This window comes from Lampetra fluviatilis, chromosome 26, assembly GCF_964198595.1.
Source record: "Lampetra fluviatilis chromosome 26, kcLamFluv1.1, whole genome shotgun sequence".
In the NCBI taxonomy this organism is placed as follows: domain Eukaryota; kingdom Metazoa; phylum Chordata; class Hyperoartia; order Petromyzontiformes; family Petromyzontidae; genus Lampetra; species Lampetra fluviatilis.
Window position 1 is genome coordinate 752,017 of NC_136300.1, and position 72,089 is coordinate 824,105.

The 72,089-nt window shown below is 44.9% G+C and overlaps 1 protein-coding gene across 3 annotated transcripts; it reads right to left on the reverse strand.

Annotated features, from left to right (window-relative positions):
• Positions 1-20,123: 20,123 nt before the first annotated feature.
• Positions 20,124-51,611, reverse strand: TAT (tyrosine aminotransferase). 3 transcript variants are annotated; one of them, XR_013639299.1, is made up of 13 exons: positions 51,448-51,611; positions 46,270-46,480; positions 44,804-44,908; positions 42,676-42,743; positions 38,236-38,394; positions 34,164-34,302; positions 32,867-32,919; positions 30,725-30,877; positions 29,074-29,202; positions 27,651-27,734; positions 26,811-26,909; positions 21,410-25,189; positions 20,124-21,274 (listed from the first exon to the last, which is right to left on the reverse strand). XR_013639299.1 is itself a non-coding variant. In XM_078868466.1 (12 exons), exons 2-12 carry the CDS (start codon positions 46,478-46,480, stop codon positions 25,070-25,072), a joined length of 1,320 nt encoding a protein of 439 aa, XP_078724592.1. In that variant the 5' UTR covers positions 51,448-51,611; the 3' UTR covers positions 20,124-25,069. The 3 variants fall into 3 exon arrangements, 1 of the variants encoding a protein (XP_078724592.1); XR_013639298.1 differs by having other exon boundaries at positions 20,124-21,190; positions 21,254-25,189; XM_078868466.1 differs by having other exon boundaries at positions 20,124-25,189.
• Between the last annotated feature and the right edge of the window lie 20,478 nt (positions 51,612-72,089).

The following is a 72,089-nucleotide window of genomic DNA, read 5'->3' on the forward strand; positions in this document are numbered from 1 at the left end:
CCACTTCTCGACGAGGGCCACTACACCCCGTGTGGCTTGCGGGGATATTTTACATTCCCCGTGCTGGTCGGGGCGGTTTGGGGAAGGCGGAGAACAAAGCCGTTGGATGTCAGTGACAGTCGATTAATTAGTTCTCAGCATTGAAATCTACCAAATGAAGTGAAAGAAAATCAATGTTTAACATTCAGGTGTTTTGTTATTGTGATGTGTGCAGTCATTGGTGACCAGCCGGTAGAGACTTTCAATTAGTTTCACTTGAGAGATCAGTTTAATCCCCGTCGTTTGGCCAGATTTCAAACACAGGATCGCTTGCGACACTGACTCAGCACTCTGAGGCCAGAGCCACCTGGCCACCGATGGTATGCCGTGAGCATCAATAATCTTCCGGTAATGTTCACGGTGATTGATGACGGCACAACGAATACAATAAACACACAGCTGCACCAAATGAAATACACACAAATGCCAACTCCCAGCAGTTCAATAAAATACACACAATAAAAATATCACAAAATGCAAGCATGAACAGCACTCAAGCCATGGAGTTATGCCAATGTCTACGCGCAAACAAAGACAAAGATCCCCACACCGCATTTCATAAACTCTGAGCGGACACCCATGGAGCGCGTCACGGCATACGAGGGGGTGAGTGGCTGGCATCACGTTTGGTCACCTTTGTCTCCCCCAGTAGCATTTTTTACACATTCCACCAGGTGCCCATTTGAGGCTCAGTTGATCTAGGGGAAGCCCATGACTCGTTCAAATAATCAAGACTAATGTTCGCCATGGCCCAGAATCGAACTCAATGTGCTTACCACTATCTCACCGCTCCACACACACACACGAATAAAAAGACAAACATCTTAAACGGTCTGTTGGGGTAAATGCTGTTAGCGAACACTCTATGAAGGCCGGCAGGGTGCACGAGGGGGTGGGTACCCAGCACCACGCCCGACTACCTTTGTCTTCCCAGTGGCGATGTCTACACACTACACCAGGCACTCATTTGAGGCTGATTCGACCTAGGGGAGGCCCAAAACCGGTTCAGAGAATCGTCACCGGTGTTGGAGGCCGTGAGGAGGAATTTAACTCGTGTCGCCGGTTTCGTAGCGCAGCGCCGTAACCGCTGCACCACCACTCCCTACAACCCGAACACAAAGACAAAGATCCCCCGTATAGCCTTAACATACTCTTGGGGCAAGTGCTAGATACTCACCCCTTCGTGTGCCGTGTCGACCTTCATAGGTGCTCGCAAACACGGACAAAGACACACTCGCACACCAAGAGCTTGCAAATACAAGTGACGCACTCAATTTAATTGAGTGAGTCACTCGACCTGGGCTGTAGTTTTTACTCTCCCTTTGTTGGAAGACATAACTCATTGCTGGGGTGACAACTTCAGTCAACACGCCCTCTGCAACCACTTCCTGCCACTTAAGTTTCTCAGAGGACTCTCGTCCTGTTTGAATTGTCCTTCGCAAAACGATGTTTGGGTCCCTGTTCCATTTCGCTTCCCGAATGTCAATCAAGAGAGGAACTGGGCTGAGCGAGCGTTGGGCGCTGTCGTGACCACACCGGCCTCGTGGCGGCCAAGCCCAGTGGCCCGTTCGCTGTTGTGCTCTACTCGTACGACAGCCACGTGATAGTGCTCACGAGCTGTTATTGTCAAACGCGGTATGAGCACTGCTGTCCCATGTGTCCATGGGTCATCCCGCGTATTGTTCGGCACGATGTCCGCGTTTCCCCCTATCTGTTGAATGTTCCATGAGAAGTTTCCACACACACACATCAGGAAACTATACAGCACGATTGCAAAAAAAAGCTATGCAATAGTTGACGTGTGCGTCTCTACGCGAAGAACGCGATCCTCCGTCTAGCCCACACAGGTGGTTGGAGCTGATGCTGCGAGTTAGCACCCACCCACTCGGGCCGGCTGGGCGCACGCGTGGGTGGTGTGGCCTGCACCACCCCCTAGTGTCTCTCCCCCCCCCCCCCCCCCCCGTGTTGTTATGTTTACATACCCAGTGTTCATTTAAGGCTTAGCTGAGCTCGGGGGAGGCCCAGGACCGGTTCAGATATCACTCACCACTGACGCTAGCCAAGACCGGGACTCGATGGTGAGTCGTTGGGTTTGTAACCACCGCACGGCACACACCACACCAACACACCAACGCAGTTTTTGTATTAAAAATAAATATAGTAAACAATAGACAGCTCTGTCAATCTGCTGCTGGATGAAGGGCCCCGTTCGCACCATGTCGGCCATGGGAGTTATTTGACCATACTTCACCAAGCTGGCCAATGCGTGCTGGTCAAGGGAGGGGGGGGGGGCAAGCCCAAAGATCGTGTTCATACTTCACTCGCCACAGATTGTAGCCAGAGGCGGGGATCGAACTCGGCTCGCCGGTTCCGCAGCGCAGTGCGCCAATCACCCCGCCCCTGATCCCATCGCAGCTAAAAACGCGTGTGTGATGGTACATGTGTTGTGTGTGTGTGATGGTACACGTGTTGTGTGTGTGATGGTACACGTGTTGTGTGTGTGATGGTACACGTGTTGTGTGTGTGTGATGGTACACGTGTTGTGTGTGTGATGGTATAAGTGTTGTGTGTGTGATGTTACACGTGTTGTGTGTGTGATGGTACACGTGTTGTGTGTGTGATGGTACACGTGTTGTGTGTGTGTGATGGTACACGTGTTGTGTGTGTGATGGTATAAGTGTTGTGTGTGTGATGTTACACGTGTTGTGTGTGTGATGGTACACGTGTTGTGTGTGTGATGGTACACGTGTTGTGTGTGTGATGGTACACGTGTTGTGTGTATGTTGGAGCGCAGTTCGTCTTGTGACGTAGAGTCTAGCCTCTAAAGTTGTAATGGATCTGGAACCCATGGGCAAATGTGTTCCTGTCCTTACTCCGGGGGCCCGCATGAATACGCCACTTGTAGGGCATAGCATTGAACATTAAGCAGCGCGTACAAGTGTGGGATGATGAAAATGAAATAGCTGCCTGGCGTCCCGACAAAGCAACACTCGACGCGGGAGCGGACTCACGACGGATGACAATCGGCGGGACTTCGCCGATCGCTTCTGTTTGTCTTTGCAACAGTTCCTTTCCTTGTTCCCTCTCTTGCTCTTGCTAATTAAAGAAAACGCGACTTACACAGGGGTTTGTATTTTCACACGTGGCCTAGCTTCGGGTTTCTGCAGATGGTCACGTTTGGCCAGAAAACAATTGCTGGCACAATTTAGCAAAATTGCCATTAATTGGGAACAGCTACGGTACCAATGGCGCGGTGCGGGGGGTGGGGGAACAATTGGGTTGGTGGACGGCTGAGGTGAGAGGGGAATGGGGTGGGTGGGTGGGGGGCATGAGGTGCAGAGGAGAGGTGGGGGCCAGGCAGGGTAGGAAAATTCGTGTTTGTCACAAGTTAAGTGTGGTGACACTTTTCGGAAAAGCCACCTGCCAGTGTTGTGTGTGCGAACGTGGGGACATGAATGGGGGCTTTGTGTGGCTGTATCGCAGGTGTAACCACAAGCTTGGACGAGGCAGAATTGCTTGAGGTTATACGCAACAGTCAATGAGTACTGTATAGGATGGATATTTCTTTCACCGCACATTTAAAGTGTTAGCCAGTGGTGGTATTTTTTTCTCCCACGTCCTTTCGGATTTGCCTAAATTATATTCAGTCCACGTGGCACGGAGTCCAGGTGCGTGATAATTAGTTTGGGTGAATCGACATTGAAGGCGATGATCTGACCGAGGAACACACAACCACCTCCACGAGTGCAGGTCGCCAGGACAGGCAGCGCCGTTTTAACCCGGTCACAGCCCAATGAGACAAGCGCGTCTCACGGGAGGGTGATTTATTATCAGCGGACTATGCAAGAATAACTCTTGTGGAAGACACTTTCAATGCAACATATTTTAAATGTGCGAATGAATATACCACTACGTTTGGAGTCACTGCAACTTTTAATGTCCTCGGTTTGTCATGCTGGGCGTTTAGAGGTATGAAATAAGCTTTTAATAATAGCGACTTGATTAATTCCACCAGCATTGGTATGCATGCACTGCCTTCCTTTGTGCCTGCCTTTCAGAATTCTTTGAATGTTAAAAGGTAAAATAACTAATTTTAACATGTACTTAAAGGACCCGTGCTGGCTATTTTAAATATACCCATAGTTTTTTTTTTAAATGCAATACTATGATTATATAGGCATTTCTTTCTTTCATCCCACTCGTAATAAATATTTAAAAAAATATTGAAGATTGACATCGCACTTCTCCGCGTATGTTTCGCAATTGACAAATAATGGGCCGGGCTTGTCATCTTGGCCACGTGTAAGCCTTTCTTACGGATGCTTTGCTAATTTTCTGTCTGCCAAGCCGGGTTCATTTTCTCCCCACGTGGATTGGCACACCTTCGAGTTATTCCACTGGTTTAATCTCCGATGTGCAACTCGCTAATGTGCATCATCTGTGAACGCTTACGAAAGGGGTGCTGCAAAGCCTAATGACAACAAATGGTCAGCAAATCAAGCTTATTTCCCCGTCTCCCCCGCCTTCGACGAAACGCTCGTAACTCTGTACAACTCTGCCGCACCAGATTCCCTGTCAGGTAGCTGCACAATCGGCACAATTTTCCCGCAGCTGTTAGACATCAAAGGCAAAATCCGCCGCGTCCCTTGAATCCGAGCGCACAATGCAGCGCCCTCGATTCGTCTTGACGCGCGCTTGAGAGGCCAATCCTCAGCTGGTTGGCGCGCGGCGCGCGGTGTTTCCAGAGAACATTGAAATCGTTTTACTCCGCCACAAGCTGCCCAGTGCCAATGCTGCACCAAGAGGGGGTTTCACGAGTCGCAATTTATCAGCGTTGCGATCTCTGAGCTTGGCGCAGGATTAGCAGTTGCAGCATTTTCCCTTCGTTATAGGATCGCTTTCAATCGGCGTCTCGTGTCTGTTGTACGCGAGCTGATTAACATGCGCGTCTCTTTTGTTCGTGCCACATATGTTGTTTCTCTTTTCAGTGCATCGTGCGCTGCGTGACAATTGTCACTTTACTGGTCACGTGGGGAAACCGTAACGCCGAAGGTGTCAACTTGGCCGTGTCTTACGGTCATGAAATAAATCATGGATACATTAGTAGTAGTAGTAGTAGGTTTTTATCCTTTAAACTGGTACAAAACAGCGCACTACTACTATATTTTGCCACTGGTAAAGGAGGTCTCATAGTGTACATCGATACATTGTTGTCTGCGTTCACCAACGCCTTTCTGTAACAACCTTAGGATGCTGGATGAAGGCCATCCCCAGCCACTGACATATTTAATGGGCGAACAATGCAACAATCCATGTAAGCATCTGCATGCCCCTTTGCCGTTAATTTCCTGCACTGCCACTCTGTCATTAGCCTGGACCACCGACCATCCACGGATCACAACGATGGATGATAATTAATCATCTTCAACTGCGAGGAATTTCCGAAGAAGGAAGAGCCACCTTCACTATACTGGCTATTCGAGTGTAGCGAGTTCATCTCTGAGCCCAATCAGCAATGACTGCACTTTTTTTCAACAACATAAAGTAAATTAAAATAACTGCCAAAATTTCTGCTCTCAAATTTTAATACTGTATCACTTCGATTGCCACGCGACCTCCACATTTCTCTGTAGCAGGACGTGTGGATACCAGGTCACTTGAAAGGATCCCCTCTGTAACATCTCCTTCGGCAGTCCCTTTCCTCGTACTGGGTGATGCGGTTCATGCCTTCAGAGTTCCGCGTAGACATTTGGCCTCATGACGTCACGCCGATAGCAAGAATCGGAATCAGTTTGTAAAAATAGATCTCGACAAGGTTCTGATGATGGGCCACGATGCAGCACACCGTGTGCAGATTCCTGCTGGTGTAGCAGCACCCCGTCCTGGACGGCTGGCTCACACACACACACAGGGCAGTACAAATTAGAGGGTTTCTCTTTCAAATGTGCCAGTCATATAATATTTAAATCATATGGTTGGAATGTAATGCGCATATGAAACGGCAAGGTTAAATGCCGCACGTTTAGTAATTATTACCTTGTCATTATTGGATTATTGGGGTTCGAACATGTGGTGACAGGCTCAAAGTGGCATCGCTCCCATGGTCACAACACAGACTTGGCAGGCAGTACGGTATTCTCCCGATTAAAGGATGCACTCCCCCCCGCAATCATCCCCCCCCCGTATTTGCAAGCTTGGGTGTGTTGGTATGTCACCAGACGTTATTCATTCATTGACACCAGGCACTTAGTTTCGGGTGCTTTTGACTTTCCGGAGTGGAGTACAATGCGGAGGATACGTCAAGCGTTGAGTTTGAAAGCACTGCTGATTGGTGGCACACTCGCCAAGCCTACATATTTAAGAACTCTGCACTGATTTTTCGAAGCTAATGAAAACGCATTGCACATTTTTTTTGGTGTACTATAGATTTTTGACTGTGTATGTTTTGCGGTTGTGCTGTAAAACTCTCTCTCTCTCTCGTGTGTTTCCTGGGTTGTACCGCGTGGTTTTCAGAGTTATGTCCAACCAGCGGCAGCCAGCAACTTCATATCGAGAGGTTAGCTGCTTCATTCAGGTTCTGAAAAAGCTCCCAGGCACATGGAGTGAAACGTCAGACACGACGCCAAACAACACGTGGCATAACCCCAATATACATCACGACGCCAAACAACACGTGGCATAACCCCAATATACATCGGGGAACTCATCGGTTTTTGACACAAATGATAATTTGAAATTCGGTGTGCAGTAACAGGGGTTTATTAATTAATTAAATACGTAAAGCAGCATCCTACCACGAATACGACTCGAACTTTATTGCAGATAGTAAAGTCTGTGGCGTTAAGCAGCTATCTTCCAAGAACGACCACAGCCCATAACCGTTGGAAGTAAACGAAGACTAAAGATTGTTTTATTTACCAGGTAAGGCAGCACAACACTCGAAACGCGTGTTTATAAATGCGGGGGAAAAAACTGGAGGACCCGGAGAAAAATCCACGCAACTACGGGGAGAGAGACATGCAAACTCCAAATATACAGGCGTCAGGGTCGGGATCGAACCCACGAGCCCACGAGCTAGGCGAGGTAGTTAACATCTTGCTAGCATGGGGCCAGTTACAGGACATTTTAGGTTGGAGGGGGTGTGCAATTGAAACCTCCAACAAAAGTTACTGCAAACAGGATAAAGAATAATTCGTGATTCAATACAAATCAACAAGTCAATTAATCGTGTCACAGACGTTCATGTGAATTAACCGTATATACAGCCTCAGGCATGACAGAGCTTAGTTATTGCATCCATAGCAATGTTGGCAAGCATGGCCTTAAAACATCCTCAAGAAGGTATATTTGGAATATGAAGATGATTTATGAAGACGAGAAGAATCTGTTGGGGTTGACGAGTTTGCTGTTGGTGGTGGTGGGAGTCTCAGCATGGGGGAGGAGGGGGAGTAGAAGTTGGGTAGGAAACCAGGCACGAGTCCCCACTTCCAGGCCGGATGACAGAGCTGTGTTAATGAGAGGGCGTTCCCAATTTGGGCCGTCCTAAATATCCTGTCCCAGGCCAAAAAAACAAGTCTCGATTTAAAAAGGAAAAAGTACGAAAAAATAAGACCTAGCAAGCGCAACCGGGGGAACAAACCGCCCCCCCACTTCAGCCGACACATCTGTTGGCACGAAGTGCTCATGGCTGCCGCTGTTGGGCGGTGGTGGTGGTGGTGCCACGGGATTGAGACCTGGCTTGAGGGACCTCGGCCAAGTTTTGTCGAAAGGAAGTTTAGACTTTCTACAGTGCAATTGTTTTATTTTTAAAGAATGAATGTTTTTATTATTTGCTTTAGCACCATTTGTATTGACACTGTGGAGTTTTTTAAGCAAAAAAAATAGTTGCAAAAGATATCCGTTTTATACTCCGAAGTACCGTTAAGTGCTGGATTTAGAAGATGCACTTTCCTTCGCGTATTTTAAAGCAAGTTGGAGGTGCGTCTTATAATCCGGTGAGCTTGTGTGTGTGTGTGGGAGACGAGGTTTGGATAACTTAATTGACACCGGGCACAAGTTTGTGTGAGGCGGGGGTGCATCATACTGTCCGGAGCGTCTTATAAGCCGGCGAACGCGGAGACTAATATTTCTCTCTGTCGCACGACCAAATTTGGGATGCTCATTTTTCAGTGCAGCACTAATTTTAGTTTTACCTTCCTGTAAAAATTTCACCATCATAAGAAGAACGAAAACCAAACTCTTTTACACGCATCTTCTTATTTGGCATCTGGCTATTGACTCTACAACCATCTGGGAAAAACAAACAACAATAATAAAACAAACAACAACAATAATAATAAAGCAAGTATTTATTGGGGGGAGGGTGGGGGTAAAACGTCACCGCGTGTTGACCGCCACACGTGAGAAGACGACGACGACGACGCGAGCACTTCCTGCACCAAGCGAGAGCCTCGAAACTCTTCGGAGGCCGAAACGTGAGAACCCAACGTGACGACGCTCGCAAGGCTCGCTGGCGCGCGCCTCCAGCTGCGCTGTCAGCTCAAATCAGAATGGACAGGGCCTGCTCCCTCTGGTGGCTGCTCACGAGTGGGTGGTGGGGGGGGCGCGATGGGGGCCCTAACCACCACCACCACCACCGCCGCCGCCGCCGCTGTGGACCTCCAACACCGCTGGCAGTGTTTCCTGCCGGGGTCAGTGCAGACAACGGCACAATGGCCTCATTAACAAATGGGGTGGGGGGGGGCGTTTAAGAGTAACCAGAGAAATTGCCAGGATGTTTGAGTTTAAGCTGAATTCGGCTTGCCGGAAATTTACGTGCTTTCTAGGGCTCACCACCTCAGACTTAATTTGCGCTGGCTACTAACTTGCCTCTTTAGATTTATCGTGGTTTGCGGAATAAAACGCCTAAAGCAGCACACATAACGTGGCCAGTGTGCAATAAATAAATTAAGAGCCGTGAATTTGAACGTATCAGTTTGCGTCGAATGAGGATGCATACACAGTATTTCCACAGTACCCGACTGTGCATCTAAATTATGTGTGTGTGAGATAAATGCATACACATTTTTAATCATGAATGATCGGTTTATGTTTTGAAGCGTTTGAAGTGCTAATGTCTTTCCTGAATACTGTGCGAGTTGGTTGTCTCCATCTTCATCGTATTGGCTGTACAGTATAACAAATTGAAATGTGGAAAAACAATGTAAAGTTGGCACGGATGTTTCTCATCTTAGGGCCAGACACATTCTTGTGGGCGCTCAGACAGAAGAAAAGGCCAGCAGGTCAGGCAAATGCTTCCAAAAGCGCTGTTCTCCAATCAAAGCCCTGGCAGCCCATCCCTGCGCACACCTTGGCCAGATAAAAAGTCACGTCGTGAGCCGCTGACAGCTGAAGAACGACTTGTGTGTGCCTATCCTGACCAGCTGCTGCGCTTGCTGCAGATTTTTTTTCGTGGTTTCTGCAACTCAGCGACTCAGCGCCGATGGTTCTCACACCAGCCCAGCGGGTTTTTGTTGCTAAATGTTTTTGCCAAAGATTTTTCTTCTGGCAAGTAATTGCTTAAAGGACCTTTTTTTTACAAGACCTTTTTGTTGTTGCTCTGTTGTGTGCGTGTTTAGTTATTGTCTTTTTAATGTCATCTTACGAATAATTTGTGAGATCTCATGTGAGAGGCGCTGTGTTGGTGATATAAAAAAAAAAACCTATCCGTGTGTCACACCTGCGATCTCAGTATGTACGTGTTCTCTGAACGCTGCAGGCTCTCGCGCTAAAAAAAACGCTTTGAAGGTAATGGCGAAGGTCGCAGCTCGGCGAGGAGGCTTTCATCCAGCAGTGGATTGATCAAGGCTAATGATGATGATAATGGTGGTGACAAATGGTGGAGGCATCTGCCACCTATCTCGCTCACACTGGCCTCTTTTTAGAGCTGCTTTTAGTGTTTAGTTTGTTGTCCTTCCCCCGCACATCCAATTAGCACGGTTGGCTACGTACGGTGCGAAAGAAGTTCAACATACACTTGGACGGTACGTAGTTCGATGTTCCTGGGTTATTTGTGAATCTTGCATCGAGGCTAAGAGCGGTGTGCCTGGGAGTGTCTCAACTCACGTGATACTATGTGGGGTGATGCAAGGCTTGGCTCTGCAGCAGAGACAATACGTTGTGAGTCACTGTCCTACCAACAGTGACACATTACCAAACCCTGGATATTAATACTAAACTAATTTAGCTCACTTCATATACTATTCACGCGGACTCGGGCCAATCTCTCAGCGAGTTTTGGCTGGCCAACGAACAAAGACGGTCATTGTATCGCGCTTTCAGACGCGCTTCTGCGGCCGTCTGGAACGATCTTCCGTCAGACATGAGGAAGCCACTGGAGATATGCACCTTTAAACCGAGGTGAAAAACTAATTTCTTTACAACTGCTTGTTGTGTTAAGTTTGTCCTCCTCCCACACCTCCGATTAGCACGTTTGGCGACATATGGTGCGAAAGAAGTTCATACATCAGCTCGGTCAGTCTGCTGCTGGACAAAGGACTCTCAAAATTGCCACCATCCCTCACGACGCTGCGATGTAATAATCCACCCGCACCCCGACACAACAGCTGATTTCATGTGAAGAAGAGACGGAGTGATTAATTGTTTTGCTGAGGGCGATGTTTTTCTGTGTTATGTAAGTTTAACGTTGCGATTCCCAGCAGCGTGATTACCAAATAGGGAATTTTGAACGTTTTTAGCCACGAGAAGCGTGGGCCTGTGTGGAACGACTGTGTGGTAACTGGGGACCGCATACCGAACGTAAGCCTGTGAAAGGGGCATGGAGGTCTGCTTCAGGAGCTGGGGGGGAGGGGGGTGGGGGGGGTTGTGGTGGGGGCTACAGCCAAATGCTTGTGTTTGGCCATTTCGGTGATTTTTCCCAGTAATGGTACTGACATATCACTTGCGATCTTAATGGCCTGCAAGGAAAAAGCTGTCCGATAAAAGACTGACGGAGGGTGCTAAGTGGGGTTTCTTGCATCTTGTCTGGGTGGAAAAATGCCTAAAACTCAAATTTCACAAGAGCACGAACTGCTAGAGACTGTGCTGACCTGCACTTATTAACCAAATTCTATCCGTCAGACTTTAAAATGCTCAGCAGTGTGGAGGTGCTAACCCAAGAAGTTCTGAAGGCTTATGAACAAAAAATGACCTCTACTTTTTTCTTGACATAAATTGCGAATGTAGCTTCTACTTTTTTTTTTACAACATTAGTATCTAGCGGTGGCGGATGGTTTCTACGGGTGCTTGATGAGCCCAACCTGAGTTCCATTCTCAGCCACGTCTAAGATCAGTGGCGGGGTGATAACTGAGCCAGTCCACGACCACCTTCATGGTGTCTCCTGTGGGGGAAGTATGGTCCAACAGCCTCCATGTCCGAGACGGCGTGGTGGAGAGGCCTTCTTCCAGCAGCGGGCCGACAAAGGGAGGTATTCATTATGATTACATTATTCTGTACTTAAAAAGATGGGGGCGTCAGGATAACCACAACAGTCTGTAATTGTAGCAGTCCCATCAATATCTCGTCTCAGAATGTTCCCCCCCCCCCACCACAACTGCAGTTAGTGACGCAACAGTGTTTGCCGCACGATGCACAAAAAACGCGCTTAAAAATGCGGCTGCAGGTGAAAACCCTTAATCCGATTGGCAATGCATCACTCCCTGCCTGATAGGGGTGGAGAGGGAGTCAAGGGGGTTAAATATGAGTCAAAGGTTAAACGGGGGAAAACAGCCACTAATTTCAGAGACCCATTTGGGTCAGGGTCAGGCTCTGGGGTCAGCTGTTAGTTTGCAATTAACTCCTGTATTGGCCACAGAATTAAGATGCCTGCACAACCCATATAACATTCTATCCATAGGAATTTTCAACAAACCCATCCGAGTCAAAGTAATGCAAAAACATGTATACGTTCTTTTGGCATCAGTATTAGCATTATCAGCAAAGCTTAATCCACTGCTAGATGAAGGCCTCTTAAATTAGTTGCCACATATGCTGTAATGTGCACGATAATAATAATGTTCAGTAATTCTTACATTCACTGCAACAGCAAGGCCTCCCCCACACAGTGTCATCATGGAAGTTGTTTGACGATACTTCACCACACTGGTCAATGCGGGTTGATGAAGGGTTGGTCCCTAAGACCGGTTAAGATGTCACTCTCCACTGATACAAATCACGGCTGGGAATTCAACTCAGGCCACCCAGGTTCATATTAAAGTGTCGCTAACAGCTCAACGGGATACTGCTGAACGTGCTCAACAATTCTCAGCCACACAAATTCAGGGTGGCAGCATTAAGAATTGAGAGCTTTTCCTTCACGGAATGTATTTCTTCTTTCAACAATAGTATTTGTTTTTGTGGGCGTGTAAGGCAATGCAGAATTGCGGTAAGTTTCCAGGGTCAGACTTTTTAGATGCAGTAAAAAAAAACCCACACTGTACGTGGAACCCAAAGACAAATGGGTCTTGACGTGTAGATATTTAGATATGGGTTGCAAATCCATCAAGGTACATTCCAGCTTGGTTTTCCTTAACATTGCAAATGTTGTGACCCTGTGGCTAATGGAGCGAGAGAACGTTAGGATGGGCTCTCTTCGCAGCCCAGCTGTTTTGGTAACCGCAAGTATCTTGCCAGGTCTCATTATGCCCAGGTAGGCTCGTTTTCAACATTTTATTTTTCGTAAATACTCTTCTAATGTTCCAACTGATTTAGCCGTTACCAATAGTTATAATGTAGTAAAATAAAATAAAAAGTCCAGTCAGGTGAGGACACATTGTTGACTCGTTTTTTTGTAGACATCGTTTAAAAAGAAATGTAATTAATGTGAACATTTTTTTGGCACGGTAAGTCTGAATTTAAATGAGCGGTGAATTAATTGTTGAACTTTTATGACCTGGCAAATGACAGACACCCTGCAATTACCGTGGTTTTATATATATTCTTTATCGCTTTATCTCCCGTTACAACCCCCCCCCCCCCAGATGCCAGGTCTGCAGGCACTTGTGAGATGTTATCTATTGATCTGAAGCAAAGTTGCCATTCTCATGAAGAGGAATCCTTTTTAAGATACTCGATCTGCCCCGTGGAAGTGTGAAACACTAAAGCGAGGAGAACAGGTCAGACTGGGTTGTGCTTAAATATGAAAGAGTACAAGACAGTTTCGATTGTACAAAAAACGAAGCCACGGTAAATAGAAGTTACCCTATTTGTGTCTGAACAGGAATTTGGCCACCTCTGGTCTCTAACCCTATGTGGCAAGAAATGTGAGAGCCGTTTTTTAATCTTCCCAGAGCAGTGTTTTGCCAGTTGTGGATAACAAGAGGAGGTATTGTTCTTACTTTAGACATCAAAATATGCAACTGCCACTCATCTTGCAAGCGCGTGATGGGAAGGTGCATGAGCTAAACATTGGATTTCAACACTTTGACTTGTAATGGCTTGTTATCATTTTGTCGGAGTGTCACTGTATGTTTTCTTGTGCTGATGTACATTTTTACTAATATGTTGCTGGAGTTTTTGATACATATATTTCCATGGTTACCTTTTGTTTTTTACAAAATGATTCGGAGAAAAAACAAATTGTGTGTTCGTACATACTTACCGAAAAACCCGCTGTCAATCCACAGGCGGACAAAGACCTCCCCCACACTTTGTCGGTCGTGGGGTTTGTTTGACCATACTTCACCACGCTGGTCACTGCGAATGCATGGGGACTAAAATTCCAATGTATAATGAGAATACACGAGTAGACTGCATCTGCTGAAGCTCTTAATAATAGACCGCACTTGTGCATTTGTCTCTGAAAGGCGTTCTGCTCAAATAGTTTGAAGATCACGTGTCTCAAAGGACACACCAGCACAGGTGACTCAGTTACACATCACCACACTGTCCGCAGGCTTTTAAGGGAAGAGTGTGACCCAGGTACAATTAAATTGGGCACCGCGAATATGAATTCCGTGATCTTTATCTTCGTTGAAGCGTGTGCGTGTAACCGCATGTGCAGGGGGTAGAAGAGCAGCGTTGCGTGCACGCTGTGCTCTGAACACGGCGACCCGAGTTCGACCCCCGGCCACGGCTCGCGTCTGTGGTGAGTGGCACCTGAGTTGGTCCTGGCTCCTGCTCCATCAACCCACACGGACTTGCGTGGGCAAGTGTGGCCAGACTGAGACAGTGTGGAGAGGCCATCATCCGGCGGGTCAGCAAGTTGTCGCTGAGTAACAATTTAAACACGGAACAAAAATGTGAGGATGAAAAAGCCATTCTTTGACCTTGAAGCAAAATATGTGCTTTAATCTCCCATTGTTTGAGATTGTCAATGCCTACGTACCTTTCTGCGGAACAAACGACCGGCGTCAATAACACAACCAAAAGAGCAAAGTGAACGGCGTATTACGCCATTATCCGGTGACCCTTTGGCCTTCTCAACTGAAGTAAAACGACCTGAAAATCGTGTACAGTACACATGACGCATATGGTGCGTGCATGCATATAAGGTCCGTGCATGATGTTTTGCCACCTCAATGAAAGGAAGTCTTTAAGCCACAGGAAGGAGTCGGACTGTAGCTCGCAGGTCACGTTGATGAAAGACATTCACAGAGGGAAAGGAAAGAAAAAACCCCGTGTGCGCAAAATACGAACACGCTTGATGCCAGCAACGCGCTCGCTCGCGAGAGAGAGAGACTGGGCCGAAATTCTCGACTTGAAACCGGGAGTGGATCAATATTGACTGTAAAAAAAGGTCAGTCGTGGTATCTTTATTTAAAGGGTTAAACTGACCTACTTATGAATTCGAAATATAATCACGGTTCTGCCGATGAGACCCTGCAATGTCGAAACCGGTCCAGAGCTTTGCTCGTCATGAAACAAGACTGCTGAAATTGACACACTCCCAGAAAGCCATGCAGCTGATGGGTTGTGTAAGAATGATATATTTTATTTTAATCCTACGTGACTTTACCGAAAGAACCAAAGAGTAAGAATTAAACATTTATATATTTGCGCGGCAAGACGGAAATGTGAAGGGGACATATTCTCTGCTTATTTGTTTTCTTCTTAACTCGTTGATTGTTCATCGGCTCGTGCAGGATATTCCACTCTTCAACAAAACCGAAACGAAAATTACGAAAAAATGTTGTTAACGGTGGATGGCAGCGCTGATGGCTGCCTCTCTCGGTTCGGTGAGAGTATATGGAGCCGATCCTTCCTCACTTCGTCGCTGTTTGTGCTCCGCAGGAAACTCATTTGCGTGAAATGAAGTCGGTCGAGTTAATGACACCGACAAACAGAGCGATGTGAACGTGTTTGTCGCGTCGAAACGCAACGGCGACTCAGGGCGCTTTACAGAACTAAAGGATTTTCTCCCGTTCTCTCTTCCCCCTAGGTATTGAGAACATTGCGCAATTCACGAAGCATGAACCCTTATCGCTCATCCATCGCAACGTGAGTGCTGCTTGTTGCTGGATACCTGGCAATTTGTGCCTTGAGGCTTGTGCTCAGCAACTGTGATATATATGGTGAAACGAATTCTTATATTGAAATCCACATTTGAACCAAAAACAATAACATCTATAACAGTAAATTGCATTGTAATTATCTAACAATAACAAAAAACATGCAGTATAAATAAAAGTAACAAAACATAATAATACACAATGAAATAAGAATCTTCGTGTAAAAATCCAATGTTAAAAAAACGAGTCAAGATTCGTAGAGAAGACATCAACACTCGCGAGATTATTGCTTTGCTCAGGCGCAGAGTTCCAAAGTTTCGGTGCAACGTAGGGAAGCGCCCGGCCACCCGCCTGTGAGACTGTCCTTGGAGCCACCAACATGAGGGATTGCTCGAGCGAAGAGCTGTTGCCGGCACGTGTGACTCGAACAGGTCACAGGCGTGTCGAGGGGCTCACCCGTCCGGTGCTGTGGATGTCACCATGATGTGGTTTGTCACATCCACTGCCAAACATGAAGGCATTTCGCTCTCCGATGTGTTTTTGCGTTGTACCGCGTGTTGTTTCTGCATGATGCCCGACGTTTCGCTGCACGGGCTGGCGATTCAGATCCCGAAGAAGATCTCGCGCCACAGGGAGCGAAGCCGAGAGCCGAACACCGAGTGGCAGGAGCCGCAAGCGCGTCTGAGAGGCACACAGCAGCGAAATCGCGGCGTGCTCGCGTCCAGAAATGTGGCTCCTACAATCTGCGAAGCATCTCGCGTGAAGCATGTTCGATCAAGATGGTTGTGACGATTCCGAGGCGAGTGGCAGCTGTTGTTTAATATCGTGTGCTTCATATACTATCTGTACCGGCCTGCTTTTATTAATAATTGAATGTTGGAACTTTAAAAGGTACGCGTACACATGTCTAAAGTATATGGGAGTTATCTTAAGTTTCCCTTAAAAAAAAAACCCTCGACGTTCTGACGCAAGCATCAGTGACTGGGGACGAGCCAAAGCGTTCAACTCGTACTGTGTAACTATTATTAGTTTTATCAAACATTCAATATTATACTTACAAAACAGTTACGTATTATTAAATTGTTCTTTGGTAGATTGAAACACATGCAAAAACAAATTCTAAACCAAGTACTGATACAGGGTGGCCCAAACGTTAGTTTAACGAGATATAAAGTACAATCTGAAAACGTAACTTTGGCCTGCAGTTCATCCCTTTCAAAAAAATGTGGCTTGACATTTAGACATCGATGTTCATACATTGTGACGTGAATATGTAATGGTGACATTGTTTTGTAAATAAAAACGTAAATGTGTCTAATTCAGAAACCTAACTTTTATTGGTCACTGTGTATTGTAATTAAAATGTTGTTGCGAATGTTTATTTAACGTTTGTTTGTAAGAAGACAACATTTTTTGGAGTTGACATTGCTAAGGATATTTTCTACGCGCCAGACTATGCTGGCTATGAAAGTTTTAAATATTTTTTTAAAAGCCTGTTGCCCTCGCACAACTGTACGAGTAATTTCAAAAGACAAAGAAATTACGCAGAGATGGAAATGAGAGAAGACGCTGAGGAAGGAAGGTGAGAGAATTAAATCAGTGAGAAATTGGAAGGAAATACAGAGCATAAAAATAAAAACGAAGCAATAAAAGACTCCATAGAAGTTGCGCTGTGTAGCTCGAGTAATTTGACTGCTGGAAAGGAAAAGTGCCCGCTTTAACTTGACAAATGCCTGGAATTAGACGCAATTAGGGGCTGATTTCATCTCACTCAACTCCAAGCCTCCCCAACCAACCCTCCAGCACAGCCAGACTTGTGGGTGAAAAAAACCCACTGAGACTTAACAGGTTTCCTTTGAAATTACACCTTTCCGGCAAGCAGACTAATGGGTGGGTTTGCCTTGCCTGCTGATAGCCACAGTGGCATGTGTTTCCACGAGGGCTCTTGCACGCGATTTAGATTACCCCTTAGTGCACAGTATGCCAAGGATGCTGCTGTGGTGGTGTTGTTGTTAATGGTTAGCACACTGGACTTGGCAATTCCAGAGGTCGCGCCGGTTTTAGTCGTTTTTTTAATCTCCCGGCACGGCACGTGAAAACAATGGAGTGACATTTTCTTCTTCTTCTTGTGCCTGCGTGACGGTGGGAATTTTTGGCAGATTGGAAAAAGTAGTCGCAAATCACTTATCCGGGTAAAATCACTTGCGGCGTAACATCTCCCCCCAACCTCCTTACTGGAAGACTCTGCTCGTCAGTGACACACAATACCTTTGTGCTAACCTTGCGAATACCAAATATACTGCATTAGTAGTACTGTACACGCATTACTATTTCCATTGTGTACTGCTGAACCCACTTGACTTGCAATTCAGAGGTCGCTGGTTCGGTTTGATTTCCTGGCGCGGCAGTTAAAGTCATGGGCAAGCTTTTGTTCTCACTCCCCCATCTCAGCAGTATGTGTACACCAGTCAAATCAGTGGTTCGGAAAGTCGCATCGTGTGGTGGGGTAAAGCGTGGGTTACTCGCACCCCCTCCAAGACGTCTGGCAAGCGGGGGAAGAGTAGGCCAAATACCCTTCTCAAGGAGCTTTCCAGCGCTCCATCTAGTGGCTTGCAGCGGCGTGAGCAGGCCATGGATTGCAGGGCTGTCTCCGCTCGCCACTCACTTGTTCCCAGTGTGTTGTGAACCCTTTTTGTCACCACGAATCTCACGATGACGTCGCCCTGGAGTGTTTGTTCATGCCCAGATAATGAACGGCGGGGCCGTAATTTGTGCGTCTTTTTGGCCATTGTAAAAAGGAGGCACGACTGCTCCTCCGTTGCATTCAATGCCTTTCTAAATCCTCTTTCGCCATCTAGCGCCGGGTGCCGGGATGTTTTCTGCGACTTTTTGATTAAAAAAAACCGGCCGAGCGTGTCGACACTTGATCCGAGACGTCAACCTTGCAACCTCCTGGCTTTGACATGCCTCCTCGTAGACACCGGTCGTGTGACCGTCAAACGCACCACAACATCAACATGCCGATGCGCACGTCTCCTTCGCAAGCTAGACTCTAAAGACAAGCCACAGCCGCGTGGTTGTGGCCATGACACCCTATGGGCCATACAGGTACCCACTGTCGCCTGCGCTCCGGTGCTATTCTCATAGGATCAGCAGGAATAGCAAGGGAATGGCAACCGTGCACGAACTCTCTCCTGAAGCCATCTCGTCGTGGCTAGCAGATTCTTATTTATATAGTACCGTAGATGGATTATCGTATAATTTATTCATTTCAATGCATTTATGTATTATTTTACTATACTTGATTTTTTTACGCTATAAATCGTTATATTAAAACTTCTGAACAGCCCTTTGTAAGTCCATTGCTGAATTCACCCCCACCACCTCACCCCCGTGCGTTTCGACAAAGCGGAGTTGTTTGACCATACTTCACCGCGCTGGCCAACGTGGGTTGGTGAAGCGAAATGCCAGGGACTGTTTCAAACATCACTTGCCACATTGATGTTTGCCTTGACAGTGGTGAACAGGCACAAATAAAGACACATCTCAAACACGCCCAGCCGTTAATGCCTGGCCTAACTTCAGGGAAAAAAAAATCTACATAATATTGTGAAAATGTTACTCGCATTTCAACATCCCAACGGTTTACAGGGTAAAATGTGGCACATTTGCCCACGTGACAAGTTGATTTTATTAACTGTTTTCGGTGGTAGAGGGGAGAGTTGAAAATTGACATCATACCTACACGATTTAATCAAAAAGTAAATGAATCAAATCTTATTCTATTGAAATGAGAATTGAACCCTGTAATGCATCACTAAGTAGATTATGTAAATCAGTTAGGGAACATTTGTCTAGCATAATTCTTATCAGGGCCCGTTATATAAGCGCTGTCTCCAACTCATATCCACTCCAACAAATAATTCGGTGACTGCGTTGGCAGTGGTACACAAACACATCCCAAAAACACTCAACACACTCGTCAATAAACACTGCCCTAAAAGGAAAAAAAAACTGATCCAAGGCGATGTCTGGCCATTGTCTGACACGTCACATTATATATCTATTTATGTAGCCACTCTGGCCTCACTATATGCTGTGAAGAGGGCAATTGCCCAAAATGTCACCCGTTAAATTCAGGCTGGTATAGATCTCATGTGACCCCCACAAAATTGACCCATCCTCGAAGCACTCTCGAGGTTCAATCCCGCTGCAGCCTTGCGGTGTCCGATGGGCACGGCCTCATTCCGGGTGCGTTGAGTCATCGGCTTATACTGTACCCGTAAAGTCCAATTAGTCTGTTGGCAAATGTGGAAATAGAAAAGACGTGTGATGGTGTCTCTATTAGCGACGGTGGTGTGGCAGATTGCCAAGGTGGTGTATTCTTGGCCGTGTTTATCGAGACATGAATCCATATATCTTAGAGTTGAACACAAACCCATATGTTAGGCAGTGATGTATTTATATACGGAATATATTCCGTGTACAATACCAGAATGTGTGCGTGTAAAACTAATCAACTTACAACATTTCTGCAATATACACCTTTATAATCGATAACAATAGTTAAGTTCATTAAAAACAAACATACAAGATCACTGATTTTAAGACATGTTTAATTTGTGTTTATGCAAGTCAGCAACGTTTCACTTCAGCTGTATAACGCGTGTGAGGTTGTAAATGAGGTATATCATTGTAGCCCTGGCTAATTTGATAAACATTCCAAAACTATTTCATGAATCTCAAAAAAACCACAGGTGTAATTAATGAGTACATATCAACACATATTAACACACCAAAATCACAAAATATGGTAAATTCCCAGATATTTTCCCTGATATGCGCAGCTATACCACAATGTACTTATAACCGTGTCATTAATATGCCGTCTGGTCAAAATACATTGTGAGACGATCTCTATGTACTATAAAGCAATGCTATCGACAAATGGCAACAGATTTATAGCAGCCCATTGCTGGAGACACATTGGCACCTGAAAGCGTTGTGGAGACTCAACATCGTTGTCACGCATACAAATGTACACAGTGAGTCTTATGAAGACCCCATTGCGTTGACATGAGATTGATGGTAATAACCGTCTGATTTAAAATGGATCACTTGTAGGGGAATGAAAGTTACACTTTTAATCAAAATAAGCACGACCATTATTTGGCTTGGTCAGGACTGAGGTATAGGCAGATACGTGATAAGGTCGGATATGTTGGACATGGATAGAAGAAGACTGTTGCACCATTCACCTTGGTGTGGGCAGCCAGTTGTGCAGCGCGATTGCACACGTGTTCACTGTTGACACGCACGTTGAAAATGTTCACTTACATTTGGACAAAACAGTACATTGATAACATCACGGTGATATCATCTTCGGTAATAGCTCAATGTTGTTTCCCGCTGGTCATATACATGTACGTGTATTACATTGTATAGTTAAGCATTGCTACAGACGAGATGTGAGCACGTGACCTAAGGCGGTGGGGGGTGGTGGCGCAGTGGTTAGCGCACTTTGCTATTAACACGAGCCGACCTGAGTTCGATTCCTGGCCACGGCGGCGAATGATATCCGACGCGGTCTTGGCCCCCAACTCCCTAACTTATTCATCACAAGACCTCACTGCCCATCGCGGTGAAAGTATTGGCGTCACACAACCTCCAATTGGCGTCACACAACCTCCAATTGGCGTCACACAACCTCCAATTGGCGTCACACAACCTCCAATTGGCGTCACACAACCTCCAATTGAATTTCGATTTAAAGCTTTCGTGACTGCAGGGATTCATCTTCTTGGTTCTTTCGGTAAAGTCACGTAGAAGGGAAGTAATAAAATAATAAAAATAAAACATAATAAAATGAAATAATTCACACAACCCCCATTGAGTGAGACGGGGCGTCACACAACCTCCAATTGAATTTCGATTTAAAGCTTTCGTGACTGCAGGGATTCATCTTCTTGGTTCTTTCGGTAAAGTCACGTAGAAGGGAAGTAATAAAATAATAAAAATAAAACATAATAAAATGAAATAATTCACACAACCCCCATTGAGAGAGACGGGGCCTTCTACGTGACTTTACCGAAAGAACAAAGAAGAAGAGAAAAACCTCCAATTGGCGTCACACAACCTCCAATTGGCGTCACACAACCTCCAATTGGCGTCACACAACCCCCATTGAGTGAGACGGGGCCAGGGAACCCGTCGTCCAGCAAGGAGATTGACTCGCTGCTGTAAAACGAGGCACAGGGCAGCCAACGCTGAACGACGACTTTAAATGTTCGTGTAACGGCTGTCATTCTTCGAGAAGTATTGGCTAATCGGCCTGCTTCACGCTCAGTGCTCTCACACCGCGGCGTTTATTTATTTCTTACCAATCATTAGGCGTGTGTAATGTGCAGTGACCCGATTTGCATTTGAATGGAGAGAAGGAAAATGCAATACGTGGACGGCGGTGATGGGAGTGAGTGTGAAGCCTGCTTTGGAATTTGTGAAGTTCTGCTTTGAAGGATACAGAACACAAAACAATCATTCGCGTCCTTGTGGACAACTCTTAATGAACAAACGAGTGCGCGTCTCTTCGCACGAGAACACAGCAGTCACCCACACGCCTTCTGGGAGGGCGTCATTTCAGCAGCATTCATTCAGCACATGCAAAGTCTGGATCGGTTTCGGCACACAGTCTCTCATCAGCAGATACTGAAATACTCCCAAAAGGCCGTGGGAGGGGGGGGGGTTCGATAGGTTTGCACACAAAAAAAAGTTTACAAAAATCCGAATAGGAAGTAGATTACTCATTAAGCGATGCAGCTCTTTTTTAAGTCAAGTGTGTGTGGAGAGACACACGCAGTGAATGACAGAGACATATCGTCTGTTTATCTAGCAGTTCTAAAGATGGTTACTGGGTTTCGATTTAACTTTTTATTTGAATGTGCCATTTAATTTGATTAAAAGTTGTTTGAAAGTCAGTAGCAGGATGGAGTATAAACACATCTATTTGTGAAGAGGATAAAACATGCATATGCCCTTTATATTTTGTCAAATAAATCCATTTGGGATACAGTGAATACGTATTAACTTAAAATAAGACATATGATGAATTGTATACAATCAAAGCTATAATAAGCAATGCATAAATCACGGTACACGAGGCCAGTGTCGGCCGTTAAAGTGAAACAATTAACATTTTGGAAAATTAGTCAACTTACATGATTAAGTTTGATTTGAATAAGCCGAGTTCCCTCTCTAACTTCGTAATGACACTCAGTGAACAGCATGCATACTCCGGCCGGCTTGTTGTTACTGCGGTTGCATTAGCCGTACACATTAGCGCTGTCTGCTGCACAGTGGAAGTTAAAGATTTCGTGTGTCGACTCCATGGGCCAAGTTTGCCAAATTTGAAATATTACTCGATTGGGATTATACGTAAAACTTAAACTAAATTACTTTATTTTCCAGGTAAAGCCCACTGAGCTGTTTGCTCGTTTTCATCGGCGACCTTGCCACACGTACTAGCTCGTTTCGTCACACGTGGGAATTATAGTCGTCAAATAAAGTTGGGGGCAAAACTAGAGGACCTGGAGAAAAATCCACGCGGCCACGCGGAGAGAGAGAGAGACCACGCCAACTCCAAATATACAGCAGCAGGCATCGTACGGGACCGAGATGAAACCCACGATCCTCTCAATGCGGCCCCTCCTACACATAGCAATCATCTCCCGCTACTGCGCAAACTTGGCAGGACCCTCCTGGATATGAGTCGTAAGACTTGGCGAAGCTTTTTGTGCATAATATTTGGCACGTTTTGTAAACAGTAAAGATACAAAAGGGGTGATCTGGATAAACGTGAATCAATGAAACCAGTGTGTAATATTGACATTGTATATGATTTTCAGAGTGGGAAGGGAAATAATGACGTATTCAGTGGTGTGATGGCCTTGCACTTGTCAAAATTTTCTTCACAAAAGAAGATACATTTTTATTAGATTGGCTTGGAATTTAATTTGGCGAAATGTAAGCTCTGAGAAATAAGTGTAAAAGTTTGACTTGCATGTGAAAGAAATATCTTAGTAGAGTGTGCATACTCGACTGTTTAAAAGACAATGCATCTGCTTAAATACATATTTGAGAAAGGCCCTGGGAAGTGATTTTTCCGCAGACTGTTATCAGACAGACTGATGCACCGCGGTGAGATTTCTAATTAGATGTCTGAATAGTCAGAAAGATCACAGAGCACTACATTAGTGAGATTTTTGAATAATCTATTTAGGAGCATTCAGAAATCTCACAGTCTGATCAGACATCTGAATATTCAGAAATCTCAGAGCAGTCCACGAGCAAGATTTGTGAATAGATAATTCGTCTCATCACATGTCTGCGATAGCACAGATGTCAAACATTGCGGGAAATAGCTTTGTATTTTCAAATGTGATACCTCAATGATTTAAGTGTAACACGTTATTGCAAATGTGTTCCTCTTGGGGGCAGTGCAGCCTTCATGTCTGTCACGAGTCTGGAAAGCAATCGACTGTATATGGTTTTAAAGGAATATTAAATATTAACTGGTGCCACTTTCATGCACATTTCAGCAAAGTAATTTTTTTCTCACACGGTTTCGATTGAGCACGTGACCGCAAATAAACGTGTCACAATTGCAAAGGAGACTCATGCTGACATCTTTGAGTTCTCACGTGGTTCAACAAAATCAACTTGAACTTGGGAGCAACTGCCGTGGACAGCGCTGTAAGTGCATGGTGCGTGGAGTATTGTCGGATGCTTCTAATAACGTAGGCATAAAATGTTAAAATCCCGTGCGGTAAAACGTGTTAAAAATGTTAATGGTTTAGAAAAAGAACCCTGCATAAATAATGATACCAACCATAGCAATAAAAAAAATCACAATCTGACAAAGAATGGAAAATAAATTGCTTGCAATTTTTCCACAAACACACAATAGAAAGGTTAGTTGAACACACAATAGAAAGGTTAATTGAACATAAGAGAGAGCTCTTGGCTGTGTTTTCTGGTTGTTGTGCGTATTGTTCGGCACGAAGTCCGAAGTTTGCATTCGTAATCGCGCCAAAGCAACACGCAGTGCAACCCTTAAAATCCATCGCAAAGCTATAGAACACAACCACGAAAACACTGTGCAGTGGTGTTACCAAGAGCTTCATTCTAGACTCTATATGTTCTGGAAAGCTGCTAGTCCTATTAGGAGGTAGACCTTATTGAAATAAAGGTTCACCACTAGTGTGCAAGGTACGCCTATCCATAATCATGTACCTCTATTGTACCATACATAATCCAATGAAAATGTTTAAAACGAAAAATAATAGCCCAAAAATAATCATTCCAAACTAATTCCTGGGACAGGCTCCAGGCAGTTTTTGGCTGAAATTGAACACTGCGTGTCAGTGCGAGTGACTCGAGTGATGCTATCACGTCACGTGGCTTCAAAGTGGACCTGCCCTGGTTCAGGTGCATCACAGCCACTCAGTGGTGAATGGCGGGTGACGTTGTTGTTGCTATCACCAGGGCGCTATGGCTGCGTGCCGATGTAGTTCTTCGCGCAGAAATCTTGGATGCGCATGCACGCCTCCTCCAGCATCTCGCGGGGCACGGTCAGCACCACGCGGAAATAGTTGGGGTACTCGAAGCACTGAAACGTCAAACATTGGCGAAGAAGAAAAATCACTTTAAACGGTGCTCCTTCACCAGCGCCGTAGCAACGGCAGGGCGGGTGGAGCGGCCACCCCTGCTGCCCATCCCGAGGGAAGCTGCTGCCTGCATTTGGAGCCGAATTGTTGGAGAAGGAGCAACGAAGCATCACAGTGGTGGCTCAAGTGTTTTGGTGGGGCGGTGCCTCGCGAAGATGGCACCTTGCCCCGGCAGCCAAAATGCCCAGCTATGGCTTTGTTCACAACATACTCCAGACTGTTAAGTAATTGAAATCATCAGCGTAGAGGGACCGAACTATATATATACAGAGTGATTTATGACGTGGGTGAGGCGTAGGAGAGGGAATGATGATAAAACGTACACATTCGCCATCCTTTCACCGCCCAAGCTCCACGGGTTCCTGCTAGTTAGAATTTAATAGCGCAATTCTGCTCATCTGCTCTGACGTATTAGACGTACCGCAGTACAATGCTCCAAGAAGCTGCAACAAAGTGGCACGGGGCCCTGGTGCTGGGAATGAAATGGGAGGCCCCTGTCCAATTCCCTCCACCGCCGATCTCCGTAGCCCAGAACCTGCGGCCCATGGGCCCCCGTGCTGCGGCATCGCCTGGACATTCGATAGCCACGGCGTTGCCTCGAGCATCAATGTGCAATGGAGTTGATTTTTGTTCCGTGAGAAATGACTTAAATAATAGCAACGCTGCTCTTTTCCTCACAGCGGAATGGAGAAACCATCCCATGCCCAGATTTGTGCTGTGTTTGTTTTTTTGTCACGGATGGTTCTGAAGGCACGGAGACCACTACAAGTGCAGACTGTGTGCTGTATCAGCATAGATCATGATCTGTGTGGCAGGGAGAGTAAGTGTGTCTGAGCAGTGCCGTCTATGTAAAACTCCGCCGGAACAACGCGTTTCTCTAACGAGGAAGAGCGCAGAGAGAAACATGGCTGAGATGCGCACACACGCAGCAACTCAATGTGCAAGTCACTTAATCGCCAAAAATGCTAAACATCTTGAAAACATATACTTCAACACGAAACAATATCAAAGATAGAAAACATTTCAATCAAAATTTCCTTTCCGTGTTTGTGAACAAAATAACCGAGTAATGTTTTTTTATGTTTCGTCACAGCCGCCAAGCACACATTAATGTATGTTCGCAAGCAATGTTATCACAACCAATTTCTGCCTGAATAGAATTAGAAATGTCTTTCAATTCGTTTTAGACAATATGGAACTTTCCACATTAAATTATATTTTGTATTAAAATATCTTAGTACAAGCGCCCATTTATTATATCATGCTTTACACGTAGCAAAGATCACAATCCAGTGGACAACAAAAGATATTGATGGCTTAATTATGTGACATTGGAATTCGATATGGTGCTGGCACATTGTAAGTAAGTACACTGCCTTGTGATAGGAGGAGTGGATTGAACCCCAGTAAATTATAGTGGCCATGAAATTATCTTTTCATAAGCTATCGCAAGGATTGGCAACAATTTAACGTGATTCATTTTTTGTCCATCTTCCTCATAATCAATATCGTGCTGAGTTAAGTGTTCAGTAAGAGTGAGTCATGCGTGACGGTTACACTCACCTTGGCCGGGAGGCAGAAGACCGATTGGTCCGTTACGAGTCTCTGGGTAAACTGCACGTCGTCCTTACATTCGGGAAACTTATCCATCTGTATTCCAACCTGAGCGATTAAGCAGAGAGCCACACTGAAAAATCAGAATTAACAAGAACACGTAACTCTCTGAAACGAAATATTTTGTGCAGATGAAGCCTGGAACAGACGCAAGGACGACCCTTGGCACCTCTCCGAGCAGGTCCATGTCACTGTATTCACAACTTTGTGTCAATCCACTGCTAGATGAAGCCCTCCCCACGCCATGTTGGTCATGGGCAGGGGTCTGAAACCTAATTGACAAGAAGAGCCTTTTTTTTCGAAATTGGTAAAAAAAACCCTCAATATTTCCAGACCTGCAATGCATGTGAATATGAGATGGTGGTCCTTGATAAATAACATCACGAAGAGTCCTGAAAGAGCCGCATGGCGCGAGCCATGGCCAGGAATCAAACTCAGGCGGCTGGGCTCATCGGCCAATGTGTGACCGTTGTGAGCAAACCGGTGAGTGCGTGTTGAGGAAGGTGGGGGGATGCTGATAACCGTTTCAGAAATCACTCACCGCTGATGTTTACCTGTGGCCAGGAATCAAACTAAGGTGACAAGAGTTCATAGCGCAACAACTGCGCCACAACGTTGTGAAACCGGAAGCCCTTGTCTGGATGTTTAATTGATATTTAAAATAAATAATGATAATTGTGGGCTCGCCAAATGAATGTATTCAAGTAGGAAAAGATAGCACCACCGTGTGTTATGTCGAATAACATGCTTTGTTTCATGATGATTCATTGTTTGCACTGTGTTACTGACCATCATGTACATTGCTCCACACGGCATGACCGGCTTGAGACCAGGGACTGCGGTTAGGGTGTTGTAGCAATACTCGGCATTGTCCTGTGGGAAGAGCGAAGTGTCTTGACGTCAGGTTGAAGTGCGGATGCCACGCCAGTTCCCTGTGTCAGCCGCCAAAGGGTTTGAGCGAAACGCAGCGCGACCCCTCGAGAGGTACGACCATGTGGGCACAGGTCGCGCGTCTCACCGTCTTCTATTTAAATCTCCCGAGTTGACAAAAATACCCAGGTGCACCTAAACTATGAAAAGCAAGTGTTCGTTATGAACATTTAAAAAAAAGTGTCAACCCCAAGCGGAGTCACCGACAAAAGGCATGCAAAGTTCTGCGATCCAGTGGAGTTGACCAGTTTGGCCTTCCACGTGTAGAAACACTCATTGATTTAGAATTGATCAAACGTGATGATAATAAAGGACCGCAGATCCTGAAAAATTGCACGGTACAAATTCTGTAGTGTTTTGTGATGCAATTTATATGAATGACGCAATACATGATAAAATAATTTATATATTTTAAAGCCCTCCAATGGGTTTTTGTGTTGTACCGATTGATTGCATCAAGAAGCCATTGGAGAGCTATTCAGAATGAGTGCGAAAACCTTACCCGTTTAGACTTTAGCCTAAATCACAAAGTGTTGCGAAGTGTCGGACAACATGCATTCCAGCCTCGAGAAGCTGTCCCTGCAGCTACTAATTTGAAGATTTACAAAAAGTTCAAGAGGGTCAACTTCAAAAGGTAACTGTCGTGAATGCAATTTGTATTAAATATAACTTCTGCAATAAGCAAATCTGCTCAACAGAGAGTGTGTAAGGCCTGCTTGCATGACTGTTAAGTGTAGCTCAATATGGTAAAATGCTAACAGAAAAATAACGAATGACCCACAAAGATCTCCCGTAGCATGTTCCAGGCTGTTGGGGCGAGTGCCGTTAGTGAGCAACTACGAAGGTTGGCACGAGAGGAGCGGTGTGACCAGAACTACGCACGGCCACCCGTGTCTCTACCCTACTCACGTTGACAAATGACACTCTGTACTTATTTTTAGCTAAATCAGCTTAAGGGAGGCCCAGGACTAGTCTAAATATTTGCTGCTTATGTTGGCCGTGACCAGGAATCAAACTCAAGAATTCGGGTTTGTATCACAGTCCACCAACCGCTACAGCAGTGTCCCCCACAACAACGTCCACCTTTTGCCACGAAGTGCTGGTGACATCAACACCACGCTTGTGGGAGGCTCAAGGTACTCTGAGGCCACTCCCCACACACACGCTCACACGCAGACACACACATTAACAACCAATGCATGGTCAGCAATCAAGCAGAGTTGCTGGGTTACATTCATGCAGAGAGTGTGAACTGCCACATGGGTAAGGGCCCATGACGCACCCGGATGAACTCCACAGTTCTCTGGTAGAAGTCGCTGGGGGTGTGGTTCAGGATCCGCTTCATTGCTCCCTGGATCACTGTGGAGGGTCCCAGAATCTTCTGGCTGAGCCGCAACAGTCCGTCGCGTATCTGTGTATAAAGGACGAGGGCAAAGTTGCAGCCTCACAATTGCTTTCTCACGGCACTGCTGGCAAGATGTCAATTCTCTCGCCTGGTATACAGGAGGATCGTGGGTTGAATACTGACCCTGACGCCTGCTGTATATTTGGAGTTTGCATGTCTCTCTCCCCGTTGTCACGTGGATTCTTCTCCGGGTTCTTCGGAGTTTCTCTCCAGATTTAGAAACACGCGTTGAGAGTATTTGTCTCATTTACATTTCCACATGATAAGCTACTTCGTTGGGCTATCATTTGTGGCCAGGTCGTTTCTAATGAAGAGCCATATAGCTCAGTGGGCCTGACCTGCTAAAAGAGTTGATCGTTTTTCTGAAGGCATTTTGCTCTTCCACACTGACCAGATGCACCACAAGAGGTGGGATCCCCACGACTTACTCCATGACATGTGACCTTTCCGATCTACTGCCTGTGATTTATCATTTATACCACTGCGTGGACACAAGCTGGTGGGGTGAAGAATCTTGCACCATTATTTAAAACTGGCCCCATTGGCAGCTGGAGTCGAACCGCAGAACTCTGGATTGTACGTCCAGCTTGCTAACCATTACACACCTCCGATTAGCACGTTAACTACGTACGGTGCGAAAGAAGTTCAGCATACATACGACAGCATTTGCGTACGTGTGTAAATGCCCTAATTATAATTGCCACGCTCAAGCAGTCTTAATTCTTGTTCCCACTTTTCATGTCAAGTGTTAGTTCCTAAAAAATAAAGATCTTCAATGAGTTTAAAGGATGCCTGGTAATTCACGTTAACGGGTTATAGCTTTTACTCAGATTTGTTTTGAATCTGTGCTTACTTTCTATCGTCTTTGCAGTGGGGTGTGTGTGACCCAATGCTGCTATGGCATTGAACTGCAAATGAGTTATCACACCTCGGCGGGAATACGCTAATAAAATGGATTAATCACAGAATAAAATATATACATGCAACCGATAACACTATTAATACATTTGTAAATTAGATGTGTAGCTGGGAAGAAACTGTCAGAGTCTTTGTTGGCAGTCTTTAAAGAAAGAGCACGTCATTTTGTTGATTTTTGAAAGCACACTTGCAGTAAATATGTTAAACAGGATACACTGATTATACAGTACTACATGAATGTACCGTTATTCAAGATTAGTTTGATATATTGATGAAGATATATGATGTATTGGTTCAGATAAGTGACCCATATCCCAGGTAATATATCAAACTATTATTCGAATAATGAGAAATGTATGCTCTGCATAATCCATGAATGACCCATAATCTATCCACTGGTGGATGAAGGCTTTCTCAAGCCATTGCCATATCTTAAGGTCTTGTGAGTGGATATTTAATGGCTGGTAACAACAGCAACAACAACGACGACGACGATGATATTGACTGCAGTGTGTACTGTTACATATACATAGAGAAAGATATTTTTTTCCATGACGATGATCTAATTACATTACCACACACATAATTGCGTTGGAAGTTCTGGCCTTACATTTGGTCCGAAGATCTGGTGGCGGTCGTGGATGAAGACCCAGCCCATCCGCCAGCCGGGTACGAGCCAGCGCTTTGCCAGCCCCCCGCACGCAAGGATGGGCACCTCGCTCGTCAGTGGCGCCATGGCATGGTACTGATGCCCGGGGAACACCTGTGCGGCATCACACACAGACAAAGAGCCCCCATATGGCCTTTAGAACAAACTGGTGGCGGCAAGTGCTGTTAGCGAGCAGCACCTTTGAAAGACAGCACCACGCCCGGCCGCCTTTGTCTCCCGAACGCTGATGTTTACACACCGCACCAGGTACTCGTTTTGAGCGTGATCCAAATCAGGTCGCCGGGTTTGTAGCGCGGGGCACTAACTGCTCCACCACCGCTGCGTGGCATCAGAGAAGGTGCACACACATGCACACAGAAGTATGCCGCCTTACATGTAAATGTTGTTGTCTTTCAGAATACAAAGACAATCATCCCCCCTATAGCTATAGAGGCTGTCAGGACAAGTTCTGTTAGCGAGCACCTATTAAGGCTGCTCCCCATATTGCCATACAGGCTGCTAGAGCAAGTGTGGTTAGCAAGCACCTATTCAGGCTAGACATATATTATGGTGTAATTATGTTACATTGAGGCGAACAGTGTGAGAAAAATAACATTCAAACACGATATAAACAAGATAACAAATTAATAATGCAAACATAATCCACATTAAAAAAATTATAAGTATTGCGCTATTGTGAAAAACCAAATTGAGAAGGCCTGTCATGGAGATAGAAAGGTCTCAAATAGCAGGAAATAAGTTAATTGTAGCCTCATGATTACAATCCAATTACAATATAAAACTAAAAATTACTGTAATAGCAATTCGATTGATATTTATTTTTCACTAAGAAGTACTATATGTCAATTGTTCATTCGTTTGTAAAAAAACAAAACCGATTCAGCGACGCATGCCGCAGATGTGAACGATGCACTGTGTGGCGCTAGCGCAAGCCTCGCTGGCCTTGCCGCGGCGGTTGCTGCCGAGTTTCCGTCGGCGACAGAGCAAGAGCCAGTTGAAGGTGCAGACGTTGCGTGGATGTTTATTAAGTGCTTGGAGAGTCCACGCAGGATCTGGCACTTCCTCAATGTACTTATTGTGACCTCTACTGCAATGCAATAGCACTCAGAGTCTGCGCTGAGTGAATCTCACAATGCGTGTCTGTGAGCACCCAACAAGCTATTCACTGCCATTTTGCCAATAATTGAGACAGTTTGGAGCGGCCACGATGTCACATCGTAGAGTAGTTGTCGGATTTTGCCAATACCGTTGTGACAACATTTCAGCAGCAAGCTGTCATCCTCGTCACAATGATCTCGAACAAGAAGTGCAGCTTAACCCTGAAGCGCCGTGTCACGCACGGGTCTGCTTTGAAACACGTCACGTGTCGCCTGTTGTCAATCCACTGCTGAATGGAGGCCTCCCATCCCCCACACTGCGTCGGTCAGGGCGGGTTGTTGGTCTCAGTGTGGATCGGTGAAAATCATTTGCTCGTGGCCGGTAATCGAAAATTAAAAACTATTTAAAACTAAACTATTACGTGTTTTTATTTTACCAGGTAAGGCCGACTGAGATATAATGCTCGTTTTCAGAAGCGACCTGGCCACAAATGATAGCTCAACAAAGTGGCTTATCACGTGAAAATTTACAACAGCCAAATACTCTAAACTCATGTTTCTAAAATTGGATGGAAAAACTGAAGACCTGGAGAAAAATCTACGCGACCACAGGGAGAACATGCAAACTCCAAATATACAACAGGCGTCAGGGCCGGTATCGAATTCACGACTTCCTGTATGCCAGGCGAGGTAGTTAACATCTTGCCACTGTGGCGCATTAATCGAATGAAGGTTGCTAAGTTCAGGGCGCGGTGAGAGAATTTGCTGTGCCACCTATCCACACCGAATGTAATCTCAGAATGATGCAATCGCAGCATGGCTATACAATTGTGTATTGCAAGTACTCTAACAACAGCAACACAGATGTTAAATTACCTGACCTACTTATGCCATTATTTAAGCTTTGTGGATGAATATTTTTTCCCATTATTATTTTATGATGCCACTTTTGTGGATTACATGTCTTGTAGATTGCATCTCATACCATATCTCCATATATCTCATCTGCGAGGATAGGGACCCTGTTCTTTTCAGCAACTGAAACAAAAAAGCAAATTACAAAAGATTTGCATTATTATCTTGAATAATTAACCATGTAAATTCAGCAACGATGATGATCACTACGTAACACGATGGGTAGTAAGTGTTATTTTGTAATTGCTTATGCCTCAAAAGTATAGAAAATGGCTATTATTCCCCACAAACTTTGCGTTTGTGACCAGGACTTCATGTGAAGGAATGACACAAACGCACATCACGTTTTCTCATGGAAAATAGGTAAATTTCAAAATATCACTGTCCTGGTCATTTTCTGTACATTTGAGGCATAAGCAATTGGGAAATAACACTTACTACCCAGGAACAAACAAGTATATATGTTTTAGTTACACAGTGAATTATTTAATCTGAAGCTTCTGACATGGGAATAGAGACGTGTGCATGCCAAGGATGCTAGGAATTTAATCAAAGAAAATGGCAAACAACTTGGAAGTTCTGAATATATCATGGCCATCAAGTGCCCTCTTTACATAACATAATTGATAAAATAAGCAATGTAAGGAAAATCCAGGTTCTCTAAGAAACCATCAAAGTTGTATGGAACTCAAACGCCTTTGTTATGCGGGGTTCACTGCACTATTGGCTTTGGTTGTGTGGGGTAGGGGAAGCCATGCCTCTTTCTTTATCTATTCAATAATTCACGTGCTTTATGTAAATATTTTATTATTAACGGCATTGCCTTGATCTACAGATTATTCTTGCCCCGAGTGCAACATTCGTGTGCCATCCGGTAGCAATACAACAATTGGCTTTTATGTAAAACGCGCCCGAAGAGCATGTGGACACTTTATTTTTTTATTCATATAATAGACGAGCTGCCACTTGCAGCTCATCCACTATATGGTGCAGCATTTCAAAAGGCACGTCTCTGCTTTGTGTGGTTTTGTGTAGAATGTAATCATGGTTGGAGATGCCGCCACGGCTATGATTGTTAGCACGTTGTAATATCTCGGCATTCTGTAAGCTCGTTCGAGATTCTTTTCAGACGTTGTCAGTTGACTTGAAAGGTGGGAACAGGGATCGAGGCAGCTGAAGCTTGGCCACTAATGGATTAATTACTTTAAAAGACCCGGCAAAGCAATCTTTATCAATGGTATGCAGCTGCCACCGCTCGGCAGCATGTGCCACCTCCTCACCGACAAGGTTCCTCGCCAGGGAGGAGGCGCGGTGGCGGTGCGGTTGGTGAATGTCGGTGCCGAGGAGCGGTGCCCGCGGGGACTCACCGGCCAGGATGTCGAGGATGTGCTCGCGGTTGAAGACGGAGCCGCACGGGTTGGACGGGTTGTTCACCACCACACAGGCCGTGCGCGCGTCCACCAGCGACTCCATGTGCTCCAGGTCGATCTCCCAGCACTGGTCCGGCTGCGGACAAATTGGTGGGGGGAGGGGTGGGCCAGGGTGGAGTGGTGGCGCAGCGGTTAGCACACTGAATCACAAACTAGGTGACTTGAGTTTGATTCTCGGCCACGGCTAACGTTAGTGGTGAGTTGAATCTGAACTGGTTCTGCCTCCCCCGCCCCTCACCCACTGGTTGCTATGGAGACTTATGTAAGGTTGCTTACGTAATATTACGAGCTGAGTTCAATTCGCAGCCAAAATTTACAACATCCTCGAGTGATATCTGAACTGACCCTAGGCTAATCTATCTTCACTAACTCGCACTGAGCAGCGTGGGGAGATATGGTGAAACAACCCCCATGAATAACACAGCTTGAAACGTCCTTCATACAGCAGTGGATTGACAATGGGCTGCGATGTTTTTATTACTACTATTTTATTATTCAGGAATAAAGCCACGTCTGAAGGTGGTTGAATAATAGACTGCACTTTATAGAACAGTTATTTGTAAAATATTTTTACTGTAAGTCATTGCTGAAATTGTATGGAGTGGTAGGGGCAACATATGCCAATCCCTGTGTGAAGTGATGTTACAGCTGTCCAAAGCATTCTGGGTATTTCCAAGATGGCTGCAAATATTAACTATTGGACGGAATGACACAATTAATTTTCTATTGCAGGAAATACATGTAAAACCAGCATTAGATGTATCGATTCAGTGTAGAGACAAGATTAGGTGATCTGTCCAGGATAAATAAAGATTCTGATTGTGAGGTAAAGAAGTGATGACCGTGTGAAATGACACCCCTTATTCCTTCATTAGGAGTATCTGTAAACATGTACACAACAGTGACATGTTTGGCGCCTGTACGCTGATTATAATTACACTCGCTAGGTGAAATATCGTATTCTTGTCGTATAAAACCCGGACGCCATTACGAAACAAGTGGCATCGTAATTAAACACGATGTTTGACAACAGGGGGAAGAGTGTGCTTTAAAAGATTTCCTGAAAAATCTGTGCCTGAAAAAAGCCATGGTTGATGTACACAACATTTGACTGTTCGTGTTAAACGTTTTTGTTCCCACGCTGCCTCTTTTAAGCAAGAACATTTGATCTGTTAGCTTTTTCAGCAGCCATCTTCAGAAGCAACATCCAGAGTTTATACACCGGATTCGTTGTGTCGGGTGGTTTAGAGTCGATGTCCATCGTGAGTGGTCAGTACATTGCGGTGTAATAATCCTGCCAAGTTACCTCATTAATTTTGACTCGGACAAACTTGTGTCAGTTTTAGGTCTCGTGCAGGGGCTGATATATAGCAGGAAAAACACGACAGAGAAAACAAATGACGCTGGCGCGTGTTATGTCTGCGTTAAATCAAATGCTGGGAATGGAAATCTTTAGCCGTAAAGCGACGTTTTCCTGGTTTTATCGTAAATTTAAAATGCAGTAAAGCTGTAAAAATGCACTGGGATGAGCCAAATATTTGCTTTATACGCGCTGTCTTTGGACCATCATTCCAAATTGGGGAACAATACATGTTAAAAATAAACATTGTGTATTTTAAAATAATATTGTGGTCCCGTAAAATTAGCTTCGTTAAATATCACGGTGCCCACATTATTTATTGTTTTATTGTAACCTGCTTAGCGAAAACGTTCACCGTTGCTTGCCTGAGAACACGGAGCACAACAGGTCAGCGAACTTCATTTGTTTTCAAGTACAGGTCACGTGAGTTGCTCCCACGCATGTGTGTGTGCAAACTCGATCACTTTTGACCTCGCAATTATTTTACAATAGTATTAAAAACAACATGCGTGACGGTGCACATACATACGCCAGTCGTTAGTGGATTGGCAGGTTGCGTGTGGCAGGATCATGTGTGGGGGTATTTCCATCTCTTTTACACAATGTCAGGCGAACGTGGAAAAGTAGACCAAATACCCTCCTCTATGAGGAGGGGCTTCTCTAGAGTTCCGTCTAGTGGAGGCCCTTCCGCCAGCAGAAGCATGGAAAGGAAGTTGCAGGGCTGCACCCTTATCTTTATTGATAACAGCATGGGGACATTTGGGTAAAATTGTTGTTTTATAATATTTGGGCAGAGGCGCCAGTTGTATTAAGACACTACTCAAAACATTTCCAGAAACGCGATACGGCATGAGCCAACATGCCATGTGTAACGTCGATACTGGGACTCTCTCCATTGGCTCCGAGCGACACACCCACCCATCCTCGCGAGCCAGTGGCTAGCGGCCACTCGCCCATTACCAGGACCTGGAAAACTGGAGAATGGGAAAGATCACGGACTCTCAAATGTCCAATCTTCAGCGCCTAGAAAACAACAACGTGCAATGTATCGCTTTTAGTTATATAATGAAGGGAGTGTGGGAGAGGCCCTTTCAACTCCACTATGCGGTTGTGAAATTTTCCCAAACATTATCCATAGGAATCGCGTGTAATAAGATCGTGTGCAATAAGAACATATAAGGGTGTGTACGTGTGTGCTGAATTGCCACTAATAATGTACAGCCCTTGTCAATAGACGATTGGATAAAGGCCTTCCCATGTCATGTTGCCCATCCAGGCTGTTTGGCCATACTTCGTCACGCTGGCCAGTGTGATTTGGTCAATGCGGGGAGGCAAGACCCGTTCAGATATCACTCGCTACTACGCTCGACCTGCCTGGGAAGCGAACTTTTGTCACCACCCAATCAACGTGGAATGTTGGGCCAACGTTTTTGTAACGGTTCCAACGTTGGCACGCTTACTGGGCAGGTTTAGAGTGCAGTGCACTAACATGTCGCTCCAAAATATTAGTCTTATTTTTTAAAATCGTAATTATTTATTCTGTCGAAATAAACTTGTGCGTTTTCCACATTTTCACCAGCTGCAGTTAACATTCACAACTCTGGAACAGCGAACTCTTTCAGTGGTGTTCGATGCTGTTTTTAAAACAATAAAAGAACACCCTAACCAAATTATTCCAGCAGTGTGGTGTGGCTGTGAATTGTGCAACTGCCTCAGGGCACTGGAGAAAAAGCGGCAGATCGGACAGGGAGTGGCCCTTTTCATTGCTCGCACTTGGGCTAATGCCGACCGGGCTACACCAATTGCCTCAAGCAAGAAAACAGGTTGTTGTTAAATCCACGTCTATCGCTTCTGAATGTGAACAAAGAAAAAACCCGCCACGACGACCCGTGCCTGGCGCTTGTTGCTATAGGCGGCAGGTTTACATTCACGGGGTCACGCAGTAAATGATTAACGCCCCCCCCCCCCGACGCACGGGGTGGCCAGTGAACCCAGGGCCACTGAGTGGCCAGCGCGGGGAACCTTGATCCACGGTGTCACCGCGTTGGGGCTCAGCGCCCTTCTCAAGTAATTGTCACGATTTCTCTCCTGAAGCCCTCTCGTTGTGGCTGGCAGAGCTCCTCGACGTTGGCATTTGGCTCCCAAACGCATTGCCGTCAAATGCAAGAATGGCATTTTTACAATTATATTTGTCAATACTTAATACGTGAGAAACAGAGTAAAGGTGTATATCTCATACATTGTGTTTCCATGGTGTTTGCCTGTCATCTATGGCCATCGAGTAAAGTTACTTCCTATATTTTCTTTATGATACAAGAACCGGAGTCGCGGTACCAAGTGGAAGCAGGTGCGTCTGTGTCTGTGTGTGTGAGAGGGTGGGGGGAGGGGATCTAAACCCGTGGGTGCACACGAGGTGAAGAGAGAGACGATACCTGCTGCTGTTTTCCTCGACATTATTTTGTGATTTCCGTCGGGTTAGCGGTATGTGGGACGTGCGTGACGAACGGCCCACCCATTTATAAATCTCACGGGTCAAAAGTTTGCTTGACATTGACTGTGTCATGCCCCCCCCACCCACCGCCCCTTGTTATGCCTCCCCCTTCCCAGCCCCTCCAAGGTCATGCTGCCGGGTTGTTGATGCACACTGACCAGCAGCTCGTAGTGCTTGACGTGAATTCCGTGCGAGGTGGCCAGCGTCTTGTAGAGCGAGAAGCCGGGTCGGGGGACCAGAATGTTGTCTCCGGGATTGGCCAGCACGGTGATCGCCATCTCGATGGCCTGGCTGCAGCCACTGCCGAGGATGACGTCCTGCGCGAGACCGAAGGGACCGTCATTCGTTGTGTCGGGCGCCTCGGTGGCGAAACGTCGACTCCCTCGCCTGGTGTGCAGGAGGTTGCGGGTTCCATCATGACCCTAACACCTGCTGTATATGTGGAGTTTGCATGTTCTATCTTTCCGTGGCCGTGTGGATTCCTCTACAGGTCCTCTGACATTGTGTAGGCGTAAATGCCAATTTGAGCTATATCCCTCCAAATGTGCCAATTGATATAGTTTTTTTTCAGAAAACAGGTTTCGGTGAAAAGCAAGCAAAGATGTTGATGCATTGCAGACGATGTTTCTCTGGACATGACCCCCAGCATCATCTGGTGTTAATGAATCAGCAATCACATCTGATAATTATCAAACCAGGTCACCTGCACGATTGCTGTCATGATACCATGGCACCTACTTGAGGACTTTCAGATCAGGTATCAAATCACTCGCGATCTGAGCTCTTGTGAACGACTGATTATGCTGGATGTAATAAACTTCAAGTGAAATGTCGAATATATTTGTCTAATTTTCAATTGGCACATTTGCCCATGCGACCACTTGATTCGTTTGGCTCTGTCAAGCAGTGGAAGGATATATCTCAAATGGGCATTATACCTACACAATCCAACCCCAAAGAAACCGATTATGAATAATAATTTTGGTCCTGAAAGCCTATTTACGAGAATAAAATGTATCATTATGAATTTAAATTGAGTGCCAAATATTAGAAAATTTGGAATCCTATGAGCATGCTAAGTATTTTATAGTCACCGTTTTATCCGAAATAGCTTTCCATTACAACGACAAATTGGAGTGCTTTTTCCATTTGGACTAAAAATTGGAAGATATAAAAAGCTTTAAATAATATAAATACGACACTAGCTTCATTGCATTCAGATACTTTGAACGTACAAAAAGAAATGAAATCTCCACGTAGTCGTCCGTGCTCACAAAGCTATAAATCAAAAACCAGTTCTGATTGTAAGAATGCCCTTTTCTATTCGCTATCCATTATCCACATGACATCACTTTATCAAGCGCTGGCTATGAAGATAGAGCATGTTGATGAAGGCAACTGGAAAATGGGGTCGGTGGACAGAGACTGGAATCATCTTTTCCCTCTTCATGATAAATGTATTTTAGCTGCGCATTAATACATTGTGAACATATGACTCAAAATTTAAATGTATTTTAAATGCTGCAAAATAACATAATTGTAATATCTCTTATATATATTTATATATTGCTTTGTAGGTTGTAATGGATTGTGCAAATTCAATTCTCCATATAGCCACAGTTTAAGTTTATAAGAATTCAAACTTTAAGTAACACCAATGGGATAGCGTGGGTGACACTGGTCCTGGTGCACGCCTGTATTATTATCATCATCATGGCACCCTCCGATCCGTGGGCCTCTGTGTTGTTGCAGTGCCTGAACACTCCGTAGCTACGCCACTGACAGAGCACACACACAATCTCGCTAAGTGATGCAGTTGAGAGACCGCACATCGTGCCATGGAAGTTCATCATTATCCTCTTGAGCCAGGAGTCCCACCCTTGTGTGGGCTCGGCTGTTCGGATTATATTTTTCCATCAACATCGAAGTTGTCTTGTGGTTGTTGTTGTTGTTGTTTAGCTTGCATCCCACTGGGATTTTTGCACACAGCGTTGGTGTACGGTGCTTTTTTCTGCAATATTTTGCTGTCTTTTCTTGGTTTTTCTGTTTGCACTTAGTCACATATTCACTTTAAGATGTTTTCTTGTTGATGTTTTGTTTTTTGTTTGTTGCGGTTGCACCCGATTGAAGAGCCGAATAGCTCACAGGGCTATACCTAATAAATGAACTTGAACTTGAACTATTCTGTGTAGAGAGGTTTCCTCTGCTCCTTCTGCCCTGCACTGGTGGTGTCTCCATAGCCCTTACCATCAATGGGTCTCTGTTTGAGTCTATGGGTCTATGTATGAGGGTCGATGGGTCTCTAATCTCCATAGCCATTCTCATTGCATTTTCCCTGTCTCATCTCAGCAATGCCCAAAACCAGAAAAGTCTTGCCTCCCTTTCCTTCTAAAGAATATTAGCAACCTCCGCTAAGCCCCAGAAAGTTAAATTAAGCCAAGGTTTACTGTTAATTTATGGGGACCAAATCGTATCTTTCTCGGCTTTTATGAAGTTCATTTGGGTGTACGGCTGGATCGGTTTTTCCGAGTTTATAACTTCGTACTGGTTTTAGTTGTGTGCACATATGCAACTGTAAAAGAATGTTTAAGGTGGCACTCTAAATACTTTCGTGAAGTCTATCTTCAAGAGTGGTTGTTAAGTGAAACACAACAAATGTATAGTTCCCCTTTTTCTCCATAAAACAGTAGCAGCAGCTTACAGCCACGAGGCAGCTAAGAGATGTCTGGCATTTGACCTTCATATTTACCGACGCTTTTTCAAACAACAGAGCGCGCGTATTTACATCCACGTACGCGAATGTTAATATTGTCCACAACTGCGCTTCGCCATGGTGGTGAAACAACATCGTCCGCAGTGGGCAATCCACTGCTGGATGAAAGCGCCTGCCAAACCGCCGACATCCCTCGCAATCCGTCGGCGCAACAGTCCACCGGGCGCCCGCACAGGAGCTAATTCTATTGCTCCATCTCCTCGGAATTCGTCCTTTGTGACATTCATGTGCGTCTACGGCTGGACATGTTTTTTTTACGAGATCACGACATAATGCTGGCTTTTATTTTTATACGAACACATTTCAACTGTAAAATATATATATTTATTTCGGATTCCGCATACTTTGGCAAAGTGTATCCTTATGGTTAGTCGTTAAAACGAAATGGATCGCAAAATATTTACAGGCAACGCCTCTCAATGAAACAATCGGCCACCATTGCAGCGTGGTTTCGGGTCGTGTCAGGCAAGCGATGTAGTTTGAGAGTCACTCTTCACGTTTCCCAACCCTTCATTCGACAACGGAGCTAACTCAATTACAGTCGCTTCGGGAAATTTCACAATTTTTCTCAACTGCAAAACGAAGCTGCTCGTGCAGGATAACAAAGAGCCCGTTCACCGCAATCCTGAACTTGTTTAATCGCAATTGAAGACGAGGTTGAAAGCCCACCAAACTCAAATCTTGTACAATACTTAATATATTTTAAACGCACAATGATGTCATTACACATGACATATCAGTATACCTACTACCGAGAAATACGTTCCAGAGATGCTCATGAATAGCAAATTCCACGGATAATGATATTGGCCTACGGAAACCTATTTTGAATGAATTACCTTAAATAAATAGGTAAATAATAAAGCTCATCACTTTATCTCTTCACACATTTTCTCTCAACATTTTATCTCACATCACTTTTTTCTCATCACTTTATCTCTCATTACTTTATCTCTCATCACTTTATCTCTCTCATCACTTTATCTCTAATCTTTATTGGTTGCCTTGGAAACTCGTGATTTTAAGTTCATGTGAACTACTGCCTATAATGACTTGCTCTACCCAAATGTGTTTCTTAATCCCGTTGGCACTTTGGGACTTGTTTTATACTTGATATCACGTGTGAGACATGATATCAAGTAATACATATAATACATTGCCTTATTTATCTAGGTAAGCCATACTCAGTCATAGAAGTTTTTTGGGGTCCTGCATTGAGTTTTCATTTTATTTTAATATGTTTTCAACCATTTAATGAGTGTTTATTATCCCTGTGGGAGGAAACTAGAGGGCTTGGACAAAAACCCATGGACGTAAGAGGGCAACACTCTATTCCCATACAGATGTAAACAGATGTCGATCAGTGCACTTGCTATGCTGCCTTCTTCTGGGGAGCCAGGGCATGATATCTCAACACCCACGGGAGGGGAGTTTCAGAACATCTATGTGTGATCCACCAACCTTCACTGCCTCCACAGTGCTGGACTACAGGCCACGTGCATGGCCACCACCGCCAACCGGCTAGATGACGATGGCGATGTCGGGCAATGGTCAAAGTGTATTCGTCTGTGCAGGACCAATGAAATTCACTCCACGTTTGAACACCGTTTTCTGGCTCCCATGTCACCTACATGGGCCAACATCCCTGAGCGGCAGCGGAGCGAAAAATGTGGTTTAAAGCATCGGGATAAGCGCAGAGAAACGATCCGTGCTAAATATAGGTATTGCAGCTACCTTATGTTTAAAACATGACATGATAAACGACCTGGAATTGCAATAACTTTTAACCATGAAAGGTGATGAATGCGACTGGAGGGCAACTAACCCTGGCCTCCAAAGGGGCTTCAGCGCAGGTGTAGTAGTCCGCGATCGCCTCTCTTGCTTGTTGATAACCTGTCGAATTTAACACAATTTAAATTAAACATGAGCAAAAAAAACATTTCACAATTGTTATACCGTACTGGGATATTTATACATTCTATTTTTAATTAAAAGCAGGCGAGTGCTCCCATCGAGGTCACAGGTGTAATTTCCAAGGGAGAGCTGAGTTACAAAGCAGCCGGTGAGAATAAAGCAACCGTCACCGGAATTGGGAGGCAAATGTAACATTTTATAGACGACAATTCTACGATTGTAATGTGGTATTCATTTATATTTCTTTGTTATATGGTAGTAATTTTAGTGCGTTTGGAAGGTTTACATTTTTTACCACTTAAGAAAGACCAATCCGCTAAGTGGCTCCCCAGTACAATGGAACATTGGCCGAGCGTCTGCCAATGTTTACTAGGTCAGCGGCAGAGCGAGTGGCTCACAGTCGGGAGGTTGCGGGTGACATTTCTTGTTGAGGGGTTGAATCTGCCCATCATCCCACTGGGGGTGGTAAGATTAAGTACCACTTGTGGGGAAAGGCCACAGTGGTTGCTCTATGAAGAGATGTTGTGCCTGTCATGGGAATGTGCAGTTTCGACCAAGGGCTCAGGGCTGTACACAGGAGAGCAGCACCGCCTCAGCAGGAAGCCACTGTGACTATTAGACGTACACAATTTACTGGATCTTATTAGGAGATAGGAGATGGCATTAACAAAGATTGCATTAATTGAATTGAATAGGAAGTCGTTATTGTAACTATTACGCATCTATTGTATGTTATTGTGAGTGCTTTGAATATTATTGATAAGAAAATAAAGCAGTTATTTATAATTGAGCACATACAGTACCTCATCACCATGACCGGCAGAGCTGGCAAGGTGAGGACGAGCTGTTCTATGCACGCTGCTAATTCGGAAAAAACGGAGTCGGCTGAAATGTCTTTTGCCACGTAATGTGACTGGATCGAGTGCAGGGGATCACAGTGGCTTTGTAAAGACCTTGATTTGTTTGATTTGTTTTTTCTTCGTATGCAGTGAAATATTCACTCCATATTAAAATATAATGACAACGAATGTTGTTTATTGTGTCTGTAATTGAACAGTAATATTTCAACTCAAAGAAGAAATAATCAAAATGTATTATCGCTGTCACATTGAAGCCGACATGTCTAGCTATTTAGTTAATCCACTGCTGGATGAGGGCTTCCCAACTCCACTTGGGTCATGGGGGGGGGGTAGTTTGACCATACTTCACCATGCCGGCCAGTGCGGGTTTTGTGCAGGCAGTTAGCGCAGGCAGTTAGCGCAGGCAGTTAGCGCAGGCAGTTAGCGCAGGCAGTTAGCGCAGGCAGTTAGCGCAGGCAGTTAGCGCAGGCAGTTAGCGCAGGCAGTTAGCGCAGGCAGTTAGCGCAGGGAGTTAGCGCAGGGAAACAAATAAGTATAATGTCGAGTACGACAAAGCATTAAATCAACTTATTTCATCAGTAACATGCAAACACCGTTATCATTTCATGGGACCTCCTTTGCCAGTACCAAAATATGAGAATAGGTTTTCCCATTTTTTCCGGCAACAAAGCAGGTGTTGAGATGTTAAAACACCAAACTGAAACCTTTTACAAGGAATCATATCACTGCATTAACCACAATACTTGTGGTCACAATGCAAACAAAACAGGACCAGAGGACGCCTTTTGGCGCCTCTTGGCGTCCTCTGGTCTAACACCGTTTGAGACGAGGCTCAAAAGAAAGCTGTCTCTGGTGTGGACCAACCAGTTTCTAAGACAATGCATATATTATCAGAGTATGTTTTTGTTTTGCATTCTGAACACAAGTATTGAGGTTAATTCAGACATGATTCTTTGTAAAAGGTTTCAGTTTGGTGTTTTAACATTCTAACACCTGTTTTGTTGCCAGAAAAAAGGGGAAAACCTATTCCCAACGTTATAATTGCCACGTAAAAACGTGTTCGTAATTTAACATGGGCTGCAGGCGTTACAACATTTCCTTCCTTGGGCACAAGCGCAGCTTGCGTGCCGTGGTGGTGAGTGGGGCTCGCCGTGGTGGTGAGTGGGGCTCGCCACTCACCTATGGAGGGAGCGTAGCCGTCGTAGTTGCCGGAGTCGATGGCCTCCTTGACGGCCGTGCGTACTACGTTGTCCGTGGGCAGATTACGAAACACCGTGGGGTCGCCTGGGTCGGGGAAACCAGGCGGAGGAAGGTTTACACGAAGAGAGAGGGGAAGTCTGCAGCACGCGGGTCAGACACAGCCCACGACTTAATGTTTTTCAGCCAGCAAACTTCCGATTAGCACGGTTGGCTATGTACAGTGCGAAAGAAGTTCAACACGCATACATACAAATTATATTTATCCATCACCAGATGAGGCCTACTGAGCTATATAGCGACTTGGTGACAAATAATAGCTCAATGAAGTGGCTTATCGCCACTTCATTATTGCAGGCAAATACTCGAAATGCACGATTCTAAATGAGGAGGGAAACCGGAAAACCTGTATAAATATCCTCACGACCACGGGGAGAGAGACATGCAAACTCCAAATATACAGCAGGCGTCAGGGTCGGGATTGAACCTACGGCCTCCTGTGTAGCAGGTGAGGTAGTTAGCATCTCACTGCCGTGGTGCCCCTATCGAGTACTCGAAGGGTAAAAAACTGGGACCTGACAACAACACTGCGTTTCTGATGTAAACGCGCGCGGCACTCATTTCTCTCGGCGACCCCAAATTATTCTTGGATAACCTTCTCGTGCGGCTCTCTCTCTCGTGATAGGCCCTCCCGCCAGCAGTGGCATGAGCAAGCAATTGCAGGGCTGTACCTCTTCCATTAGCAATTGGAAAACGCGACGGTCGGGAAAGAGGTTCCCCGAGCTCTGCTTTACACCGTCGCCTAGAATGTACCACCGCATTATTGTCATCGTGAAATGCAGGTCCTGGCAACCGTGTTGAATTAATGTTCCGCTGCAATGCCCTATCAAGCAAGTTAACTTGATGCCCACACACGTGCAACCATAGCACCAGCTGTCTCTCTGTTACACGTAATGGGATATTGAAGCTTTTTTTGTAAGAAACATAATCTAAATGGTAATGTCACCTCTATTTGCTTCTAACTCTGGTAAAATATGTCATGAATATTTCGAGACCTTCCCTAATTAATGAAAACTTAATGACGCTGCCACCACATGTTTTTAACGAATATGAGATTTGTTTAAAATGCAGACTGCAACATGTGAAATACGTTTGCAGAGAAAATGTATGTGTCATTCCACTACATTTTCAGTACATTTAAAAACAATTCAAATCAGTGTCTGGAGCCCCGGGGCTGGTTGCCCCTAATGCTTGGCAACAACAAACACGCCCATTTGGGAGCCTTTTTGTGTGAGACCTGGAGACATTTGCCCCTCCTCCTCCTCCTCCTCCACCGCCCCCCCTAGGTGGAGCTGTCTCCTGGTATTTTGAAATATTCGTTTTCCCAGAATATGCCCCCGTATTTTGTGCGTCGAAGGAAGGGGGCGACCCTGGACAGCAGGGCTCACCGATGGAGAGAGATATCATGGCCTTGTGGGGGTTGGGCTCGATGTGCATGGAGTCCACGATGGCACGGATCGGGTTGAAGGTCCGCTTGGCCATCTCGGAGGCCTGCACGTCCCAGCGCTTGGGTCCCACAGCGCCGGCCAGAGCCCGATCCCTGTGCCCGTTACCCGCGGTCACTCCGTTCATCCCGTTAATGGTCTGGTTCGCCATCATCTGACAGACAACGCAGGGCAAAGTCGTAGTACACTTGGTATCCGTGGCCATTCTTCGAGCACGCACGCTATCAAGTAAAGAGGGTGCTACGTTTCACAGACGGGGTGTGCGGGAGTTTTGAAGTACGGGGCGACATTGCTTTGTGTCATTGCCCAATTGAGTAATTATCCTTATCTTGAGTTCTCCTCAACTGGTCAAATAAAACTTAAATGAAACTTGCAACGTGTGGCTCATTTTGCCATGATGCTGGCACATGCGGGAGCCTCTGCAATTTCCGAATAACTTGACGGAATCTTTGAGGTGCACTGCGAAGCATCGACCAGGATGGCCGCAGGGTCGGAAACCACAGACCTCTGGAACAAGCGGAAAACGCACTGCCCCATTAATTTCATTTTATTGTATACACAGGGCAAATCGTTTGTATAATTCTTAAATCTAAATTGAAAAAGAAAAATTGAACTGCTTTTTGTGTTCAGTTTGTTGTCCTTCCCCGCACCTCTGATGAGCACTGTTGGCTACGTACGGTGCAAGAGAAGTTCACATACATACACAGATACTCGCTCACCTAGACAATGACCCTGGTCCCCATGCAGCGAGTGCGTGATTGGTTACAAGAGGCATGGAATAATTATGTGGCGTCCGCAATCATCTGACATAAGCCCACTCCTCTGGGCGTTACACTAAAGACTGTGTGCACTTGACAAAATCCGAGATATCAATTGTTTTTATTTTGTACACACGACAATGTGTTCAGGAACTAAATGTCAAGATCTGCTCGCCACGAGATGGCCTCTACACAACATTGATGATGTTAATTCAAATTAAGCTTTGATCAGTAAATATATCGATGACCGAGGCTTATGCCTCACCATAGAATGGTGGAGGAGGAGAGTGTCTATAGAGAGTGAATCAGGGCACTGAAACCGGTGGAAAGACATGTAGCGGCTTTGAAATAAGATGTTTTCGACATAATCTCTCCCCATTATTTTAGTGGCGGTATCTATAGCCGGCCCCGAACGTATGAACGTGGAAATTGCACCAGATGAGATGATGATCGCACCCACAACACTTTGAATGTTATGATAGAATAATCTATCCCTTTCAATTCCTCGGAGCGGATTTTGTTTGATCTCGCAATATTTATTGACTTTTTGGACCTTTAATAGGCTGCACATACACCTCTAGGTTATGGAATCACCCTTTTGTTATACTCATGAGACAATGCTGCTTCTGATTACCGAAACTAGTGGCTGCATTAATGTGCGTGGGGCGTAGTACCAATAAATCGTTATCCCATTTTGGAGATGACTTTCGAAATAATTTTTAAAACGAATCCGCGCTTGCTTTTATTTTATTGCATTATCGGTGTGTTCCTCTCAATGCAGCATGCATAATTAATTAATAACGCACTCCAGTTGATATTCACGTTGAGTAATCGAAACAACACTCCCATTGTTGCTGAGTCAACATTCTGGCAAATCGCATGGTACATTTGCCAAACAAGCGGCGGACGAATCCACGTAAACAAAACATTGTGGAAGCTGCACCACGCACCCACCGCATCGAATGATCAACGATGACAAGAGAGGAAAAAACCGTTGCCATAGACAGTGGCTCCCCGTTAACAATTCCAATATGTGGTTTGGCAAGGGCAACATGAGATTTGCAACATCTGTACTCACAGTGGGAGGGAGAGCGATAATGCAACGGCTGTAGACTTGTCGAGGAGTCCAGGGGCTGGTTATGGACGTTTTTTTGGGTTGAACCTGTTTCGCTACTTTATCCCGAGGAATTCATCATAAATAATGGCCAGGCTCTATTAGCCACGCGACATTGAGATGCAGCGGGCCTGTGCACAGATTTCAATCTTAGACGAAGCTTGGACATTAGTGCAAGGGCCCTCTCTCTCAGTTAGGCTTTGGATAATTTAATTATTCATATGCACAACAGAAAATTATGGGTGTAATTTAACCAACATAAAGTAAAACTTTAAAGCGAAATCTCTTTTTCGTGCAAATTATCCTAAAGGTAACATTTTCATTCGACAATAAGTTACATAAGGTAATATTTAATAATTAGTACCATATAGATGTATTTTATTTCAACTAAAGCACATATTACTCGTGTCGTTCTTTATTTATGTGCTATGAAAAGGGCCGTTGCCCAAAACGTCAGCTAATTATATATATATTTCCCTTTTAATGCCGGTGTTATTGACGCAAGTGTTGCGTATATGTAATGATTGTAGATTGTTGTACCAAACCCCTCTGATTCCAACAATGTCAGGGTCAGCCCGAAGGCACTGGGGGGTTGGAGGCTTGCACGGAATGCAGCAATGATTGCATCATGCGCCTCAAATTTTCATTCTGAGTTTGTTGGGGACATGTCCCCATCATGTTCATACTGGCCCTAGGTTCAAACAATATAGGCGCAGCCCTGAAATGATTTGCTCACGGACACTGGTCGCGAGAGTTGCCTCCAGTCGTCTTTGAAGAGGTGGGAGTCCCCACACTTCACTCCACCACATGCGCGACCTTTCCGATCGTCGGACTGTGGCGCAAACTCTTCTCTGGTCGATCCAGCAACGTTGTAAGAGGTAAAGATGCAGGCCTGCGATTTGTGCTAGCTCACACAGGGAATCCTCTAGCTCGCTGTTTCTCAAACTGTTTAGGTCTGCAGACCACTCAACCGATGCAAACATTTCCTTTTGACAAAACGCATTCACTTCTCTCCAAATGCCGCTCATGCTAAATTATGAATATTGACGGAACATAACCAAAACAATGTAGATCTTAGAGTTGGGTACTTTGATCAGGGTAGTTTACCAAACTTAAATTTTATAGTTATTTCCGGATCAACCTGCGTTTGCGTCACAGCCACCGTGGCCCACGTTTGTTTGTCAGCTCATCCACCGACGCATTGGGGCATGTAATTAATACTAATAATAAACATACATGTAATAAGACTTCACATTTACTGTAATTATAGTAATTATTACATAGAGCAAACTCGGAATGAAATCTGTTATAGTTAATTCATAATGGTTAAACAATTATGCAAATGTACGTATTCTTACAGAGGTTTAGTTTCTGTGTGTACATCCCTCATTAATAATGCAGGTATTTACATAATCTATTTAAATCAATGCATTCCGATTTAAAATGCGGGTACCAACTGATTGAAATGTCTAACGCACGCGTGCAAATTGCCAAATTACCTCACTGCTATTTCTCTACGGAGGAGCTTTGAATGAATTGTTAATTTGGGCTCAGCACGCAAGCAAAGTTGCAGTAGGTCTCGGACTGATAATGAATAACCAACTCCAGTCAAAGAACCGTATGGGAATTGTTATCTTTGGTCATCGACCATATACGTAACTCAACGATAAATAGGGTTGGGTCCTTGTATAAGAATATAAAGAACAAAATAGATCAGCAGATAAATATGTCTCCATATATCTGTTTCTCAGCATAAAAAAACCATTTTAACAATGTTAGAGTTTTTCAAACGCTACATGAAAATAGTGTGCCTTTAAAACAGTATATCATTCATAGTTGCCCAACAAAAACAAATATCTAAGGTATCTCCTCTATACCTGGGCAATCGTAGGGTCGATACTCATCTGTATGTGCTGGGCGATCGGCGCTACACCCTGCGCTACACCCTGCGCTACATTCCAGTGGGGTAGGGGGGGGGGCAGCAAGTTTAGATGTCCGTTGTACTTTCGAGTTGTACTCTGTGTAGTTCGGCACGATGTCCGACGTTTCGCTCCACGTGCTCGCAGCTTGTTCGAAAACTGTTTTGGATCAGCTCACTTTCTGGCTCAATTTTATACGAATGTGTACGTCACGTAGCAGCTCACTTCCATTCCTAAAGACGCTCCCACAGCAAGTGCAGCAAAACGTCGGACATGCACATACGTATGTTGAACTTCTGCCGCACCGTACGCAGATAATCGCGCTAATCGGAGGTACTAATATCCTTCCGGTATTAGGAAGCCTCCTTGCAATATTAGGAAGCCACTGGAGCTATGAACTCTTTTTTCAGAACTGCTTTTTGTGTTCAGCTTATTGTCTTGCTCGCACCTCCGATTAGCACGTTTGGCTACGGACATCCACACACATCGGATGACAGCATGTTCATCGACACAGTACAACCCGGTAACACGACGACGAGATAAAGTCCTCGTCCCAATCCCTCCACCCACCCGCACAATGGAATGTAGAACTTGCACAAAAACCGCGAACACCTACCCAGGGGGCAGTTGCAATACAGCAGGCACCTTTGCTGGTGCGTTCTCAAAATGAACAATATTCTAGGATATTCCTTTTTCCAAAACTCCACTCGTTGTCCGTCACGCCACTCTGGCCGAAGATGGCTTTTTTGTGCTCCCTCTTTAGTCATTCAACCGGTCAGGGCAGGTTCATTTGCATTCGAATGGGTAAAACTAATGACATGTGGAACGGTGAGCCGTGATGGGACATTGGGAGTTTAGAAAAGATTGCCTGTTAAAGTCTCCTACGAGCTGAGATTTTGCAACTACTTGAAGTTAAGTTTATATGAGCGATAAACCATTATTCTCACTTTGTCTAAGCTTTCCTACTCTGCTGGATGCATTATCAAGCATAATCATACTTAAAATCCACAATATCTTTCTTAATATGTTTTAATTTAAACAAATCGTTTAATAGATTATTTTAAATCTATTATTTTGACATCCCAAGTGGGACACTTATGCGATGATAATACCTTTTTTGAGCAAAGATTTAAAATATTGTACCGTAGTCTGATAACATTTACAAGTATTACATATTTTAAATATTGCATTGTGCGCATGTTTATATATATTATAATATGCACCGTATAAAAAATGGTATTTATTCTGTGCGTTATTTTCAGAAATAGCAATATGGCACAATTTAGTCTGCAAGTAAACTTCATATTTTATCTAAAAATCATAAACTTACCGGTCGCGTAAAACGATGTCACGCACAACTCCACGAAAGGAAAAACAAATATGAAGATTATCGTTTATACTTTAGCGAAGTGGAAAAACAAAAAACAATTATGGACAAATGTCTAATAGTCAATCAATGGGGATGTGAATCACTCCAGTGTCAGAAAAGGTGAGGGTCCTCAGCTTAAATAAAACACTCTGTGGGCGGCAAACGATTTGAGTGTAGAGATTGGTGGATCCTCTGGGGGTGTGTTTGCATGCCTGTGTGGGTGTGTTTGGTCAAAAGTGGGCAGTTTTTTTTCTCTAGTTTTGAGGGCATAAACTGTCACGACTACTGTTGTTTTGAAACGCATTGAATAGCATATTGTTATTTTGAACATTGAGTACTGCAAACTCTCCTCTTGCTGTTTTGGAGTTAGCAGAGAGGTTGAGATGAGACTTTTATTGATGACAGTGTAGTAAAACAAAGACAACTACATAAATAAGGGCCCTATAATACAAAGCAAATGTCACATGAAGCAGGGGTTTAAATGGATCTGGGTATTTGTTCATGAGGGCCCTAAAGCAAACAAATAACTTTCGATTTAAAGCTTTCGTGACTGCAGGGATTCATCTTCTTGGTTTTTTCGGTAAAGTCACGTAGAAGGGAAGTAATAAAATAATAAAAATAAAACATAATAAAATAAAATAATAATATAAAATAATATAATAATATTTTATTATCTTCTTGGTTCTTTCGGTAAAGTCACGTAGAAGGGAAGTAATAAAATAATAAAAATAAAACATAATAAAACAATTCTCACGACGTTTCGGCTACAACGCAAGCAGCCGTCTTCAGGTGAAGAATGAGACACTGCCAAGCTAGGAGCTTATATATAAGCTGAGTTGGAGGTGGAAGAAGAAGAGAGCCTTAACAAAAGAATGTGCATATCAAGAGGAATTTAGCATATTCATGGGAAATGCGTAGGAGGTGGGCGGGGGGGTTTCAAAGTCATATTATGCCCATGCATTATGCAGGATCAGCAGCACCAAAGGGAGGGGGGGGGTAGCATTAACAAAGGGAGGGCATGTTAATAGCATGTAGAAGCAATGAAACATCTGAATGGGAAAACGGTGGCAGGAGATCCGCAGCGGAGCAAATAATGCATTCCCTGTGGAGAACACAAGATACACAGTCAATGCAGTCCACTCACTGGCATTCCACTCACTGGCATTAACTGTGTATCTTGTGCTCTCCACAGGGAATGCATTATTTGCTCCGCTGCGGATCTCCTGCCACCGTTTTCCCATTCACATGTTTCATTGCTTCTACATGCTATTAACATGCCCTCCCTTTGTTAATGCTACCCCCCCCCTCCCTTTGGTGCTGCTGATCCTGCATAATGCATGGGCATAATATGACTTTGAAACCCCCCCGCCCACCTCCTACGCATTTCCCATGAATATGCTAAATTCCTCTTGATATGCACATTCTTTTGTTAAGGCTCTCTTCTTCTTCCACCTCCAACTCAGCTTATATATAAGCTCCTAGCTTGGCAGTGTCTCATTCTTCACCTGAAGACGGCTGCTTGCGTTGTAGCCGAAACGTCGTGAGAATTGTTTTATTATGTTTTATTTGTATTATTTAATTACTTCCCTTCTACGTGACTCTACCGAAAGAACCAAGAAGATGAATCCCTGCAGTCACGAAAGCTTTAAATCGAAATATTTTATTACTTCCCTTCTACGTGACTTTACCGAAAGAACCAAGAAGACAAACAAATAACACCTCAATATTTAGGGATTATATTTAGCAAAGCAGTTTGGTGGCCTCTCATAGGCTCCCAGCGATCTTTGGCTTCTATGTCTATCAATCAATGGAAGGAATCCAGATGATTGGTGAACGGACATTTCTTGTTGTTTCAAAAGTGATGTATTTCAAAACGGGTGAAATGAATGATGTTAATGCAATGCGATAGATGTAATGGGTCTGGAGGAACAAACAATAACTGTGGCAAGTCCAAAGTGTCACAATTGATGTCTGGTTCTCATTGGGAGGCCCCATTCGACAATACATGGAGGGGGGATATTTTCTCTCGTATTTTTGTATCGGTATATATAACACCTTTAGAGCTGGTGTTGCAAGCAAGTTGACTTAATTTAAACATGAGTAGATTGCATTTATGTATCATACAGCACAACCAGAGCCGGAGTAATGCTGGGGACGTAGGGGCTCAAGCCTGGGGCCTGAGATTTTGAGGGACCCTCAAGATTATACACTGCTTGACAATGGTTGAAACGCAATATTATATTAAACCCTATAGCTAATTTTGTAATAAAACCATAGCGACCCGATCAGTCTGACTACCAGCTATGTGCAGACATTTAAGCGTAGTTTTTGTTTCACCTTGAATTTTATTTGGCGTTACAATTTGTCGATCACATAAAAAAAACAACAACAACTAGAAATGAAATAACCAAGGTGAAAAACTGTGGAGCATTTGGTATCGGGTGGTGCTGGTGGTGGTGGTGGTAAAACCATCAGGGGGAGGAATCGAATACCCAAAGAGTGGCCCCCCAAAGCAATAACAAGCCTAGGCCCCCCTCCAAGTGAATCCGTCCGGAGTACAAAGTGACATATCCAACTTTCTTTGGAGTGCAGGATTGCTGCTTCATGCGCACGTCCATTCACAAGATGCAGCTTTGATCCAGTTTAACATCTGATGAGTTCATTTAGGCCTTCCCCTCTCATACCCCCCTCCCCCCTATTCATCCAGGCCCCTAATCATACAATTATGGTGTCACTCATCTCCCTAAACTGACCGGCTGGTCAACGACGAAGCTTAAACGGATTGGAATGGACATCCACTGTGGAGATTGAGTGATTAAGTGATTTCATGTACCGGTTCTATGTGTATTGTTCATCCAGCAGTGGATTAACCATGACTGAACTTGTACAAAGTGCACAGACAAATAAATGAATGTGGGACACACTGAAAGCCTACGCTTCCATTCGTATTATGATCAGTGAGTGCATCATGGACATATTTAGATATACAGTACAAACGATGTGAATAAAATCAACCATAATAGAGTTGTTTTGGGTTAAATCGCGTAAATCTAACCCAAAAAACTATATTATGGATGATATTGGTCGCGAAAGTCTACGTGTTAAACTGAATCGAACTAATGACTTGTTGATACTGCGTTGGCAGTGGTGCCCAAGCACATATTACAAATAACTCAACACATTCACAAAAACACCACCCTTAAGTGCTTTGAAGAAGGGCATTTCCCGAAATGTCACATATTAAATACGTTGCTTATACACGTTTCCTTTTAAGGCTGTGTTATTGACAAATGTGTTGAGTATGATGTATTTAATGATAAAATCACGTGACTTCCACACCTCGAGACACATGGCAGCAGAGTGAGGTGAGCCGAGCAGCTGGCATTGCAGAAACCTCTGCACGTGACGTTGAAGACGACACGAATTAACTGCAGCCCTTTGTCAACCCACAATTAGATGAAGGTCTACCAATGATGTGTCGGCCATTGGAGTTGTTTGACCATACTTCACCACACGTCAGACTGGATGGGTGAATGTGGGTGGATAGGGGGTAGGCCTGGTCCAGATATCACTCACCGCTGATGTTCACCGCTGCTGGGAATCGTAACGCAGTGCAATAGCCTCTGCACCACTGCCCCATTTATATTTAATGGTGTTGGTTTAAGTGCTCGTGAAGTAAACAATTCACGTCATAAAAGGTGCCAGGTAGAGCTAAAGAATGCTTTTAGGTTTCGATATATCTCCACAGCGTGTGGTTTGCGATTGTCGTTGACTCTGGCTGTGGTTCATGTATCAATGCTGAGCTGGCTTGGGGGCTGTCAGTGATCTGAGATTTTATTGAACTTGGAAATGCAATCGATTGGTAAAGCTATGTTTTTTTATCTCCAGAATTTGTAACTTGATAAGGAGGTGTATCATTTAAGTAATTAAAGTTTGCCAGTAATTTGCATGCATAATGGATGTTTAGCACTTTAAAACTGTAGAGCTTATGTACAGTCCTATCGCAGCACATTTAATTATTTATAAGATAGTATGCTCGTGGACCTGGGTGTCGGTCAAGCTCACAGCGATAGACGTGGAGACTTCTTCAAGGTAGGTTCCATTTCATTCTCAAACTCCAACTCCAAACCCATATGCAAGAAGCGTCGCACCGTGCCTCTAGCTCCACACGACGTGTGAAGTGTGCAGGGTGGACGACACTGCGTTGCGAACATAACATACTGAGTATTAACCATCCATATAGGCGACGGATATAAGTAATTACACCCTGATGTGAATTCTTAAATGGGGATGGGGGGGGGGCTTCACTCAGACTCCTACTTAACAACAACAATGACAACCGCCATTTGCCACTAAGTTGTGGTGAGGTCACCACGGGTGCTTGTGCCAGGCTATGTGCACTTTAAGGCCACGTGAAGTGTCAAACGCCCACTGACAGGAGGTCACGTAACAGACCCAGGTACCATGGGTTGACTGACCGAGATGACCAGCAGATGCACCACCATGTGCCCTTTACTGTGCCAGCTTGCCAGGTTTTAGCCACCCGGCACTCCACTCATTGTTCTGTCACTCCTCTGCCCTCCGTTGTTGCTGGGCAGCAACTGCTTAGTAGCGTCCTTCACGAGCCTCCTCTAAAGAGGCCGATCTTGCCACTGCTGGTACCAGTCATTGGCAAGTCCACTTAGCTCCATATCCTCTTGTACCACACCATTCCATATCTTCTATAGCCAGTGCCGAGCCCATTTAGCCCTCTTTATTCGGCCGAACAAAAGTGATTTGGCCATGCGGTGGCTGGGCATGCAGGCTACATGACCCAACGAATGCAGCTTTACCTGTCAGAGGAGCTCACCGATGGGAGCGTGTCCAGATCTTTCAAGAATTTGTTAGCTTCTTACACAATCCAGCCTGGTTAAACCCAAGATGGATCATAGACAGGCCAGCCTGAATATTTCTAACCAGCGAAGATGTTCCATTATGGGGGTCCACGTTTCGCATGCATCGAGAAGGGTGGGCATGACTTTGGCCGTGAAGACCCACAGCTTCAAGTGGAGTGACAGACCGGGTAGCTTCCACACAGCGTTACGCAACCAATCAAAAGATAATGCCGCTCGACTGATTCGGAGTGAGACATCTTCTGTCTAACCAGAGCTGGTCATAAGCACCCTGCCCAGGTATGGAAACCTCTCCACTCTCTCCACAACTATCCTGTCACCAATAGGGAGTTGAGGGCATTAAGTGTTTGATGACACAAAATACCCAGGCAGGTGCTTCGTTTTGGAGGGGCTGATGGTAAGGCCCCCACCCTTTAGTAGCATGCTCCAGGTCAAGCAGCAGCATCTCCAAGTCCTTCTTTGAGTGAGCAGTAATCAGCAGATAGTCAGCATACATAGCATGGTTGACCAATAGGAAGACATCCCTTGACAAGACCCGGACATCGATCAGCATCCCATTGTACAGATATGGAATGCTTCTTGAACTACGTGGTCAAACAAGATGTTAAATATTGTAGGCGCCAGAGGACATCCCTGTCGCGCCCCAAGGTGAACAGGGAATGGTTGTTACACCTGGCCACGTGCCTTTACCCAGGCCTGCCCACTGTCATAAAGGCTGTAAATGGTTGTGAGTATAGTCAAGGACTCCAAAAGCAGGAAGAACAATCCAGAGCCCTGGCCTATTGATGGTATCATAGGCCTTTACCAGGTCAATAAAGCAGAGATGTAGGTCCTGTTGGAATTACCTATACATCTGTTGTATAAGAAGGACAGAAATGGCCCTGACCTGAAATCACATTGGGGATATACACGTCTCTCTTCAGTGTTCCTAGGAAGGCAATGTTGAATAATCCTTGCCAGGATCTTTCCCGACACACTGAGGAGCGAGATGTCCCTGTTGTTGTTATAATTTTCTGTGGTGCCCGTTTTTAAACAGGGGGACCACCAGGGCATCCTTTCAATTTTACAGAACTCGTCCAGTGTCGCTTTTTCTCAGCCAGCTGGAACACCCCCTCCATCAGCTAGGGTCTCTGGGGAGGTTTGGATCACGTGCCCAAAGCAGCCATTGCAGCTACATGAGCCACAGTCCTAAACCTCACCCAATTCCCCTCGGCATCAGGAGGAGGGACTATGCAAACCCCAGCTGCAAGCGATGATGCAATTATCACTTGCAACTTTCATCAGCTAGCTGAGACCAGGCCACTAGAATGGACATTCACCACTTAAGGGGAAGAATTGCAGGCGCATCTTACAGATGACAAGCCGATGGTCAGTGGGCAGATCAGCTCCACAGTCGGTCCTGATGTCAAGGACATGGACCCGCATCTGCTGTTCCATCACTATATAGTCCAGCAGATGCTATTGCTTGGACCCGGCATGCATTCATGATGTGTGGATGCACCGATGTCAAACAGCGTGTTGGTAATTACAAGACCATGGGCTGCACAGAAGTCTAGCAGCCTCCTACCATAGTTATTGATCCACTCTGGCATGAAAGTCACCCACCAGGTTCACTCTATCCCAGGGGGCCACTGTAGCTAGCACCTGTGATAGGAGGTCCTCGAAGGCATCTGACTAATTGGACTTGCCCCCATCCCTGCACTGATGTTTATCTTAGGTGGGGTCATAAGCAACAACCACCACCCTTCCTCACCTCCCGTTAATGGAAGGCGAGCCCACAGTAGCCTGGGGCTTACAACTTCCCAAACCTAACCACCATGTTCTTTGGTTCTTTCGATTAAGTCACGTAGGTATAAAAAACAATAGATCACGATGTTTCGATCGCAATGCAAGCAATCGTCATCAGTCATCAGACGATTGCTTGCGTTACGATCGAAACGTCGTGATCTATTATTTTTTCTACCTACGTGACTTTACCGAAAGAACCAAAGAGTATGGATTCCTGCAGTCACGAAAGCTTCAAATCAAAATCTAACCACCATGCTTTCACGCCCCCTTCATTCTTTTGTTTAAAAGAATAGCCACTCACTGTAGTTTGGCAGTCTCCTGGCCCATGTAGAGAACTGTCCACTCCTCATAGTGACAGGAGCCAGAGCCAGTCCAGAGAACATCTTAAATACTGCCGAGATGCAGGTGGTACCGGTCCAGTTCCCGACAGAGATGCTTTCCGTCAGAAGATCCGGTAATCATCGGCGTGTCTAAATCCTGCATAGATGGGCGATTATTTTGCAGCGCAATTATACAATTACAAAACTGCTGTTCTTGAGGAACGCATGCCATACCTGAACAAGAACAACGTGAAAGGGAAAAGTGGCCAGTAAGTGGCTGTTACCTGTGGCGATCGCTGCGAACCAGACGCAAAGGAGGTTGGAGCCTCCGCAGAAGGAGACTGTTGTCGAGACTGTCCGACTCGCTTGCAGAGCTACCTGCAGATCTGCAAACCTACTCATTGTCGATTCTCATAGATTGTTCTATGCTCCGTGTGTCAATAAGTCGGCTCGCGAGCCCCGTGCTCTGTGACGCATTGTGAAGGGTCTGCTACACTCCAACCGCCCATCAACTAATGAAACCAGTCTGTGCACAATACTTGTGATGTTCTTCATAAATACAATAGCGATGATCAAAATGGCAGTTTATTACTTGAAGGCAATGCATTTTTTCGGTCTGCCATCTGTGGCCATCTGGAACCCTCTTCCTTCTGATATTAGGAAGCTATTGGCACTATGCACTTTTAAATCTAGATTGAAAACTCGTTTATTTGGAACAGTTTTTTTGTATTTAGCTTGTTGTCCTTCTCCTGCACCTCCGATTAGCACGGTTGGCTATGGACACCAGAAGTTCAATGTACATAGAGAGGAGTGGCAGCCTCTCCTACGCAGTGAGCGTTCGAACATTCCAGTTGCTGTTTGCCATTTCTGGAGAAACTCCGAGGGTACGGATTCAGTCTCCTGGCTGCGCGAAATGGAGTTTTTCCAGGATACATCATAAACGCCTGTCCTCCTGGGGCCTGTGGTACGAGCTTAGTTTAATATTTTTAGGTGGTTTCATTGTAATTGAATTGAAGGTGGAGGGGTTACCAGCCCCTTGCACCTGTCCAGAGCCCCAGTTGGTCGCTGTGTTGGCTACGAGCACCATGAGGAGAAATCTGATTGGAATTGGCCTTCCAATCATGGCATTGCTCACTTCCACCACAGCGTTATCGTCTGGCAACACCAAAGTGGTAGGGGGTTGTTCGCCGGAGCGATAGTGGAGCAGTTAGCGCACTGCGCGATGAATCTGGCAACCCAGGTTCGATTCCCACTCACGACCAACACCAGTGACGATTATCTGAACCGGTCCTGGGCCTCCCCTAGGTTGACTCAGCCTCAAATGAGTACCTGGTGCGGTATGCAAACATCGCCATTGGGGAGACAAAGGCGACAGGGCGTGGTGCTGGCCACCCACCCAGCCCTCGTGTGCCATGCCAGCCTTCATCGGTGCTCCTCGACAACAGCACTTGCCCCGACAGTCTGCCAAGGCTGGAACATCCTGTGCCACACATGCACACATTTTGTTTAACTCAAAATGAACACAATCGTCGCTGTAGAGAATGTAAATAACAAAATAAATAAGTAGATAATGTCTTTTTCACATATCCATCTTACATAAAAAAAAACAAGCAATACATTTCTAACCATCCATCGGCTGCACAGCCTTCTATAAGTGCATATTTTCGTCGTGCATATTTTAAGCAGCATTGTATGAAGACAAGTAAACTCTCAAAGGCGGTTTCGACAAACAATGTCTCATCAACAGTCAGGCTTGCTTGAATAATGTGCTCGGCATTCACAGACGCACCGCACGAGTGGACCAAATTGCATTTTTACCTTGATCCTGGGGCTGAGCCTCATCTCAGTGCAGGTAACACGGGTACGAGGACTGGAAGGTAAATTGATGTTTCTTTCTCTTGAATTGTCAGCTCTCTCCAGGGGGCCTACAATTAGTCTAATTAAAACCTAGGAGTAAAGATTGCAATGACTGGTTTTTAAACGCAGGTACAATTTACGGAGTGATTTATCATTCTTTGTGCTAAAAGTTTAAATAATTTACGGTGGATACCTGTGCTTCTAAAGTGAACCACTGCAATTAAAGTTGCAAAGGCGATGTATTCTATGAAATAGCAGGTGGCTTGATTACCGGGTTACTGGATGCAAAATCACGCACGGCCACTTTCGTCATTTCAGGTGCAATGATGAATCAATATCGATTCTTTCCACTCACGTTCCACCTAGTCACACAAGATGCGATGTTGTCATGTATTTATATGCACAATGTGAAAACGCTGTTATCTTCATGCCATCAGGGCAAATACGTGTGCACACAATATCACACAAAATGTGTCAAACAACGCAAATGAGATGAAAAAAAATGTGACAATAATGATTGATTACATATTTAACTGAATGGTGGCACTGAATCACGTAATGTACAGCAATACCTTGATGTACATGATTAACATGATGATGCGATCCCAGCCTTCGTAACTTGCCATTTCATATTAGAAACACTTGATAACCTTCCATTCATATTGTAAACTAAGACAATTTATATTGAAAATGTATTTTTTATACTGTACAGTATTAAAATAAAAAAAGCTTACAAATAAAATAAACTGTACTGTAAAATATATAGTAGAGTACTGTATTTGTATTATTAATGTATTATTTAAGTGTATTTGTTTATTATTTAACTTTTTTCTTATTAATATAATAGTAATAAATCCAAACTTCGTTCTACTGAAACTTCATATATCGAATATTGGTATATTTAGATATGAATATGAAAGTATTGAATTGTTGGCGTGGGTTGTGAATTATTGTACGCGTAGTCTTCATGCTCAGCAGACATTCACTCCAGTTTGTGCTCAGCGACCCCCCCCCCCCCCCCCAAATAAAACACGCTTCAAATCGCTTTAAACTATTGTCATTGTAGTGCGTATTTAATGTGTCGCTGCACTCTGATGTTGTAGGAGAAAACATGTATTAAAAAGTCTATTTAATTAAGTAGAACGTGTTGTCTATAGTTATTTAAAGTTGCGCATTTTGATGTGACGTCACATTTCTCACCCCCCCCCCTCGTCACACATCGTCACAATGTCTGACCCCCCCCCCCCAAGGTGCGTGACGTCATTTATGGACGGCCCCTAACACTACCGTCCATTTCGGTTCATATGAAGTGCTATCATCTATGAGTTTTAAGGACGATTACGAAATTATTGCTAATTCATGGCTGAAGTAAACTAATTTTCTTTGAATATATGCATTAGCACAAATTTAAATGATACATACCTTAACCACCCCCACGCTCAGACCCTTACATTTTGAAAGCTGTATTCATTCTTTATGTGTCACTTCGGTAAGCAAACTGGGCATTGCAAGCATCAGCCAAAAGGCCCATGTTCATTTCGATTAGTTTGCGTTATTAATAACACCTGGTGGACTGTAAATCATCCACCAGCTCTTTGCAAAGTCGAGTGATTTCTGTCATGAATTCCATCCAGGTGATTTATACGTTCACGGCTAAAATGCGAGCCACACACCACAATGCCAAGAGCTGGGTGCAAAAACAAAGATGAGGTGAGCGCAGGCCTCATGTCCCAGGGAGAGTTCAGCTTCCCGTGTCAAACAATCAACGTGTATTTGTGTGCAGTACAGTGGCATAGTGGGCAAGTGCGCTGTGTCATTCAAGTGAGTCATTCAAAATCACCAGCACTCTCTCCCCCACACGTGGTTTTAAAGTCTCATTATGATGCCAGATTTCACTTTGCCACTGATTTACTCCATATGACTTCGATGAATCCACAATAATTAAATCTTGCACACACTGTGATATACTTAGCATGACAATAAAATTAAATGTACTTACTCATGTATGCACCACGATTCTCCTAATGTAAGGCATATATATGTGTAGTGACATAGAATGGGTCACTACGGCGCGTAGCGCTGGTTACTGGTAGAGAGCGGGATCGCAGCCCGGTCTACCAGTAGGGCACGTGACAGGCACGGATGTAGGGTAAAGGTGACAGAGGGGACACGTGAGGCAGAGCCCAGAACCTTCTGGTAGGTTCCGGAAGGAGGCGTGGCCGAGGGCGGAGCCAGGCCACGCTGGGGAGGATAAAAGGGAGGCCCCGACGCTGGGTCGGGGCTGCTGCGGTTTGGGAATGGAGCCGTCGTCCACGAAGTCTTCGTCCTCCTCGTCAGTGTTGGGTCGGGCAGTGTGCCGGCTGTCCTGACCCGTATATAGTCATCCCCTAGACTGTGGAAAGTGTAGAATAAACGTACATGCCTCCTACTATTAGTGTCTCCAAAGTGACTCACCACATATGTAAGGGACAGTAAATTTTTTTTCACCAGCGCAATACTTAATGTGTCTCCAACACCATAATAATAATAATCTGACTTAACAAAGCATCTAAATAATACAAGCGGTGACTATGGTAAAGGTGCAGCCCCGCAATATCTTGGACGCGCCACAACTGGCAGAAGGGCCTCCACGAGAGAGAGAGAGAGCTCTAGAATATGTCTCTCTGGAGAATAATTTGGCCTAATCTTCCACTCTGGCAAGACGTCTTGGAAGTGGTGTGAGTACACACATGCTGTACCGCACCCCAGGCGACCCGCCGATCGACCTACTGTGGTGCACCCACTAATGCTCCTGGATGGACACATTTAAGGAATTGCTCTCTCCGTACTGCTGTACAACCTGGAATCTGGTTGATAGGGCAAACATTTTTTTTATAACAGCATAAAAAGATAACAAATAAAAAATAAACTCAACACATTCGCCTTAAAGAAAGTAAAATAAAATAATAGGCGAAATTTGGGCACTGGTCTCTCTTCATGTCACGTAAATCAAAGACTACATGAAGACGGACTGTTGCCCGAAACGTCAATAGTTATATATGTTTCCTTTTAAGGCCACAGTGTTGTTTACAAATGTGTTGCGTTTATTGTTGTTGTTAATTGTGCCTCTGCACTACTGCCAACGCAGCAGCAGCTCCACCAGATAATTTATTTTTATAAAAATGCATCATTCGAGACACTTCTTGAAATTAGCATTCTAGGAATTGCTGACGTGCATATATTCATAGGTTTATTTTCAAAACATTTTTCACCTTGTTGAGAACATAGTAAGTAAAACATGAAAGCCAAAACTGGTCACGCTACATGTAAATCATGTTTTTAATGTGCTTTTCCTCATACAATTAACAAGTAATATTTTACTTGCACAAAATCGCCGCTGTTTGTAAAAAAAGAAACACTCATCTTGGCTTTTTTGCTAGCACATTCCAACACGGATAACTCTGCTGAACATCACACAAACTGTGGTTCCTTGAGTTTTTGCCTGGGATTGATTTATATGAAGGTTTTTTGATATCAAGTGCAAGGAAATAGTCACTACAGGTGAATAAACAACACAAAGTGCCACGTGAAGCAGCCAAGAGATCCACAACAACATTTTGTGACTGAATGAGTAACATGGATATCGTAGGCGTATGGGATACTCCATTAGCCCAAAGCAGATATTTAACCTATCGGTACCACTTGAGGTAGCATAACTTTTGTGGTTCCAATTGCTTTATGTGTCCATAAAGTGTGTGATAACACTGTGTAATCTTTTTTTTTCCTGGACACTAACTGAAATGTACAGAAAATGGCTATTATTCCACACAAACTTTGCTTTTGTGACCAGGACAGTGATATTTTGAAATTTACGTATTTTCCAGAACATTCCAGTTAGATTCAGTGGTGAGTAAACTTGGAGTAACTTCTAGAACATTCTAGAACTTTCCAGTAATATAAATAGTAGTATAAATACAGGGGCTTTAAGCTCACCAGTTCAGTTTAGTTCCAGCTGCCTAAGTGGATACATATCTGCATTTTCCTGAGAGGGCATCAAGAGGCTGCAAGCATCTGGTAGACGCATTTTGCTATGTCTGCGGCCAATTTATCAAGACAAGAGCGAAAAAGTACTCTGTGGAAGCATCTGTTAAGATGTGTGAGGCCTACAAGGCATATTTCGGCATGCCTGTTGGGGATCAAGACAAACCCTGGGCACCTCATTTCACCTGTCAGCAATGCAGAATGTTATCTTATCAAATTTGTAATAAATAAAAATGTAATTGTAAAAGTTTTAAATTTAAAAATGTTTTACAATTTTCAATGTTATTAAAAAAATATATCATATATGGAAAATGTTGCGAGAATCTTTTATACATTAGTCATGGGTGAAATAAATGTATATTTGTAGGATGGTACAGAGAGGAAAAGAGAGCAATGAAGTTCGCTATCCCAAGAATGTGGCGGGAACCCACTGACCACTCAAGCAATTGCTACTTCTGCATGGTGGACCCTTCCAAACGTCGGACTGGCAAGAATGCACCTGCTATCACGTGTCCGGATCTTCCTTCATCCATTGCCCCGGTGCCACACTGTCATGAGCTCCTCGTACCCACTTCTCCGGAATTCCATCCACGGACGGGAGCACTAGAGTTGTGTTAATGGGGAGATTAGGGAGAGAGGGACTCGGGAGGGGGATTAGCATGAATGAGCTTCCGTCGTCGCGGATGGAATTCCTTTCCAGCTCAGACCCAGCCTGCTTGCCCATCGCCACATATATAACCTCTTGTTGTAGCTGCTCTCTCGCTGGTTCAGCAGTTCCACTGCTGGATTATATTTTTTCCGCCTGAGGACGACCGCTTGTGTTGCGATTGAAACGTCGTGATTTATTTTATTTTAGACCTACGTGACTTTACCGAAAGAACCAGAGTATGGATTCCTGCAGTCACAAAAGCTTCAAATCAAGATTGAACAGATGAATACCTAAATACGCTTTGAAACACACAAAGGTAGTGGAAATTAAATAACAAAGCAGGTAACATGGCATTCAGCACTTTTACACCCACATATGATCGATGACCTGTGCCATCGTGTTGTAAATGTACGTTTTTAAGCAGGCGAACACTCAAAACCCCTGCACACGGAACAGTCTGGCATTGACATTTTAAGAGGTACTAAAGTTTAAGCACACGTGACCTGTTTGGAAAAATGGAAGTAACCGGAAAGAGAGGAAGACCTAGCAGAGAATTGCGTGACGACATCGCAAGAGATTGGTGCCAGAACGATGTGGCCACGACTTGAGCATATTGGCACAAGACAGAGGAAAGTGGAAACAAATTAGGAAATGTGCAGTGGGTACCTACAGGCTATCTGCCTATGGATCGTGATGATGATGATGATGAACGTTTAAGCAGGATGCTGCCAAGGTGTGACGGTTGGTGCGCTGGACTTGGAATCAAAAGGTCTCTCGTGATGGCAGTTGAAACAATTGGGCAAATTCTGCAAATCCTCCCAACTCTGTTCATCCAGAAGTACGATGGGTTGGCCAGAGTTATTCGATCGGCAGGTCACCTGTAGCAGACTAAAGCGTGGGTTTACTCCCACATTTCACAAGACATCTTTACTGGCGTGGAGAATTAGGCCACAAAGCCCTCTAGATGGGCCCTCTAGAGCTCGCTTTAGTGGAGGTCCTTTCGCCAGCAGTGGCGTCAGCAAGCAGCTGCAGGACTGCTCCTAGGGCACTGCCATGGCGAGATGTTAACTGCCTCGCCTGGTACACAAGAGGTCGTGGGTTCGATCCCGACTCTGACCCATGTATATTTGGATTTTGCATCTCCTCCAGTTTTTCCCTCCACATTTAGAATCAACAAACATTTTGAGTATTTGGTTGCTTTACGTTTCCACATGATCATTTATGGCCAGGTCGTTTCTGAAAAAGAGATAACTAGCTAAGTGGGCCTTACATGGTAAATAAAAAATAGTTTCGTTGAGTTTAATAGCTTAATTAGTTTATTTCACCTCTTAATGATTCAGGATCCAAGTCTCTAAACAAAATCTTAAACGCCAGAAATGCACACAGGTAAATGCTATACCGCAGAAATGCCACTCGGTGTCAGGGTGGCCTTGACCAACGCCTATCGAATGGCCAGGACAATGCTGCCACATCCACACATCACAATGCAGCCTCGACGCCAATAAACAAATGCAAGCTAAAGGACAAACACGACAGACGTAATAACAGTAAATGTAATAACATTAATTTGCGTGCTGAATAATACACGATGTCCATTTACATGTACCACAATGATATATATAGCAGACCATTTATTATATAAATATGACAACTATAATACTGTGAAAAGGTAGTTGGCAATGGTAAGCGTATGTCAGAAGGTAATTTATTTGATCCATTGCGTGATGTGCATTTCAACTGGTAAGTGAATTAATAAAAAATTACACATTTTCTCTGCGGCACAGAGAATGATCGCATGCCATGCACTCCGTCTGCTATGGGATTGAAGCAACATCTATTTATTAATGTATGCAACAACTACAACTTCACGGAGGTGTGGGAGGGGGGGTGAAGGCCCAGCTGTCTGCCATTAAACACTTTTCAATTTGACAGGTGATATTGCAAAAGGTGGCAGAGAATGAAAATATTGCCGAGACCCGCTGACAAGCGGCGGGGTAAGATTAATCTGGTTTCCTTAATAAAACGTCAGCAGCGAATGAATGACGCTGGTAACGTGTGCTGATGGGCGATTAGCGGGGGTTATTGGAAAGCCCTCTCGGCACATCGTACATCACGCGCTCGCATGCAAAGTGGCCCGTGCCCAATAACAAAGGAGAGGTGGGAAGTGGTGGAAGAAGGCAGCGGTTTATTTTTATTTCTACTCCTACGCTTGCTAACCCAGGAAAGCCTCACTCTGACCGAGCCTCAAGACTCTTTTGCAGGAGAGTCTTGCATCGTTTTCGAAGTCGGTGGGGTGGGGGAGATTATTGTTTGTTTTCCCAATTGAGAAATTCGCAAGTCACGTTTTCAACTTTGGGAAATTTGGACCATGACGTAGGGACCTGATGGCCGACTCTTTTTAAACATCATCGTGGGATCTCGAACGTCTACTGGGAAGCAGACGGCGCGTGCTTTATGGTTAATACACTCGCAGTATTAACCAGGGTGGTCTTCCTTATTTGAACCGCGACCCGTCGCAACAGACGTGCTACCGTTGGGGCATGTCACCCCCCATAGCGGTGGGAGGTAAATGATAGAATGAAAGTAAAACCAAACCCCAATGAAATGAGGACGAAACATTGAAAATTTACTGAAAAAAATGTCTAAATAATAAATGACCACTGGAAATACAAGATGTCATATTTTTTGTCTTAGATGAAAACATTTGATGTTAATTAATTATACAGGGCAGTGACGTCGCTATCGAGTGTGCAGGCACTGGAGCCCACGGAGGGAGGGTCCCATCTAATGTCTTGCCTTACAACCCATGCCGACCATGCTGCGCTACTGATACAGAGGCACCTACTAAAAAGGTGTCATTATTTACTAAATCGTCATAATTAGATGGCAGTTTTCATTGCATGGCTGCGTGTTGAGGCCATGTTCAAGATGAAGTGTTTGGCAAATAAATGAGCTGAAAAGCTCGAGAGATCTTCAGTAACAATCGAGAGAAGCATTCCAAATAATTCGAATCACACCCGAGCAGCTGACGAAAAACCTCGACGCGACGCGTGTCACCAGTGTCACCGCAGGGACGTGGAGATTTAGAGGATTTCGCTTAATAGGACAACGTTGCCCGCGTGTGTGTTGGTGGATGTGTCTCGTAAACATTGGCAGCGGTCGTGTCATGATCAAACGACTGCGCTCCGAACCCGGCGACCCAAGTTGAATTCCCACTCACGACCAATAACAGTGGCCAATATCTGAACCGGTCCTGAGCCTTCACTAGGTCCACTCGGCCCGAAAGGAGTAGCTTGTGCGGTGGGGAGACAAAGGCAGCCGTGTAGTGTTGGCCTCCCACGCCCCCGTGTGCCGTACCGGCCTTAATGGGCGCTCGCTAGCAGCACTTGCCCCAAAAGTCCGTGAAGGGCTACAGTTTGCATTTGTCTAATTATACCTCCACGCACAGCGTGTTCTTTTGTCTCCTCCCCCCCCAGCCACCGAACCTCCACCACCAACAATCTATCGTGTTCATGTTAACATTGTGTTCATGTTAACATTGTGTTCATGTTAACATTGTGTTCATGTTAACATTGTGTTCATGTTAACGTCGTGTTCATGTTCATGTCGTGCTATTTGCATGACGTCATGAGATGAAGAATCCATTTAAAACTGTTGCAGAGCTGCACAACCTCCTCCTGCGTGAGCGAAATCCGTTCCCATGTGACCTGACCCACACACTCGAGGAGGTACCACTTTTCCACCTGCCCTGCTAGAAAATTAATATTCAAAATGCACCTCTGATTAGCACGGTCGGCGACGTCCTGCGCGAAAGAAGTTCAACATACGTACATACAGTCCATGACAGTCAAACAAATATGGATTATTCTCAGAGCTGAAATATACCAGAGAAAATGCTGAACCAAGTTTAATCTCATGCTGTTTTGTGTGCAGTCATTGGTGACTTGGGCTCAGACTATGATCTTTCTATGACATGAACACGTGGTTTAATCACAGGTTGCTGCTGCTGCAGGCATTCAAACCCGGCAACCCGGTGGTTGTCAGCCCATCGCTTTGACCTCTGAGTCACTCGGCCACCTCTCGCAATTTTTGTGATTTAACAATTCTCCTGACCCAAGGAAGTGGTAATAATGCATTCTCCATGAGGTTGAATAGATAGCAGAAATGATCCGCTGGACATGACTCGTGTAACAAATACGCTGTGTGCTGGGGGAGGAGAATAAGCCGCATGCAAACCCTCGCCCGTTCTTTAATTTTCAGTGTGTTTATTTAAGTCGTATTTAATTTCAAGATTTTAATAAGAGAACGGCTAAAAAGTGCGGTGATCTAAATGTCTTGTTGTTGTTTTCGCAACGCTGTGCACAGCGCTTCCGAAGTCTTGCCCGGGAAATGGAATCGGAGGCAGAGATCGACAAGTTGCAGTCGAGATTCATTTCTGTTGGGAGGTAAAAATGTCATTTCGCAGCCTCAGATTGTGCGGCTACTTGTGCATGTTTATTTTCGCGCTATCGTGAATTTTGAGTTGGGGGAAGAGAGGTGGAGGAATGTGCTCCCACACAGGGAAGGTGCAGAAACTATTAGAGAGCACGGCGCGTTTATGCATTCGCCATTAGTTACCTGATGGTGAGATATTGGTGCATAACCAAGACATCACTATTTATTTTGTCTTTAACCGGAAAAAAGACATGTCACTGCCACTTTGTCTCTTTATGTTGGTGCTAAAGAGGAAATGACTACATTTAGAGCGAATGTGTGCTCGCTCAGTGCTCTGTAGTAACTTAAAGAATGCACAGCTGTAACACAGTGTGTAAAGTACAACAATGAGGGATAGGTTTTGAAATAAAAAAAGTTATTATCTTGGAAAAGTGTTCAAATGTAAAAATAGACGTGCAGCCCTGTAAATGCTTTCTCCCGCCCTTGTGAAGCAAATCACCTCCACTACAGTGCACTCGATAGAGGACCTCTCTCGAGCGGTGTATCTCAGAGTGAGGACCACGGTTCTCAGAGTGAGGTCCACGGATCTCAGAGTGAGGACCACGGATTTCAGAGTGAGGGCCACGGTTCTCAGAGTGAGGTCCACGGTTCTCAGAGTGAGGTCCACGGATCTCATATTGAGGTTCATGGTTCTCAGAGTGAGGTCCACGGATCTCAGAGTGAGGACCACGGATCTCAGAGTGAGGTCCACGGATCTCAGAGTGAGGTTCACGGATTTCAGAGTGAGGTTCACGGATCTCAGAGTGAGGTCAACGGATCTCAGAGTGAGGTCCACGGTTCTCAGAGTGAGGTCCACGGATCTCAGAGTGAGGTCCACGGATCTCAGAGTGAAATCCACGGATCTCAGAGTGAGGTCCACAGTTCTCAGAGTGAGATCCCTGCTTCTCAGAGTGAGGTTCACGGATCTCAGAGTGAGGTCCACGGATCTCAGAGTGAGGTCCACGGTTCTCAGAGTGAGGTCCACGGATCTCATATTGAGGTTCACGGTTCTCAGAGTGAGGTCCACGGATCTCAGAGTGAGGACCACGGATCTCAGAGTGAGGTCCACGGATCTCAGAGTGAGGTTCACGGATCTCAGAGTGAGGTTCACGGATCTCAGAGTGAGGTCCACGGATCTCAGAGTGAGGTCCACGGATCTCAGAGTGAGGTTCACGGATCTCAGAGTGAGGTTCACGGATCTCAGAGTGAGGTCCACGGATCTCAGAGTGAGGTCCACGGTTCTCAGAGTGAGGTCCACGGATCTCAGAGTGAGGTCCACGGATCTCAGAGTGAGATACACGGATCTCAGAGTGAGGTCCACAGTTCTCAGAGTCAGGTCCACGGATCTCAGAGTGAGGTTCACGGATCTCAGAGTGAGGTCCACGGATCTCAGAGTGAGATCCCCGCTTCTCAGAGTGAAGACCACGGTTTTCAGAGTGAGATCTCCGCTTCTCAGATTGAGGTCCACGGATCTCAGAGTGAGGTTCATGGTTCTCAGAGTGATGTTCACGGATCTCAGAGTGAGGACCACGGATCTCAGAGTGAGATCCACGGATCTGAGAGTGAGGTTCACGGTTCTCAGAGTGAGATCCACGGATCTCAGAGTGAGGTCCACGGTTCTCAGAGTGAGATCCTCGCACCACCACCGGTGAGTGGTTTGCGACACTACTCCAGGTGTTGCGCGAGGATGTGATCCGGAGATAATGGAAACGTTTATACCGTTTGTATCGGACGTTAATTCATATTTAACTTATGATATTTAATTTTAAAACATGAAGGTAAATTATCTTGATTAAACTACCATAACATCTAAATGCATCCACCCTCCCAGAAAACAAAAAAACCGTTATATCTGCAATAAAAATATATTATTTCAGTAATGAGAATAATGTTTTATTAGTGGTATTTAGAGAAAAGTGAAAGCGTTTTGTCACGAGGGCTGGGGGGCTGGGTGGTCCACGGAAATGTTTGCATCGGCTGAGTGAGCCGCGAGCCAAACAAGATTGAGAAACACCGCTCTAGAGGATGTGTTGGTCTCCTCTTCCACGCTAGCCAAACGTATTGAAAGAGGCAGGAGCTCCCACACTTGGGTTCACCACATGTGACCTGCCGATAGATTACTTGTGGAGTACCTGTCCTGTACTTTTGGCTGAGTGGACAGCAGTGGAGGGGTGGGACAATTGAAGAACCCTGCGCCATTGTTTCCGTTGTCATGACGAGAGACAAAAATGGTGACCTCTGGTTTTGCAAGTTCATTGTGCTCAGCATTACATCACAGCAGCAACCCTTTTGCTTGGAACTGGAAGCTTAATAGCACACGTGTCCTGCACCAGGGTGATACTGAAACACAATTTTCTCCAGTGTGTTCTCAATTACATAACAAAAGGCAGAGCCACGAAGGTGATTGGTTTATGAGAATGAAATCACGGCAAATTAGCAGCATTCCCGAGTAAGATCAAGCATGAGCTTTATAACAGTATTCTCCAAGGACACACAGTGCGGTAAGCAGTGCTAAAAATCAACTTTAGTTTGCACTTCGCTGCTGTTAATTACGACTTAGATTGGAATTCCCTTGTGATGGGTTCCTTGAAGGTGAAAGGGAAA

Excerpts from the sequence above, each read along its gene's own strand:
- TAT (XM_078868466.1), bottom strand. The coding sequence starts at position 46,480 with ATGATGGCGAACCAGACCATTAACGGGATGAACGGAGTGACCGCGGGT. Across the intron at positions 44,909-46,269 it reads CATGATATCTCTCTCCATCG|GCGACCCCACGGTGTTTCGT; the intron begins GTGAGCCCTGCT and ends TCCCCGACCCAG. Across the intron at positions 26,910-27,650 it reads GTGGAGCAATGTACATGATG|GTTGGAATACAGATGGATAA; the intron begins GTCAGTAACACA and ends TTAATCGCTCAG.